Source organism: Oncorhynchus masou, chromosome 33 (genome assembly GCF_036934945.1).
Source record: "Oncorhynchus masou masou isolate Uvic2021 chromosome 33, UVic_Omas_1.1, whole genome shotgun sequence".
Lineage (NCBI taxonomy): Eukaryota > Metazoa > Chordata > Actinopteri > Salmoniformes > Salmonidae > Oncorhynchus > Oncorhynchus masou.
Genome location: NC_088244.1, coordinates 32585659 through 32646606, shown reverse-complemented (window position 1 = coordinate 32646606; position 60948 = coordinate 32585659). Strand labels below are relative to the sequence as shown.

General features: G+C 42.1%; 3 protein-coding genes and 2 pseudogenes across 3 annotated transcripts in view; 2 read left to right on the top strand and 3 right to left on the bottom strand.

Annotated features, from left to right (window-relative positions):
* Window positions 1-1213: 1213 nt before the first annotated feature.
* LOC135528312 (melanocortin receptor 3-like) lies at window positions 1214-10013 on the top strand (annotated as a pseudogene).
* Window positions 10014-29257: 19244 nt separating this feature from the next.
* On the bottom strand, window positions 29258-31026 carry tcf15 (transcription factor 15). The gene is made up of 2 exons (XM_064956067.1): window positions 30351-31026; window positions 29258-29531 (listed from the first exon to the last, which is right to left on the bottom strand). The coding sequence occupies exons 1-2, from the start codon at window positions 30837-30839 to the stop codon at window positions 29466-29468; spliced, it is 555 nt and encodes a 184-aa protein (XP_064812139.1). The 5' UTR covers window positions 30840-31026; the 3' UTR covers window positions 29258-29465.
* Window positions 31027-37419: 6393 nt separating this feature from the next.
* srxn1 (sulfiredoxin 1 homolog (S. cerevisiae)) lies at window positions 37420-44314 on the bottom strand. Its single transcript, XM_064957302.1, has 2 exons — window positions 43959-44314; window positions 37420-40847 (listed from the first exon to the last, which is right to left on the bottom strand). The coding sequence occupies exons 1-2, from the start codon at window positions 44277-44279 to the stop codon at window positions 40638-40640; spliced, it is 531 nt and encodes a 176-aa protein (XP_064813374.1). The 5' UTR covers window positions 44280-44314; the 3' UTR covers window positions 37420-40637.
* LOC135528310 (general transcription factor II-I repeat domain-containing protein 2-like) lies at window positions 41142-43452 on the top strand (annotated as a pseudogene).
* A 15036-nt stretch (window positions 44315-59350) lies between the features above and the next one.
* The window catches only part of LOC135527576 (transcriptional repressor scratch 2-like), a 5552-nt gene continuing 3954 nt past the window's right edge, over window positions 59351-60948 (bottom strand). Inside the window, exon 2 of the mRNA XM_064956066.1 lies at window positions 59351-60348. Coding sequence (XP_064812138.1) covers window positions 59531-60348 — 818 coding nt within the window. The 3' untranslated portion in view covers window positions 59351-59530. The remainder of the gene's footprint in view (window positions 60349-60948) is intronic.

The following is a 60948-nucleotide window of genomic DNA, read 5'->3' as shown; positions in this document are numbered from 1 at the left end:
TCCAGCATCTTCACAAGGTCCTTTGCTGTTGTTCTGGGATTGATTTGCACTTTTTGCACCAAAGTACGTTCATCTCTAGGAGACAGAATGCGTCTCCTTCCTGAGCGGTGTGACGGCTGTGTGGTTCCATGGTGTTTATACCTGCATACTATTGTTTGTACAGATGGACGTGGTACCTTCAGGCATTTGGAAATTGCTCCCACGGATGAACCAGACTTGTGGAGGTCTACAATTTTTTTCTGAGGTCTTGGCTGATTTCTTTTGATTTTCCCTTGATGTCAAGCAAAGGGGCCCTGAGTTTGAAGGTGAGCTGTTTAAAGGCACAGTCAACTTAGTGTATGTAAACTTATGACCCACTGGAATTGTGATACAGTGAATTATAAGTGAAATAATCTGTAAACAATTGTTGGAAAAATGTCTTGTGTCATGCACAATGTAGATGTCTTAACCGACTTGCCAAAACTATAGTTTGTTAACAGGAAATGTGTGGAGTGCTTGAAAAACGAGTTTTAATGACTCCAACCTAAGTGTATGTAAACATCTGACTTCAACTGTACCCTTAACACCTTGGGTCAGCCCGTTAGGAAGTCCAGGATCCAGTTGCAGAGGCAGGTGTTTAGTCCCGGGGTCCTTAGCTTATTGATGAGCTTTGAGGCCACTATGGTGTTGAACGCTGAGCTGTAGTCAATGAATAGCATTTTCACATAGCTGTTCCTTTTGTCCAGGTGGGAAAGGGCAGTGTGGAGTGCAATAGAGATGGCATCATCTGTGGATCTGTTAGGGCAGTATGCAAATTGGAGTGGGTCTAGGGTTTCTGGAATAATGGGGTTGATGTGAGCCATGTCCATCCTTTCAATGCACTCCATGGCTACAGACATGAATGCTACGGGTCGGTATTCATGACCCTGAATATTGGCATCTTCAGCTTGGTTACACATCAACCGTCTGCCCAACTCATTTTTAAAAGATCATAAAAAAGGAAAATCCAGTTGTGTAATGCTATGTTGGATGAAATGCAAACAGACGGTTCCTGAGCCAAGAAAAGGTCGTTGTAATGCCTATATGTTCTGACAAGTTTCATAGAGATTAAGGACATACAGTAGGTCTCAGGTTCTATCCACTGTTAGACCTAAATACAAAAAATGTCTTGAAACACCCTTTTTGCTTTGTGTGTGTGTGTGTGTGTGTGTGTGTGTGTGTGTGTGTGTGTGTGTGTGTGCGTGCGTGCGTGCGTGCGTGCGTGCGTGCGTGCGTGCGTGCGTGCGTGCGTGTGTGTGTGTGTGTGTGTGTGTGTGTGTGTGTGTGTGTGTGTGTGTCTATAGCCACATCGCCTTTGGCTTTACATGATTTGGTGCAAAATACTGTAGCTACTTTTGAAACAATGATACTTCTCTTTTGATTTTACATGCACCATCGGTTTTGCCAGTTTAATTTACTGTAAGTTTCTCAATTGGCTGGGATATTTCTACCTTCAAGAAGGCAGTCAAATAGAATGAATGTCATCGATGAAGTATTATCAGGTGAAGGGAAAGTTGTATAATGTGAAACAACTTGTCAAACTATTGAATGGGTGTGTGTGTGTCTATGTGTGCACTTGAGTGAATGTGTGTGTCTGTGTATGTCTGCACAAGCACCCAGGTCCAGGCTGTGTTCATTGGACCGGGGCGGCTGAAAGAGCTCTCAGGGCTCAGGGGAAACCACAGTTCTCTCTAGCTGTGATCTAAAAGGAGGAGCATCCAGCAGCAGGGCTCCAGAAGAGGTTCTTAAGGGGCAGGTGGCTCTCTCATTACCTTGTATTCCTGCATCACGGCATCTCCCTCTGTAAACTGTTGTCTAAATTACCACCAGATGAACAACACTTACAGACATCTGCTGCCGCCGGACCTTCGGCTCAATGAGACTAATAGGGAGTCTCTGGCCAGGGAAGACCAGCATGGAAACTGGACCGGCACCGGCATTCAGCCTGGTCTGGGTGAGCTGGTCCACCTCCAGGCTGAGGTGTTCCTGACACTAGGGATCGTCAGCCTTCTAGAGAACATCTTGGTGATATCGGCGATGGTGAAGAACAAGAACCTCCATTCACCCATGTATGTCGTCTTTTGTAGTCTTGCTGCTGCTGGTGAGTGTCTCCAACTCACTAGAGACGGTGGTAATCGCTGCACTGAACAGTCGGTTGATAGTGGCAGATGACCATTTTATTCAACTCATGGACAACTTCTTTGACTCCACAATCTGTATCTCTCTGGTGGCCTCAATTTGTAACCTTCTAATTATCGCCATTGACTGTTACGTGACCATCTATTTATGCCCTGCGCTACCACAGCATTGTGACAATCCGACGGGCTCTCCTGGCCATCGGGGGAGGGGGGGGGGATCTGGCTGACATGTGTGTCTGTGGGATAGTCTTCATCGTCTACTCAGAGAGCAAGGCAGTCATTGTGTGTCTGATCATCATGTTTTTCACCATGCTGGTGCTCATGGTCACTCTGTACGTTCACATGTTTCTGCTGGCGAGGCTGCACATCAAGCGCATCGCTGCTCTGCCTGTGGAGGGCGTGGTTCCCCAGAGAACCTGCATGAAGGGAGCGGTCACCATCACCATTCTTCTGGGGGTGTTCGTCTGCTGCTGGGCACCTTTCTTCCTCCACCTCATCCTCCTTATCACCTGTCCCAAAAACCCACTCTGTGTCTGCTACATGTCCCACTTCACTACCTACCTGGTGCTCATCATGTGTAACTATGTCATAGACCCCGTCATCTATGCCTTCCTCAGCCTTGAGATGCGCACAAACTTCAAGGAGATCCTGTGTTGTTTCAGTTCAACTTGCAGGATTTTCCACTAAATACTGAGTGTTGTAGTTTTTCCACATTTTAGAAATGGCACAGAATAGGCTTTGAACATGGAAGTTTTATGTGCTGTGTATTTGGACCTGCACGTCTGTGTATTTGGACCTGCAAGTTTGGCTTAGTGGCTTTGTGTTTGTGAAAATGTGAGAAGAAACAGTAAAAAGTGAATGATTTAACTTCAGTGTGATTTATTTAGTTAAATATTGTAGTGACGTTGTGTTTATTAGCGCAGAGATCGACTCTGACACACAAACTTTATTCTGTGGCACAGTTGATGCCAACTTTAATATTCACATGGAAAAGTCCACAGACCCACTCCAAAAGCCATCGTCTCTGGACCTACTCACTGTCACAGTCATACTCTGGACCAAGTTTTGTCCCATGGAATAAATGTTGTGGATCGTAATGTTTTTCCTGTGACGACCCTCCCACTCTGTCTGCCGTATTCTCTCTTTGTTCTTGTTTCCTTAGTAGGATGACGGTGGGCGGCGTTGGGAGGGTCGTCAGCTACATGGGAAACACCTGGGCCAGGTGTGTCCCAGGATAAATAGAACTCTTCCACATTCATGGAAGAGATTCTCTCCATGCAGACACCTTTATAGATTTTGTTGTGTTTCTTGGTGGTTTTTTGGTTGTTTGCTTTAGCATCTTTCAACACCCTGCATTATCCCATGCATGCAAAACACTCACACTACTGATTACTGATTACACACACCATTGTATATTTTACTTAGTTACTTATTTAATAAATATACATTTTGTTAATCCTTATCTCCACGTTGTCTCTCTTTTGTTACAGGCTTTGAGTCGGTTCGTGACATTCCTCATAATCCTGGACTATCGGACCACCATTTTATTACGTTTGCAATTGCAACAAATAATCTGCTCAGACCCCAACCAATGAGCATCAAAAGTCGTGCTATACATTCACAGACAACACAAAGATTCCTTGATGCCCTTCCAGACTCCCTCTGCATACCCAAGGACGTCAGATGACAAAAATCAGTTAACCACCTAACTGAGGAACAAAATTTAACCTTGCCCAATACCCTAGATGCAGTTGCACCCCTAAAAACTAAAAACATTTCTCATAAGAAACCAGCTCCCTGGTATACAGAAAATAACTTGGCTCTGAAGCAAGCTTCCAGAAAATTGGAACGGAAATGGCGCCACACCAAACTGGAAGTCTTCCGACTAGCTTGGAAAGACAGTAAAGTGCAATGTCGAAGAGCCCTCACTGCTGTTCGATCATCCTATTTATCCAACTTAATTGAGGAAAATAAGAACAATCCAAAATTTATTTTTGATACTGTCGTAAAGCTAACTAAAAAGCAGCATTCCCCAAGTGAGGATGGCTTTCACTTCAGCAGTAATAAATTCATGAACTTCTTTGAGGAAAAGATCATGATTATTAGAAAGCAAATTACTCCTCTTTAAATCTGCGTATTCCTTCAAAGCTCAGTTGTCCTGAGTCTGCACAACTCTGCCAGGACCTAGGATCAAGAGACACTCAAGTGTTTTAGTACTATATCTCTTGACACAATGATGAAAATAATCATGGCCTCTAAACCTTCAAGCTGCGTACTGGACCCTATTCCAACTAAACTACTGAAAGAGCTGCTTCCTGTGTTTAGCCCTCCTGTGTTGAACATAATAAACGACTCTCTATCCACTGGATGTGTACCAAACTCACTAAAAGTGGCAGTAATAAAGCCTCTCTTGAAAAAGCCAAACCATGACCCAGAAAATATTTAAAAACTATCGGCCTATATCGAATCTTCCATTCCTCTCAAAACTTTTAGAAAAGACTGTTGCGCAGCAACTCACTGCCTTCCTGAAGACAAACAATGTATACGAAATGCTTCAGTCTGGTTTTAGACCCCATCATAGCACTGCACTTGTGAAGGTGGTAAATGACCTTTTAATGGCATCAGACTGAGGTTCTGCATCTGTCTGCATCTGTCCTCGTGCTCCTAGACCTTAGTGCTGCTTTTGATACCATCGATCACCACATTCTTTTGGAGAGATTGGAAACCAAAATTGGACTACACGGACAAGTTCTGGCCTGGTTTAGATCTTATCTGTCGGAAAGATATCAGTTTGTCTCTGTGAATGGTTTGTCCTCTGACAAATAAACTGTACATTTTGGGGGTTCCTCAAGGTTCAGTTTTAGGACCATTATTGTTTTCACTATATATTTTACCTCTTGGGGATGTCATCCGAAAACATAATGTTAACTTTCACTGCTATGCAGATGACACACAGCTGTATATTTTAATGAAACATGATGAATCCCCAAAATTGCCCTAGCTCGAAGCCTGTGTTTCAGACATAAGGAAGTGGATGGCTGCAAACGTTCTACTTTTAAACTCGGACAAAACATAGATGCTTGTTCTAGGTCCCAAGAAACAAAGAGATCTTCTGTTGAATCTGACAATTAATCTTAAGGGTTGTACAGTCGTCTCAAATAAAACTGTGAAGGACCTTGGCGTTACTCTGGACCCTGATCTCTCTTTTGACGAACATATCAAGACTCTTTCAAGGTCAGCTTTTTTCCATCTACGTAACATTGCAAAAATCAGAAACTTTCTGTCCAAAAATGATGCAAAAAATGTATCCATGCTTTTGTTACTTCCAGGTTAGACTACTGCAATGCTCTACTTTCCGGCTACCCGGATAAAGCACTAAATATACTTCCGTTAGTGCTAAATACAGCTGCTAGAATCCTGACTAGAACCAAAAAAGTTGATCATATTACCCCAGTGCTAGCCTCCCGACACTGGCTTCCTGTTAAGGCAAGGGCTGATGTTAAGGGTTTACTGATATCCTACAAAGCATTACATGGGCTTGCTCCTACCTATCTCTCTGAGTTGGTCCTGCCATACATAACTACACGTACGCCACGGTTACAAGACGCAGGCCTCCTAATTGTCCCTAGAATTTCTAAGCAAACAGCTGGAGGCAGGGCTTTCTCCTATAGAGCTCCATTTTTATGGAATGGGCTGCCTACCCATGTGAGAGATGCAGACTCGGTCTCAACCTAAGTCTTTACTGAAGACTCATCTCTTCAGTGGGTCATATGATTGAGTGTAGTCTGGCACAGGAGTGTGAAGGTGAACGGAAAGGCTCTGGAGCAACGAACCGCCCTTGCTGTCTCTGCCTGGCCAGTTCCCCTATTTCCACTGGGATTCTCTGCCTCTAACCCTATTACAGGGGCTGAGTCACTGGCTTACTGGTGCTCTTTCATGCCATCCCTAGGAAGGGTGCGTCACTTGAGTGGGTTCAGTCACTGATGTGATCTTCCTGTCTGGGTTGGTGCCCCCCCTTGGGGTGTGCCGTGGCGATCTTTGTGGGCTATACTCGGCCTTGTCTCAGGATGGTAAGTTGGTGGTTGAAGATATCCCTCTAGTGGTGTGGGGGCTGTGCTTTGGCAAAGTGGGTGGGGTTTTATCCTTCCTGTTTGGCCCGGTCCGGGGGTAACCCCTCCTGTCTCAGCCTCCAGTATTTATGCTGCAGTAGTTTATGTGTCGGGGGGCTAGGGTCAGTTTGTTATATCTGGAGTACTTCTCCTGTCTTATCCGGTGTCCGGTGTGAATTTAAGTATGCTCTCTCTAATTATGTCTTTCTCTCTTTCTTTCTCTCTCTCGGAGGATCTGAGCCCAAGGACCATGCCTCAGAACTACCTGGCATGAGGACTCCTTGCTGTCCCCAGTCCACCTGACCGTGCTGCTGCTCCAGTTTCAACTGTTTTGCCTGCGGCTATGGAATCCTGACCTGTTCACCGGACGTGCTACCTGTCCCAGACATGCTGTTTTCAACTCTTTAGAGACAGCAGGAGTGGTAGAGATACTCTTAATGATCGGCTATGAAAAGCCAACTGACATTTACTCCTGAGGTGCTGACTTGCTGCACCCTCGACAACTACTGTGATTATTATTATTTGACCATGCTGGTCATTTATGAACATTTGAACATCTTGGCCATGTTCTGTTATAATCTCCACCCGGCACATCCAGAAGAGGACTGGCCACCCCTCATAGCCTGGTTCCTCTCTAGGTTTCTTTCTAGGTTTTGGCCTTTCTAGGGAGTTTTTCCTAGCCACCGTGGTTCTACACCTGCATTGCTTGCTGTTTGGGGTTTTAGGCTGGGTTTCTGTACAGCACTTTGAGATATCAGCTAATGTACGAAGGGCTATATAAATACATTTGATTTGATTTGACTTGAACTGGGCTACGACTCAGAACGTTGGGGTTTGAATACCACCGCGGACAAACTCACTCTCCCTACCTGTTTTTTTATGATATACACTACCGGTCAAAATATTTAGAACACCTACTCATTCAAGAGTTTTTCTCTATTTGTACTATTTTCTACATTGTAGAATAACTATGACAACTATGAAATAACACATATGGAATCATGTAGTAACCAAAAAAGTGTTTTAGATGTTAGGAAAAATATATATAGATGTTAGATTCTTCAATGTAGCCACCCTTTGCCTTGATGACAGCTTTGCACACTCTAGGCATTCTCTCAACCAGCTTCATCTGAAATGCTTTTCCAACAGTCTTGAAGATGTTGTTGTTGGCTGCTTTTCCTTCACTCTGCGGTCTTCATCCCAAACCCTCTCAATTTGGCTGAGGGCAATTGCAAGATGGCGTAGCAGTCAGACATATTTGTCCTTCGTCTTGTCGTGTCCCATGTATATATATTTTTACATATTTTTCTTCGCATATCTTTTTATATTTTTCTAAACCCTTACTTCAAAATACTCTCCTGCAACCCGCCTCACCCAATGTGGTGTGGACCTGCTTTTTCTCTAAATGACATTGACCTCATCCCGACAGTAGAGGATGCCTGGTTATTCTTTAAAAGTCTTGGTTTCTCAAATGATTGCCTCGCCTGGTTCACCAACTACTTCACTGATAGAGCTCAGTGTGTCAAATCGGAGGGCCTGTTGTCCGGACCTCTGGCAGTCTCTATGGGGGTACCACAGGGTTCAATTCTCGGGCCGACTCTCTTCTCTGTATACATCAATGATGTCGCTCTTGCTGCTGGTGATTCTCTGATCCACCTCTACGCAGACAACATCATTCTGTATACTTCTGGCCCTTCTTTGGACACTGTGTTAACTAACCTCCAGACGAGCTTCAATGCCATACAACTCTCCTTCTGTGGCCTCCAACTGCCCTTAAACACAAATAAAACTAAATGCATGCTATTCAACCAATCATTGCCCGCACCTGCCCGCCCATCCAGCATCACTACTCTGGACGCTTCTGACTTAGAATACGTGGATAACTACAAATAGCTAGGTGTTTGGCTAGACTGTAAACTCTCCTTCCAGACTCACATTAAACATCTCCAATCAAAAATTGAATCTAGAATCGGCTTCCTATTTCGCAACAAAGCTTCCTTCACTCATGCTGCCAAACATGCCCTCGTAAAACTGACCATCCTACTGATCCTTGACTTCGGCGATGTCATATCTATAAAATAGCCTCCAACACTCTACTCAGCAAACTGGATGTAGTCTATCACAGTGCCATGCGTTTTGCCACCAAAGCCCCATACACTACTCACCACTGCGACCTATACGCTCTCGTTGGATGGCCCTCGCTTCATACTCGTCGCCAAACACACTGGCTACAGGTTATCTATAAGTCTCTGCTAGGTAAAGCCCCGCCCTATCTCAGCTCGCTGATCACCATAGCAGCACCCACTCGTAGCACGTGCTCCAGCAGGTATATCTCACTGGTCACCCCCAAAGCCAATTCCTCCTTTGGTCACCTTTCCTTCCAGCTCTCTGCTGCCACTGACTGGAACAAACTGCAAAAATCACTGAGCTGGAGATTTCCATCTCCCTCACTAGCTTTAAGAACCAGCTGTCAGAGCAGCTCACAGATCACTGCACCTGTTCATAGCCCATATGTATACAGCCCATCTATCTACCCATCCCCATACTGTATTTATTTATTTTGCTCCCTTTGCACCACAGTATCTCTACTTGCACATCCATCTTTTGCACATCTACCATTCCAGTGTTTAATTGCCATATTGTAATTACTTCACCACCATGGCCTATTTATTGCCTTAACTCCCTTATTTGACCTAATTTGCACTTACTGTATATAGACTTTGTTTTCTTTTTTTCTACTGTATGTTTTGTTCATTCCATGTGTAACTCTGTGTTGTTGTATGTGTCAAACTGCTATGCTTTATCTTGGCCAGGTCACAGTTGCAAATGAGAACTTGTTCTCAACTTGCTTACCTGGTTAAATAAAGGTGAAAAAAAAGGTTGAGTGAATGTGGAGGCCAGGTCATCTGAGTCAGCACTCCATTACTCTCCTTCTTTGTCAAGAAAGGGCGGTTGGAACCAAAAATCAGACATTTGGACTCATCAGACCAAAGGACAGATTTTCACCGGTCTAATGTCCATTGCTCGTGTTTCTTGGCCCAAGCAAGTCTCTTATTCCTATGGGTGTCCTTTAGTAGTGGTTTCTTTGCAGCAATTCGACCATGAAGGCCTGATTCATGCAGTCTCCTCTGAACAGTTGATGTTGAGATGTGTCTGTTTCTTGAACTCTGTGAAGCATTTATTTGGGCTGCAATTTCTGAGGCTGGTAATTCTAATGAACGTATCCTCTGCAGCAGAGGTAACTCTGGGTCTTCCTTTCCTGTGGCGGTCCTCATGAGAGCCAGTTTCATCATAGCGCTTAATGGTTTTTGCGACTGCATTTGAAGAAACTTTTCTAAGTTCTTGACATTCTGGTAGCAGCGGCTGCTGGGGCATCACCCGAGTGGGTGCTACACATTGGTAGTGTAGAGGAGTAGCTAGCCAACTACCTATGGATTCCATAAGGAGAGGCTGAGGACGTCGGGGACAGCGAGGTGTGCTGATGGCTGCAAACCTGTCTCTGACTCTGATATGACTACCGAGCTCCCTGGCTGTGACTGTGACCAAGATGCTCCCTCCTCCCTCCACTGCTCAGTTCCTTCTACCTCCAAAATCGTTTTGATTTTGTTCAATTTGTTGCATCTCGTCTTATTTAAAAAATAAATTGTTTATTGTATGTGTTACTGTAATTCAGCTTTTAGCTGCCATTATACACATGAAATCAAATGAAATAAACCTAGTTAAGCTGCAGCTGGCCCAGGACAGAGTAGCACGTCTTGCTCTTCATTGTTATCAGAGATCTAATATAAATACTGTGCATGCCAGGCTCTCTTGGCTAAGAGTTGAGGAGAGACTGACTGCATCACTTCTTATTTTTATAAGAAACAATGTGTTAAAAATTCCAAATGGTTTGCATAGTCAACTTACACACAGCTCTGACAGACACACTTACCCTACCAGACATGTCACTTGGGGTCTTTTCACAATCCGCAAATCCAGAACAAATTCTAAAAAGCGTACAGTATTATATAGAGCCATTATTGCATGGAACTCCCTTCCATCTCATATTGCTCAAGTGAACAACAAACCTGGTTTTTAAAAACAGATAAAGCAACACCTCACCCACAACGCCACTCCCCTATTTGACCTAGATAGTCCTTGAGCTGTTCTTGTCTATTAATGTTCTGTTTTATGTCATGTTTAATGATTTATGTGGATCCCAGGAAGAGTAGCTGCTGCTTTTGGCCTCCTGCCAGGCTGTATCAAACAGGAGCAATGAATATGATTACAAGTATTTAGGAAGAAAAAAGGAACCATAAAAGCTCAACGTGTGTGCATGGTACGATTTGCCATGTACGCATGAGTAGCACTATGAACCTGTATTCATGTCCACATGATAAACTACAGTACAATATTTCAAATATATTTTTGTATTTGTATTTTTATTTAAGAAAAACAACTTTCACACTTTTTTTTATCCATGTGATATTATCTAAGTTGTTGTGTCACAATTCTGGTTGTGTTTTCAAGAATCACCAACAGGTGGAGTTCTGTACTCGTGTTTTCAAATGGTCTATTTCAATCGACCCTCAATGAGAAGACACATCTCTGTAAATGTCAAATCGATGCATACGGGATCCATAAAACATGTTCCTTTGTTCTGATGCTACCAGGGTAATCTGCTGCAGTACATAGGTCAAGTCATTGGGGAGTCTGCGTTAGCCCCTCTGTGTTCAGTAGATTCTGTCAAGCCAATGCACCCAGAAGGCCAGCATCCCAACCAGCTGGATTTCAATACATGCTGGAGAACAGTAAGGGAAGAATGACACAGCTCTTTCACTTTCCATAGTTAGGAAAGCAAGAACAGGAACTGAAACCACATTGCACGGGCAGGAGGAGGATTATCAGTGATGAAACACAGAATGATTTTCAACTTGTATTACTTGCTGTTTTAACAGACACGATTTACGTTTAAAAAAAAGGAAAACATATCACAGACAGACCTATACGACAGAGGTTTAAATGCAAGGTGTAAGTGTGTTGTGACAAAGTGACAAAGTACCCTCCTAGAAGCGTAGGAGGTGAGAGATTCTTTTGGAGAAATGTCTGAGTCACCTCACTCACTGTAACTTCTCCATGTTAGGGAGAAAGGGCAATACACTGAACAGGTTAATAGGCCATGGTGTTTCGTGTGCAAACAAAATTACCAAAACGCTAATCCCCCTCCCCCCTCCCCCCTCCATTACACACTTCCTGGCAGAAGCATAGATACTTTTGTGAAAAACCACAGACAGTTCTTTGGAAAGTGTTTTTTCTTCTGTAACATACAGGGCACAATACAGTTGAATACAGAAAACAACACACCTGAGCCTCATAACATTTGTATATTCTGGCCTACATAGTTAATAACAATACAGTATCATAGGCAGAGAAATCCCCAAAGACTGGCGCTAAGTCATTACAGCACCCTGCAGTTTGAACAGCAGGGGTTTACTCGATAGGGCATGACCAGCAAGGGCTACCAGCAATCCTGGACATGATTCATACCTCATCAGCATCAAACACTTCACAAAGTGGATCTTGGATCTTCACCAATCATTGGATCTTCACCCATCAACTCCAGTATTGGCAGAATGAAATCAGCACAGTAGTCTATGATAAGTAGGGTGAACAATCTGTATAGAACGGCATTTAGTGGATAACTGCTCAGGGTATCATAGCAAGATTTTTGCAACACAAAGCAGAACTTCTGATATACTGTATATTTGAAGCAGATATTTACATCTTTCATTGTATTGCTAGGTTTTACTTTACATTATTGTGTTTGTCATAAATTTGAAGTTTATCCAGGTGACCTACAAGTAATTGCCAAAATAAAGGAAACACCAACATAAAAGTCTTTATTTTATAGACGGGTTGGATGTTTAGCAACAAAACCGATGTGTGCCCAACTATTGGGCAAAACAGACAGGGTAACTTAGATTGTCTACAACATATAACCTATATTTAGTCTCCAAATGTGTATAAATTGATGTGCACAATGTGCACTTGTTGTCTCTCAAATACATTGTTACAGTTGTTGGTTAGCTAGCTAGTGAATTTTTGCCTTTTTAAAATTTGAGCCACCTATGATCCCCCACATTGTAGTTTCTTGTCATTGTTGCTAGCTATCTGACCATTCAGAATCATAACACCACACTGACTTTTGCCTCATTGATGTGCGTGCATCATTCTCGTGAAGTTGTCAGCCAACCCGTCTATAGTGCATTGGTTCACCACAAGCCACCAGAACAGCTTCAATGCGCCTTGGCATAGATTCTACATCTGTCCGGAAACTCTATTGGAGGGATGTGACCACGAGAAATTTCATAATTAGGTGTTTTGTTGATGGTGGTGGAAAACGCTGTCTTAGGCTCCGCTCCAGAATCTCCCATAAATGTTGAATTGGGTTGAGATCTGGTGACTGAGATGCACACACACACACACACACACACACACCCTTTCAACCCCCTATACTCCTTTGAGACCCCTCTTTCAAAGTCACTGAGCTTTGGTAGTCAAAATAATGGGCAACTGGGCATTTTTATACATGACCGTAAGCATGATGGGATGTTAATTCCTTAATTAACTCAGGAACCACACCTGTGTGGAAGCACCTGCTTCCAATGTACTTTGAATCCCTCATTTACTCAAGTGTTTCCTTTTATTTTGCCATCTGCTTGTAGCTAACCTCAGATGTTTTCACAGGCCTAACATGTTTTTGAAATCACTGCACTCGGAACTGTTGACCAAGGCTCAACCATTTTCATTACCACTGCTGTTGTTTGCCCCTGCTATGTCTCCTCTTGATGTTTCGAACAACCTGATGAGAAAAATATACATTAATATAAAGGCAGCGTCTTTGAGTGGGAAATTATGCCCACATCCAGTTATATTTTCCACATTTGGAGAAGAGAAAAGAGGATGTGGGGACAACTGTTTAGTGACGGCTCCCGGTTTGAGAGGAAATGTTACCTCACAGAGTGAATCATCATCCATCTATTAAACTTTTACTGCAGTGGGTGTCACGACTCCCACCGAGGGTGGCTCCCCTTCCGGTTCTAGTGGCTCTCGGTGGTCGCCGTCACCGGCCTACTAGCTGCCACTGATTTTTTCCCTTCCCCTCCTTGTCTGTTTATTAGTTATACTCATTGTACACGCATGTATGTCACGGTTGTTCGTGTATGTGAGTTGTTTTTTGATACTGTTTAGATCCCCTGTGTTTTGGAGTATTTGTTTTGAGTGGCGTCTGTTTTCACCTGGTCGGTGTATAAAGAAGTCGCCTACTCTGAACTCTCTGTCTCCTGCGTCTGACTCCTTCCTCCACTACACCCCGGGCATTACAGTGGGGCTGAAACAACGTCTTGGTAGTCTTAAACAAATCTACTTTGAATCAAAAGTATTCACCTCACAGACATGGTTATGGGCTTTAAAAAAAGAAGACACCTGTACCATGTCAGATAAAGAGTTGAAATGTATTACATCTTGAGTTTACATCCCAATAATACACTTTATGTACATCACAGAAGACTGAAAAATAACAAAAACGTTTGATATAGAAACACCGGATTTCCTGCCTATTGTTTTATTTCTATGTTTATTAACTTTGAAATTCTGAAAAATATTAATAACACTCTATAGTTAGTAGTTCTACGTCATGAAAACAACTCGCATGATTACGGTAAGTACCCTCCACACCCACTAGTTTGTGTCATTGCAGCTATGGTAAATCTTAAGGAGGTGAAATTTGAGAAAATCCAGTAAAGTAACCTATCAACGACATATTCTGCTACAACGACACCACATAGGGTTAAAGGCTATAGAAAATATATTGATTTACCTGCATAGAGATGAGACACAGAGTGATTTTGACAAGGCCAAGAATCAAGAATCCACATAAGGTCCATATGACAGAGACCTCCACCAAATGCATGGTACACTGTGGGGTACTGTGAGTCACGCCATGCCATGCTGTCACTGCCACTGTAGTCTGGATAACACAATCTGTGGACATGTGATTAAAGTTAATGAGACCAGGAAAGTTACAGAATGCTCTGTTATTCTCTAGACCTGTTACTGTACTATGAAACCTGGATTTTTGCTTGGCCCAGTGGCTTTTATGGTGATTAAAGCAATGTATCCAAACAATCAATCAATCCATCATCCCTTGTCATACCTAGGTTACAATACTATTCATTTCCATAGCCTACTCTAAGTCAACCCAGTATAGTGAGTAATAGTTTACCTGTAGATACACTGAGGGTGACTTTTGACTCTCTGTTGGTCTGTCCTATGTTGGCCCTGATGAGACACAGGTAGGTCCCTGCATCCTCAGGTCTGACTCTGGGAAGGACCAGACTGTCCCTCATTCCAAACCTGGCAGGTCGGGGAAATTCATAGAACTGTGGCTTCTCCTCATCACTTCTTCTGATAATACCAGTCCGGTTGTTCAGCTAAGCACAGAGAAAAGAAGATTGTATTTATTGTATATTGATCTATTCTGTTATTTATCAGAGGTATTTGACCAGACAAAAGGAATTAACATGAGATTTAATGTCTCATACAGTAAAATCTATGAAATTGTTGCTTGTTGCGTTTTATATTTTTGTTCAGTATAATGTGTGACACTAGTTACATCAGATCAGAAAACAACTAACAAATATTTGCCATTACAATACAACATTATATAGTTTGATTTGAAAGATTTCCTTCTCACCTACTCACATCGTCAACAAATACCCAAATGTATTTGAAATAGAGGCATTCACTGATGAAATAGGTTAAACACAGTACCAATGATGGCATACTGTAGCCTACCTTATACCATGTAATGGATCGATAGCTCTTATCCTCGATAGCGTCACACTTCATAGAGATATCTTCATTGCAGTCTACTTGGACTACTAGATTCTCGGAAAGGACAAAACTGGCCATCATATACACTGTTGTAACAAACAAACACAAGATAAACACACGGAAGACAACTTTTCAATTCCAATGTGAGCCTGATGAAGAAAGATTGTTTGGTTCAAACTAACATTTTTATTAGGTACGTTCTGACACACGCAACATTCTCACCTTCTAGGCCTGCATTTATAGAGAGCATTGTGAAAACCATCTTTATGATAATAATGTTACAAATGTATTAATTTGACAATAACTTTGTTTATAATTGATTAAATAAATTCACACTTACCCCAACCCAAATGAACATGGAGGCATCTCTTATACATCTTTTGCAGCAGTAATGACTAGAAGACCTGCTTTATAGTAGCAGATAACCGCACAGTTATCAACAGGATGTGTTAAAATAGGTAGGCTAGGGCTATGTTGTAGCCTATTTTCAGTTCTTATTTCCAAACAAGAGTTGTTGAAATCGGAAAAATAATATGCGCACACACACCCACTCACCTCTTCCTATACACAGACTATGCGCAGCTGCTAGGGGGCCCCAAACCCCCAAAAAAGGTTACAGGGGTTTTAGAAACTCAGTCGAGGTCTCAACTTACTGTTGAGAGTTAGAGTAGTTGAATACACAAGGTGCAATTTCGAATTTGGTTGTGCATCAACAGTTTTTCTCTTGTTATGTCACACACAGTCACTCACTCAAAAATGAGTGAGCACTAAAACGTTATGCCCACACACACACAGAGAGGACAGAGAGAGGTAAAACTATATCATGCCATCATGTGGCAGTTATCTGTAAATGATTCAATGCTGTTTGATTGCCTGTGATTCAATGTTATTTCCAATACTTCAAAATACAGACTATGCAAGAAAGCAAGCTCAGCAACCCAACTCCCTCCACCCAGGAGTCATCATGATACAGAGCAGGCTGTCTCATCCTGTTGTTTTCATCCAGAGGACTTCCCCATTGTCTCTCCTGAACCATATTATTTGAACGTGTCGCTCTTGTTGACAAAAGAGGTATTCAGATATGAGTTATCATTAGGAGACTGACTTTATGGAGTGAGGCCTTTGGGTTCCTACCATCTGGATAAACAATGCCTCCTCTTTCAGGAGATACTGACACAATGAGCGTCAGGGAGGGAGGAATAGCGAGCTGCTGCTGAGGGCCAAATAAGATCAATGGAAATGTGGCCACTTCCTATTAAATGTTGGTCGTTGCAGCTATGAGTGTTTACACATTAGCAAGAGGTGGTGATCTTGGAGACGATGTTATAATGCTGGATAAGTTTATTCTATTTTTTTCCTGCATGATTCCATGAACCTTAGTAATTAAAGCAATTTCAGAACCCAGTCCCAAATCTCACGTGTGCTGGACTTTTATGTTAAGTATGTGTAACCATGTGCGCTGAGAGTTGGGAAGCAAGTTCAGGGAGTGTTTTAATAAATAAACACAACATAATACAAAAAAAAGAAACACTAACAACGCACAGACAGGGAACTGAAACAGCAACAATGATGCCTGGGGAAGGAACCAAAGGAAGTGACATAGATAAGGAAGGAAATCAAGGAAGTGATGGAGTCCAGGTGAGTCTGATGATGCGCAGGTGCGCTTAACTATGGTGACAGGTGCGCTCCATAACGAGCAGCCTGGTGAACTGGAGAGGGAGCACACGTGACAGTACGTCACGAGAGACTAAAATTGAAGTACTGTAAAGGCCATAAAATTGTGTAAAAATTGCTTTCATACTGTTCTAGAATGAACATAGAAAACTTACTGCAATAAAGTGGAATGGAATATTCCACACCACTCGGTCTAACAAATATGTGCCCAATTGTTTTGGTGCTGAGGCTTGCAACACTTTGTCAAAATAATATTTTCCTCGTTAGACCATGCGAACGTCCAGGTGTTCCGATGTTAGGCTCAGTAAAACATCTTATTCAAAAGCCGTGGAATGAGCTGCAACTGATACAACATGTCATGGTGTGCAAAACAGACGACCAAAGGCTGTACAGATATCAACAGAAGTTGCATCCGCATGTAGTCTAAAAACAGTCACTGCAACATATCCCAGCGGAGTAGGTGGGTCTGTGTTTTTGTGGGGTGGAGAGTAATTCTGTTCTTTACTATGTCACACTAGAGTAAATCCCTGAGGTTGTTAACATGCCCAGCTGCAAGTGTAGGGCTCCATTTTTCTGTCAACAAGGTTGTTCATTGCACACTCTCTGGCCCCTGATTAAGGATATCCTCTGAGTTTTTGCTCTTGTGCGAAATGTAATAAGCCAATGGTTCCGCTCTAGGTCTCCAGCAGGCCTAGCGCCTAACACAGCTGGGAAAATTTCCCATGTGACACATACACACATATCCCATCCTGATCTCACCAGACATGTAGATATGGTCTGACACACACTTACAACTCACCCCCCCCCCCCAAAAGAAAATCTTAATTTTCACATTAGAAAGAAATTGCTTTATGAAATACTCCAGCCATGTTACTTGTGTTGCAGAAAGAATGCTGTCATCATCTTGGTCTAATTATAACTCACCCATGCATCCTTTCGCTGACATGGACAATAAACAGTCCCTATCATAATAGTTCATAGATTGATTAGGATTAAATTACCTCATCTTTGGAACAGGATATTGTGAGCACACACAGTCCTGTCTCACATTGTTCAATTGTTTTCCACAAGGAAGCATTTTCTTAGAATGGCTGTTGCAGACTTCTCACCTCTGCCTCTGTACATGGACACAGATTCTGAAGGTGGGTCACAGCAGCCTGTGCCAGAGTAAAGCAATAGTAGGATAGCCTGCATTGTTCTGCGCGGACCTTCTCTGGGAATTCCTCTGCTTCCCGACTGACCATCCCCTCCAAACACTCATAAACACACACACACACACGCTTTCAATCCCCCTGCCAAACTCAGCAACACATAAAAAGCAATGGTTATTGTGTACATGTGCTCATGGGAGGGTAGTGCTACAGTCATGACCTATTCAGGTGCACAACCTCATCTGCTTGGTCAGACGTCCTCCTCCTCCTACTTCTTCTCTGGAGAGTTGTTCATAAAATATCAAAGGGCGAAGGGGTATATTCAAGCCGCTGAACGGAGAGCCACAACAAGTGTCCGACAGCCATTAAAATCTCTGACATGCAGGTTGAGCAAGAGGACATCTCCCCTGTCAATGGGTGTTTGAAATGTGATGATATTGTGTTTATTTCAGTGTGTTATTAAAACATTACCTCTGCGCACCATTTTCCATCTACAACTGTTTAGCAAGGCCCTCTGGGCTACAAACGTCTGGAAGTAACCATACTGTACGGTAGAGGATTGAGCCAGTGCTCCCTTATGGTGTTGACAAAATTCTTTCCCTTTTCTAGATAAACTGTTTTAGTTTTTCTTGTAGGGGAGAGTGGGGGAAGGAGATATTAGAGTGGTCCGTGACAGATTAAATCAATAAATCAAATGTATTTAATAAATTCCTTTTACGTCAGCAGTATACATAAACCCAACCTAATGTCACGACTTCTGCCGAAGTCGTTGCCTCTCCTTGTTCGGGCGGTGCTCGGCGTTCGACGTCACCGATCTTCTAGCCATCATTGATCCATTTTTCATTTTCCATTGGTTTTGTCTTGTCTTCACACACACCTGTTTTCAATCCCATTCATTACCTGTTGTGTATTTAACCCTCTGTTTCCCTCATGTCTTTGTCAGAGATTGTTTTATTGTCAGTGTAGTTTTATGTTGTATAGGTGCGCGACGGGTCAGAGGGGAGGCCAGTAATCTTCTGGCTGTGCCAGGTGGCAATTATAAGAGTACATGGCCATTAAAGCCAGCTCGTTCTTCAAAATGTTCAAACGTTCATGGATGACCAAATAATAATCACAGTGGTTATAGAGGATGCAACAGGTCAGCACCTCAGGAGTAAATGTCAGTTGGCTTTTCATAGCCGAGCAATCAGAGATCGAGACAGCAGGTCCGGTATAGAGAGAAGGAGCGAGCGAGAGAGAGAAATAGAGAGACGGTCAAGGTAACAGGTCCGGTGAACAGGTCTGGATCAGCAGCATGACAAGGTTGACTGGGGACAGGGACAGCCAGGAGTTGTCATGGTCCTAGGGCTCATGTTCTCCAGGAGGGGAGACAGAGAGCGAGAGAAAGAGAGAGAAGATATACTACTTAGTTCTGTCTTGTAGTCCTAGTTCACGCTAAATGCTGAGCAACCAAAAACTCTGTTCTTGAGTAGGCTATTAGGTGAAAGCTCTCCTTTCTTGAGGTCCGTGAGGTGTCCCACTGGGCAAAATCTGGTTCAATCAATGTTGTTTCCACGTCATTTCAACAACAAAAATTCAATGTGACGACGTTGAATCAACGTGGAAAACCATGACAGAGATGCAAACATTTGAACCCATGCTCCAACTATGTCAACAGAGTTGACATTAACTCCAACCCAAATAAACTGCAAAATAATCACTCTACAGTTAGGGTCACTGAAATAATTGTTGCTCAAATTAAGAAAAATAAGTTGAAAAGTTACTCAGTATGATTTTCTTATTTTTGGTTGTTTCTTACCTCCTCGTTCAGTGATAATAGAACACAGTATGCAGGCTGTTTTTTTTTTGTTTGTTTTTTATCTCAGTGAGAAGTGTTATCGAGCTCCATTTCACCCCTGCTGAAAGTCTTCCTGTAGGATATACACTGCTCAAAAAAATAAAGGGAACACTTAAACAACACAATGCAACTCCAAGTCAATCACACTTCTGTGAAATCAAACTGTCCACCTAGGAAGCAACACTGATTGACAATACATTTCACATGCTGTTGTGCAAATGGAATAGACAACAGGTGGAAATTATAGGCAATTAGCAAGACACCCCCAATAAAGGAGTGGTTCTGCAGGTGGTGACCACAGACCACTTCTCAGTTCCTATGCTTCCTGGCTGATGTTTTGGTCACTTTTGAATGCTGGCGGTGCGTTCGCTGTAGTGGTAGCATGAGACGGAGTCTACAACCCACACAAGTGGCTCAGGTCGTGCAGCTTATCCAGGATGGAACATCAATGCGAGCTGTGGCAAGAAGGTTTGCTGTGTCTGTCAGCGTAGTGTCCAGAGCATGGAGGCGCTACCAGGAGACAGGCCAGTATATCAGGAGACGTGGAGGAGGACGTAGGAGGGCAACAACCCAGCAGCAGGACCTCTACCTCCGCATTTGTGCAAGGAGGAGCTGGAGGAGCCCTGCCAGAGCCCTGCAAAATGACCGCCAGCAGGCCACAAATGTGCATGTGTCTGCTCAAACGGTCAGAAACAGACTCCATGAGGGTGGTATGAGGGCCCGACGTCCACAGGTGGGGGTTGTGCTTACAGCCCAACACCGTGCAGGACGTTTGGCATTTGCCAGAGAACACCAAGATTGGCAAATTCGCCACTGGCGCCCTGTGCTCTTCACAGACGAAAGCAGGTTCACACTGAGCACGTGACAGACGTGACAGAGTCTGGAGACGCTGTGGAGAATGTTCTGCTGCCTGCAACATCCTCCATGACCGGTTTGGCGGTGGGTCAGTCATGGTGTGGGGTGGCATTTCTTTGGGGGGCCGCACAGCCCTCCATATGCTCGCCAGAGGTAGCCTGACTGCCATTAGGTACCGAGATGAGATCCTTGTGAGACCATATGCTGGTGCAGTTGGCCCTAGGTTCCTCCTAATGCAAGACAATGCTAGACCTCATGTGGCTGGAGTGTGTCAGCAGTTCCTGCAAGAGGAAGGCATTGATGCTATGGACTGGCCCGCCCGTTCCCCAGACCTGAATCCAATTGAGCACATCTGGGACATCATGTCTCGCTGCATCCACCAACGCCACGTTGCACCACAGACTGTCCAGGAGTTGGCGGATGCTTTAGTCCAGGTCTGGGAGGAGATCCCTCAGGAGACCACCCGCCACCTCATCAGGAGCATGCCCAGGCGTTGTAGGGAGGTCATACAGGCACGTGGATGCCACACACACTACTGAGCCTCATTTTGACTTGTTTTAAGGACATTACATCAAAGTTGGATCAGCCTGTAGTATGGTTTTCCACTTTAATTTTGAGTGTGACTCCAAATCCAGACCTCCATGGGTTGATAAATTTGATTTCCATTGATAATTTTTGTGTGATTTTGTTGTCAGCACATTCAACTATGTAAAGAAAAAAGTATTTAATAAGAATATTTCATTCATTCAGATCTAGGATGTGTTATTTTAGTGTTCCCTTTATTTTTTTGAGCAGTGTATTTTGGGCACAGTGGGGAAACGCAAGCAGAAATTTAACTCCATCCATTTGTGACCTTCCATATTCTGCTACCTTTGCTTTTCTCCTTTTTTCCTCTTAAGGGTCATCATCAATTCATCCCTGTCATCCCTGGAAAAGCTTCCTGAATTTGTTGGTTTAAAAACACACTTTTTCGTTCACTCAGGTGAACCACAGTGAGCCGTACATCTGGGTCTCACCGCCGGATGATGTCAAGACTGGCACTGACCCAAAACCTGCCGCACAGAGAGTAGCTCCGAGAGGTCGGCCCTGCGTGTTTATCCTTCCTGTGCCTCTGTGACATCTTCATGCCGGAGGGAGCCTCGGGGAGCAATTTGGGGAGGCCTGGGTCCGGAGCACAAGGGGCTGAGCACAGAAAATTTGAATTAGGCTGAGTCCCTGACAGGGCAGGTGGGGAGAGGAGAATAGGAGAGGGGATGGACTTGGACCCGGATCCCAAGCCTGTGTGAACTGTTTACTGTCTGGAAATTGACTTTCCATATACCACAATCAACACCAGGGAGCCTTCCTCAGCCATACGGTGCTCTGCACTCTGATCCATCTGCAATCTCATTCAAAGTGATCCCAGACAGGAGCGAATGTGAGCACTGAGCTTGTGTGTCTGTGTGTCTACTCTCTGCCTGCTGAAACCATCAGCATGTTGAACAGGTTCAAACTTAGCCAAACTTTCCATGGTAACAAGATTAGGGCACAGTATCCTCCTGGTATCATGCGAGGACCTATATTACAATGTATATATTTCAACAACATTTTTCCTGGACTGTGACTTCATGTCAACAGGGTCTTAATTGCACTTCTTTAGCCCTGTCCCCTCTTGCTCCACAAAGACATCCAACTTCTTAAGCTCCCTCCTCCTCCATTGGGCCACTGCGGTGATTTATACCTCTGACATCCCAACAGCTGTGTCAGGGTCTCGGAGCAGAGTGCGGGTTACTATTTGCCGTGACTAATCGATACCAGGCTTCAAATAAGGCAACCGTGAGATTTGCAAAAATACACCAGTCAATGAATAACACAAGAAACCATGATCCTTAGCTATGCATCTACAGACTTAACCAAAAACGTGTTGGCACAGCTATTGGAAACAATGGAATGGGAATTACGAGTGTGTAAGAGATCACCAGCCACACCCCAACCAGTTAAGACCACCCCAAGCAAACCCTGGCCACACCCTATATTGGACCCCCCATATCAGACCTATGCCCCTTCTGCCCACTCCATGCCCCCCCCCCCCTGCGGCATGGACCTCAGCATGACAGCAGGACATATGTCCAGGCCGTGAACAGAGCAACAGGCCCAACCCCCTCTATTGCACCCGCTCAAGTCCCATCCTGCGACGTGAGATGTATGTATCAGATGCTCAACATGCTCTGCTCACACCTACAGTGATGGTCCAGGCCAAACCACACAAAAACAACACTAAACGCTATGGAACACAAAGCTTTTACTATCTCATCCCGGAATATACAAGGCCTGAGGTCATCTACCTTTGGTCTAAAGAGCAGGAACCTAGACTTCATCAAATAAATTGGAAATACAGACATTGTCATCCTACAAGGAACATGGTACAAAGGAGTAGGACCCTCTGGTTGCCCTCTAGGTTACAGAGAGCTGGTAGTCCCATCCACCAAACTACCAGGTGTGAAACAGGGAAGAGACTCAGGGGGTATGCTAAGTTGATAAAGAGCAGACCTAACCCACTCTATTAAATTAGTCAAAACAGGAACATTTTACATCTGGCTAGAAATGAAGGAAATTATCTCAACAGGCAAAAATGTGTGCCACCTATATCCCCCCAATAGAATCCCCATAGTTTAACAATGACAGCGTCTCCATCCTAGAGGGGGAGATCAACTATTTCCAGGCCCAGGGACATGTACTGGTCTGTGGCTACCGAAATGCCAGAACTGGACAAACGCACACAGAGGGACATACGCCTACCTGGAGGTGACAACATTCCCTCCCCCATATGCCCCCCTAGACACAACTACAAAAATACAACAAAAGCAGATCACAACTCCTGCAGCTCTGTCAGAGGGTGGGTATGTACATAGTCAATGGTCGCTTTTGAGGGGACTCCTATGGTAGGTACACCTATAGCTCATTTCTTGGCAGTAGTACTGTAGACTACTTTATCACTGACCTCAACCCAGATCTCTTAAACCATTCACATTCAGTCCACTGACACCCCTATCTGATCACAGTAAAACACACTCTACTTGAACAGAGCTGTGCTGAATCATGAGGCATCAAAGCCAAAGGAACTGAATAATATTAAGAAATGCTATAGATGGAAAGAAAATAGTGTGGAAATTGACCAAAAAACAAATAAGGCAACAACAAATTCAATCCCTTCTAAACAATTTCCTGGACAAAAGATTTCACTGTAATAGTGAAGGTGCAAACTTGGCAGTAGAAAACCTAAACAGTATATTTGACCTCTCAGCTTCCAAATCAAATCTAAGAACTTAAAGCAGACAACCTAAGAAAATTAACAATGACAAATGGTTTGATTGTCACGGCCGTTGAATGAAGAGGACCAAGGTGTAGCGTGGTGAGCGTACCAATCTTTTATTTAGAAAAGATGCCGAACAAAACAATAAACACTACACAGCAAACCGTGAAGCTAAAGGCTATGTGCCATAAACAAAGTCAACTTCCCACAACCACAGGTGGGAAAAAGGGCTGCCTAAGTATGGTTCTCAATCAGAGGCAACGATAGACAGCTGTCCCTGATTGAGAACCCTACCCGGCCAAAACATAGAACTACACAACATAGAACATAGAATACCCACCCCAACTCATGAGATTGATGAAGACTGCAAAAACCTAAGAAATGAATTGAGAAACCTATCCATTGAGAAAACCTGAGCCTATGCCTTCACTATTGTGAATCACAAAAAAATACAGAAATACACTACGGAAAAAGAAGTAACAGCACATCAGAAATCAGCTCAATGTAACTGAAGAATCCATAGAATCTAACCATTCTGGGAAAACATCAATACAGGGCTAAGATTGAATTATACTACACCGGCTCCAACACTCGTCTTGTGTGGCAGTGCTTTCAAACTATTACATACTACAAAGGGAAGCACAGCCGCGAGCTGCCCAGTGACACAAGCCTACCAGACGAGCTAAATCACTTCTACCCTCGCTTCGAGGCAAGCAACACTGAGGCATGCATGAGAGCATCAGCTGTTCCGGATGACTGTGTGATCACTCTCTCCGTAGCCAACGTGAGTAAGACCTTTAAACAGGTCAACATACACAAGGCTGCGGGGCCAGACGGATTACCAGGACGTGTGTTCCGGGCATGTGCTGACCAACTGGCAGGTGTCTTCACTGACATTTTCAACATGTCCCTGATTGAGTCTGTAATACCAACATGTTTCAAGCAGACCACCATAGTTCCTGTGCCCAAGAACACAAAGGCAACCTACCTAAATGACTACAGACCTGTAGCACTCACGTCCGTAGCCATGAAGTGCTTTGAAAGGTTGGTAATGGCTCACATCAACACCATTATCCCAGAAACCCACTCCAATTTGCATACTGCCCAAACAGATCCACAGATGATGCAATCTCTATTGCACTCCACACTGCCCTTTCCCACCTGGACAAAAGGAACACTAATGTGAGAATGCTATTCATTGACTACAGCTCAGCGTTCAACACCAAAGTCCCCTCAAAGCTCATCGCTAAGCTAAGGATCCTGGGACTAAACACCTCCCTCTGCAACTGGATCCTGGACTTCCGGACAGGCCGCCCCCAGGTGGTGAGGGTAGGTAGCAACACATCTGCCACGCTGATCCTCAACACTGGAGCTCCTCAGGGGTGCGTGCTCAGTCCCCTCCTGTACTCCCTGTTCACCCACGACTGCATGGCCAGGCACGACTCCAACACCATCATTAAGTTTGCCGATGACACAACAGTGGTAGACCTGATCACTGACAATGACGAGAAAACCTATAGGGAGGAGGTCAGAGACCTGGCCGGGTGCTGCCAGAATAACAACCTATCCCTCAACGTAACCAAGACGAAGGAGATGATTGTGGACTACAGCAAAAGGAGGATCGAGCACGCCCCCATTGTCATTGACGGGGCTCTAGTGGAGCAGGTTGAGAGCTTCAAGTCCCTTGGTGTCCACATCAACAACAAAGTAGAATGGTCCAAACACCAAGACAGTCGTGAAGAGGGCATGACAAAGTCTATTCCCCCTCACAAAACTAAAAAGATTTGGCATGGGTACTGAGATCCTCAAAAGGTTCTACAGCTGCAACATCGAGAGCATCCTGACTGGTTGCATCACTGCCTGGTACGGCAATTGCTCGGCCTCTGACCGCAAGGCACTACAGAGGGTAGTGCAGCGGCCCAGTACATCACTGGGACTAAGCTGCCTGCTATCCAGGACCTCTACACCAGGCGCTGTCAGAGGAAGGCCCTAAAAATTGTCAAAGACCCCAGCCATCCCAGTCATAGACTGTTCTCTCTACTACCGCATGGCAAGCGGTACCTGAGTGCCAAGTCTTGGACAAAAATGCTTCTCAACAGTTTTTACCCCCAAGCCATAAGACTCCTGAACAGGTAATCAAATGGCTACCCGGACTATTTGTATTGTGTGCCCCCCAACCCCTCTTTTACACTGATGCTACTCTATGTTCATCATACATGCATAGTCACTTTAACTATACATTCATGTACATACTACCTCAATTGGGCCGGCCAACCAGTGCTCCCGCACATTGGCTAACCTGGCTATCTGCATTGTGTCCCGCCAACCACCACCCGCCAACCCATCTTTGTCACGCCCTGGCCATAGAGGCTTTTTATTCTCTATTTTGGTTTGGCGAGGGTGTGACTAGGGTGGGCATTCTATGTTCCTTTTTCTATGTTTTTGTATTTCTTTGTTTTTGGCCGGGTATGGTTCTCAATCAGGGACAGCTGTCTGTCGTTGTCTCTGATTGAGAACCATGCTTAGGTAACTCTTGCCCACATGGGTTTTGTGGGTAGTTGTTTTCTGGTTAGTGTTTGCATCACCTTTCCGAACTGTTTCGGTTATTCCTTTTGTTACTTTGTGTTTAGTGTTCAGTTCTATTTAATAAATATGAACACGTACCACGCTGCATCTTGGTCCTCACCTTCTTCCTCTGAATGCCGGTACACTCTTTTACACTACTGCTACTCTCTGTTCATCATATATGCATGCATAGTCACTTTAACCATATCTACATGTACATACTACCTCAATCAGCCTGACTAACCGGTGTCTGTATGTAGCCTCGCTACTTCTATAGCCTCACTGCTGTTATAGCCTCGCTACTTCTATAGCCTCACTGCTGTACTGTATATAGCCTGGCCTTTTTACTGTTTTATTTCTTTACTTACCTATTGTTCACCTAATACCTTTTTGCACTGTTGGTTAGAGCCTGTAAGTAAGCATTTCACTGTAAGGTGAAATTTTGATTTGATTGCACACAGGTGGACTTTTTTCAACTAATTATGTGACTTCTGACAGTAATTGGTTGCACCAGATCTTATTTAGTTGCTTTGTAGCAAAGGGGGTGAATACATAGGCACGCACCACTTTTCCATTTTTTATTTTTTATAATTTTTTGATTTTTTAAATTTATTTTCACTTCATCAATTTTTACTATTTTGTGTATGTCCATTACATGATAAAAATCCATTTAAATTACAGGTTCTAATGCAAAACAAAATAGGAAAAATGCCAAGGGAGTTGAATATTTTTGCAAAGCACTGTATACATACCTCAACCTGAACATCAGCGCCACAGGTAACTTCCACGAATGTGTGAACGATCTGAGAGACAAGGCAAGAAGGGCCTGCTATGCCATCTAAAGGAACATAACATTTGACATACCAATTACTGATTTCTTGAATCAGTTATAGAACCAATTGCCTTTTATGCATGCAGAGCAGAATTAGGCTGATACCCGCTAATTATCAAAATCCAGAAAAGAGCTATTAAATTCTACAACCACCTAAAAGGAAGTGATTCCCAAACCTTCCATAACAAAGCCATTAGCTACAGAAAAATTAACCTTGAGAAGAGCCCCCTAAGCAAGCTGGTCCTGGGGCTCGGTTCACAAACACAAAAGGAACCCACAGAGCCCCAGGACAGCAAAACAATTAGACCCAACCAAATCATGAGAAAAAAAAAGATAATTACTTGACAAATTGTATAGAATTTACAAAAAAACAGAGCAAACTAGAATAGTATTTGGCCCTAAACAGAGAGTACACAGTAGCAGAATACCAGACAACTGTGACTGACCCAAAATTAAGGAAATATTTGACTATGTACAGACTCAGTGAGCATAGCCTTGCTATTGAGAAAGGCAGCCGAAGGCAGACCTGGCTCTCAAGAGAAGACAGGCTATGTGCACACTGCTCACAAAATGAGGTGGAAACTGATCTGCACTTCTTAACCTCCTGCCAAATGTACGACCATATTAGAGACACATATTTCCCTCAAATTACACAGACTCACAAAGAATTCGAAAACAATCATATTTTTATAAACTTCCATATATAATGGGTAAAAAAACAGTGTGCAATTGCAGCAGCAAGATTTGTGACCTGTTGCCACAAGAAAAGGGCAACCAGTGAAGAACAAACACCATTGAAAATACAACCTATATTTATTTGTATTTATTTCCCTTTTGTACTTTAACTATTTGTACATCATTACAACACTGTATATAGACATAATATGACGTATGAAATGTCTTTATTCTTTTGTAACTTTTGTGAGTGTAATGTTTACTGTTCATTTGTTATTGTTTATTTTACTTTTGTTTATGATCTATTTCACTTGCTTCGGCAATGTAACAATATGTTTCCCATGCCAATGAAGTCCCTTAAATTGAAATTGAATAGAGAGAGAGAGAGCGAGAGAGAGAGAGAGAGAGAGAGAGAGAGAGAAAATGTTTAAATTGAGCTCCTGATTGTTTGACTGAAACTGAAATATATTTGAGTCTAATCAAGGATATCTAGATAAGTGCTTAATGTAGAGGGTTCCTTTCTCCTTATCTTTCCTGTGTAACTGTTAAGACCAAATAAACCTGCCATTAGAGGTATTTATTGGCAAGCCTCTTGGACATGCCACCCATCAGATGATGGCGCCCAGCTTAATTCTCTTGAGGATGTTAACCTTATTTTGTACTCTTAAACTGTTGGACTCATTTTCCCGGGGTTTTGTTTTGAATGCAGTAAATGTCATGTTCTTGGACCATACAGTACGCACACATAAATGCTTGTACCACCTCCAAAAGCTTTTATAGTTTTACATTGCATGAACAAAAACATTTAAAATCAATACCCGACTCTACATGCTTTAATTGAAAATGCTGTTTTAGTCAATGTAACATTTCTCATGACATTATAACCTTGTGCCCTAAATGACCGTCTGCTAACTGCTCTGGCACAGGGGTTGCCATGAGGAAATCCTTAGCAACATAAAGAATAAATATGGAAAAGTCCTCAAATCTCAGTCTCAACGTTTTCCTGTTTTTCTGTGCCCTGGCATGAACTAGACAAGGAATCAAGTGAATAGGTCTGTCATATGTGTCTTTAAATTAATCTTAACTGCAACAACAGAGGAGGAATATACACGTGTTCAAAGGAAAGAAAACTACTAGGAGAAATTTCATTCAGATAAAACAATTATTTTATTTCAAAATGTAATACATGTACAACACAAATATCACACAAATATACACATCTATAATTTCTCTATCTATAAATGCACTGCATTTGTTAAAGGCTTCATTCACATTGGACATTGGTTTGTTCCGTGCCTCTCACGGTATTCTCTCAAGCATTAATAGTCTCTTGTGATATAATGTTCTCCAGCATGATGAGAATGGTTCTGTTATGGCCTGCTTTTAGTGTTCCCTGAGTTTATGGATGAGGAGTTCTGGTTCTGGCTGTTGTGTTTCACGGCCTTCTATCTGCGGTTCACCCTCAGAGAATCAACGCCTCTCATCTTCAGACAGTCTTTGCTATCCTTTATCTGGAAAAAAAAACACATTTTTGGGGACAATTAATAAGTGAACAATTTCCAAATGGCACTGCATATCACCACAACCAACAACAACAACAAAACATAAACAACAGTATACAGTATATGGTAATAATGATGACAATGATAATAATGATGGCGATGCTGATATAGTATTAGCGCCACTGATTTAAGGTTACTTAAAGTGTATTACATAAATGTAATACTATTCTGTTATAAATGTGTATTGAATAGTGCATTAGGCATAAATTCAAATCAATTAAAACACTTGTGCAAACAATGTATGTTTTATTTTTACAAAATAATAGGCTATCCTATATATTTTAAATATTTTGTTCTTCAAAATGCTAATACATGAAACAATGGCAGTGGAAGAAAGAGGCGTCATCTTGAGGGCATACCGATGAACAAATTCAATATCCTTGAATTAATTAAAGCACATTGTAAAAGAAAAGTTAAAGAAATAGTTCAATCACATTTATCAGATTTAGGGGTCGCGTTGACCCCTCAGTATGGGCATAATGACGCCTCGTGCGAAGATGGGGGAAATATTGTTTTACGCGCGAAGATTTCGATACAGAATAGAACAAATAATAATTTGGAAATGTCAATCAGTGTCAAATGTAAGTCTTCCAAAAGCAAATAATTCCATATTACTTCCCAACAACGTGATAGGCAGGGCCTGTCTATAATTGGATTGCTATTTGCCTGACGTTCAGCCATGTTTTCAAGCTATTGTTTTCTTCACTGATCTAAACCTTTTCCACTTGAATTTTGGACAATAATATTTAATAAAACGCATTGAATTACCCCTTTTCTTTGGTTGCTCAAACAGAAGGTGCAGATGGTGCGAGGCTGCTTTCCTCTGCTCTCTCCTTGCGCGTAAACCGCGCCAAGACAAGGTTGTCCATCTCCATTCCCGTCACGGAGCAGCAGGGTGTTGGCGAGGTGGGAGATGTAGCTTGATGCGAGGCGAAGCGTCTCAATCTTGGAGAGCTTTCTGTCCACTGGCTCAGTGGGTATTAGAGTCCGAAGTGCAGTAAATGCAGTGTTGACACTTTGGGTTCGGTCGCGCTCCCTGGCATTGGCTGCGTTCCGCTGTTTCACAATGACAACACTGCTCCCTCCCGACTTTAGAGAAATCCTCCGCCGTTTGTCCGCGGCTGCACAGCATCCATAGCTCTGATCCGAGCTGCCGTCGCTCTCGCTGCGGTTCTCCTCGTCCTCGGACATCATACTCAGGTCCGGGTAGCTGATCAGATGAGTCGCAATTGGCCGCAGCATGGCAAAGGCCATCATCGAAATGTTTTGGGTCTGGGTCTCTAAAACGATGGCCCAAGAAAAAATAAGAGGAGCAAACAAATCCCTAAACGAATGAATCTTCTATGCATGCATCTTGGTGACCTAATGTAGACTTGGCCTATGTCTAAAATAGGCCTATTGGTAGTTCCAAAACGAGTTAGAAATGTCTAGTTTTCCCCAGCCACGTGCTTTCTCAAAGTCTTGAGCATCTCATAGTCAGTGTACCGGCCCACATAGTACTTATAGTTGGATGGGAGGAGTTGTTCAGTGCATGGAATGTTCAGCCTCCAATCGAGATGTAGGCCTTATAACCAGCCTATTGCAGACTACTACAGTAAATACGTCCTATTTTTCATCATCTATTATTCAATTGCCTGTATTGTCTATTTAATTGGATTTAATTGGATGTTAAAGTGTTTAATAATAATATAATTAATAGGCCTGTAATGATAGTAATACCATTTATTATTGTCAATAATAAGTAGCCTGGCAATTAATATTTTAATACAATAAGGCTGTTATAGTCATGCATGGTAAATGTATTATTATTATGCATATCACAGTTTAAAAGTAGAATTTCTAAAACTTTTGGTATATGTACCTGATAGATCACTAATGAACCCTTATAGGCCTAATTAATTGTTTAAAATAAGGACAATAAAGATGGCACTGACTGAGAAGGTCAACATCTTATGAGTTCCAACCTTGCCATATAGTGACTTTTATCTTGTTTATCTTTACTTTTTTTGTACAGAAAGTTCATATGATTATCACATTTGGCCGCCAAGCACTTCCGGTCATCAGATCACCAGTTTCACCTCAATTTCGAATTCAAATACGTCTTCAACTCAAAATCAGCTGTTCCACTGTTCATACTGGATCCTATTATTTGTTCCATGGGCTACCAAAACGCTGCAGGTGTAAACGCCGGAGATGAGGTGGAGTCCTAGTGAAATTTAGGCAAAGAGAAAACGGAACGGCGCTCCTCTCCGTTCTATTGGCAAATGTTCAGTCACTCGAGAATAAGATGGATGAGCTTCGTTCTAGTCTCCTATCAGAGAGACTTGAAAAGCAGCAATATTATATGTCTTACTGAAACGTGGCTGGATGATGACGCTATGCACGTAGTACTCAGTGGATTCTCCATGCAGCCACAGGATCAGACGCCAGCTTCGGGGTAGTCAAAAAGAGGTGGAGTGTGTTTTTTCATAAATAACAACTGGTGTTCTGCTTCAAGTGTGAAGGAAATCTCAAGCTTTTGCTCACCTGATGTAGAATACCTCATGGTAAGCTGCAGACCGTTTTATCTACCAAGAGAGTTAGCATTCGTAATTATCACAGCTGTCTACATCGCTCCACAAGTCAATACTACTCTGACACTCAACAAACTGTATGGGGCCATAAGAAAACAAGAAACCGTTCACCGAGAGGCAGCGTTTCCGGTGGGTTAAGACTTTAACACGGGAAGACTTAACATGGGAAGACTTAAAACCGTCCTACCTCACTTTTACCAACACGTCTCCTGCGCCACTAGGACTTCTAAAACTTTAGACCACTTTAATTCTACCCACAGAAACGCAAACAAGGCCCTCCCTCATCCTCCCTTGACTCCATTCTTCTGCTTCCTGTTTACAAACAAAAGTTCAAACATTAAGTACCTGTGATGTGCTCAATACAGAAGTGGTCGGAAGAAGCAGAAGCAAGGCTTCAAGACTGCTTTGCTAGTTCAGACTGTGATATGTTCTGGGATTCATCCGATAGCATTGAGGAGTTTACCATAACAGTCACAGGCTTCATCAATACGTGCATAGACAATGTTTTCCCCACAGTGACTATAAGAGCGTATCCAAATCAAAAACCATGGATTACAGGCAATATCCTCACTGGGCTAAAGGCTAGAGTTACCGCTTACAATGAACGAGAGACAGACATGGATACATACAAGAAAGCCTGCTACGACCTCTGACAAGACATCAAACATGCAAAAGGACAATATAGGAGGAAGGCTGAATCCTATTACACCGGCTCTGACGCTCATCATATGTGGCAGGGCTTGCAGACGATAACGGGGGAAACAAAGGGAAACCCAGCCATGAGTTGTCCAGCGATGCAGAACTCCCAAACGAGCTAAATGCCTTTTATGCTCTCTTCGGGGAATATAACACTGTGCCTTGCATGAAAGCCCATGTTTTTATGGATGACTGTGTGATCTCGCTCTCCCTGGCCGATGTGAGCAAAACGTTTCAACAGGTTAACAATCACAAGGCCACCGGGTCAGACGGAATACCAGGGCACGTTCTCAAAGCATGCGCAGACCAGCTGGCAGGTGTCTTCACAGACATTATCAATCTGTCCTTGTCCCAGGCTGTAATCCCAACATGTTTCAACCTGACCACCATTGTCCGTGTTCCCAAGAGCGCCAAGGTAACCTGCTTAAATTACTATCGCCCTGTAGCACTTGCATCTAAAATACTATGAAGTGGGCATAGAAAGGCTGGTCATAACACACATAAACACCATCATCCCAGACACCCTAGACCCACTCCAATTTGCAGACTGCCCCAACACCGCCCTCTCTCAACTGGATAAGAGGGGTAATAACTATGTAAAAATGCTCATAGACAACAGCTCAGTGTTCAACACCACAGTTCCCTCCAAGCTCATCACCAAGCTAGGGACCCTGGGACTGAACCCCTCCCTCTGCAACTGGACCCTGGACTTCCTAACAGGCAGGTCCAAGGTGGCGAGGGTAGGCAACAACACCACCACGCTGACCCTCAATAAAGGGGCCCCTCAGGGGTGTGTGCTTAGTCCCCTCCTGTCCTCCCTGTTCACCCATGACTGTGTGGCCACGCACGACTCCAACACCATCATCAAGTTTGCTGACGACATGACGGTGGTATGCCTGATCACCGACGGCGATGAGTCAGTCTACAGGGAGGAGATCAGAGACTTAGCAATGTGTTGCCAGGACAACAAACTCTCCCTCAACTTCAGTAAGACTACATAGTAGATGATAGATTATAGAAGAAAGAGGGGAGAGCATGTCCTCATCCACATTGACAGGGCTGTTGTGGAGTGGGTCGAGAGCTTCAAGTTCCTTGGTGTGCACATCTCAAGACTTAACATGGTCCACACACACCCGCACAGTCATGAAGAGGGCACGGCAGGACCTTTTCCCCCTCAGGAGGCTGAAAATATTTGGTTTGGGCCCTCAGATCCTCAAAATGTTCTACAGTTTTGGATGGTCTATCAATATAGCCAGTCACTACAAAGATACAGGCATCCTTCCTAAGTCATTTGCTTGAGAGAAAGGAAACCACTCAGGGAATTCAACATGAGTCCAATGGTGACTTTAAAACACTTGAAGTTTAATGGCTGTGCTAGAAGAAAACTGAGGATGGATCAACAACATTGTAGTTACTCCACAATAGTAACCTAAATGACAGAGTAAAAAGAAGGAAGCCTGTATAGAATAAAAAATATTCCAAAACATGCTACCTGTTTGCAATAAGACACTAAAGTAAAACTGCAAAAAATGTATCAAAGAAATTAACTTCATGTCCTGAATACGAAGTGTTATGTTTGGGGAAAATCTAACACAACACTGAGTACCACTCTTCATATTTTCAAGCATGGTGGCAGCTGCATTATGTTATGGGTATGCAGCTAAGCACAGATAAGCATAAGAAAAATCCTAGAGGAAAATCTGGTTCAGTCTGCTTTCCAACAGATACTGGGAGATAAATTATCCTTCAGCAGGACAACCTAAAACACAAGGACAAATATACACTGGAGTTGGTTTCCAAGCGAACATTGAACGTTCCTGAGTGGTCTAGTTACAGTTTTGACTTAAATCGGCTTGAAAATCTACAACAATACTTGAAAATGGCTGTCTAGCAATGATCAACAACCAACTTAACAGAGCTTGAAGAATTCATAAAATAATAAGTTACAAATATTGTAGACTCCTGGTGTGCAGAGCTCCCAGAAAGACTCACATCTGTAGTCGATGCCAAAGGTGATTCTAACATTCAGGGTTGTGAATACTTATGTAAATGGGACATTTCGGTATTTTATTTTGAATAGATTTGCTAACATTTCTAAAAACCTGATTTCACTTTGTCATTATGGGGTACTGTGTGTAGATGGTTAAGAGATTCCTCTTGTGTTACCATTTTATTTTAATTTTGTATTATTGTTTTTAAACTGCCTGGTTGGGAAAGGCTCGTAAGCAAGCATTTCACGGTAAAGTTTACACCAGTTGTATTCAGCGCATGGAACAAATTACATTTGATTTGATTCATTGTGTGACCTTTTACTTCGGAGCTTCCCAAAATGTGCAGCACTAAACCCATTATTTAGCTATCATCAAAACGATAATGACACAATTTAATCTAGGCTATTTATATTTATTGAATACTTACTTTTCTCCATTGATTATTTTGAGCTGAGATAGTGAAGAAAGGTTTACACATTTTTGAAGAGAGAAGAGAGAGGGAACGTGGTCCTGCGTGACTGGCATGTCTGTCTGAAGTTTATGGTCCTGCCATCCACTGAGGTTTGTTTTCTCACTGTCACAAACAGCTTCTGTAGTCCCAGTGGAAGAACCTGTAGTCAGTGAGGTGGAGAGGTCTGTCTTATGTCGAAGAGAACCCCCCGCCCAAACCCTTCAAATTTGAGCCTCAAAATTTGCTAACATTGCTGACACAATATAAATAATCTGTCACGAATGAACAATTAATTTAAAGAAACATGTAAACAGTTAATAAAACATTATTCATAAAAATAGGTGTAGTCTGTATCAAGGACAAAATTATATTCTTTCTTGGTGAACTTAAAAAAACAAAAAGTGATTTCTTTCCTAAACCCCATCTCCCTCAGTAGCTAACATACCCTCACCCCATGCTGAGAGGGTTTTCTTGGGCGGTGGGAGAAAGTGAAGTGTTGAGTAAATAAACGTTGAGCAGATGTCCGACTGACTGACCAGGGGTGAACCAGGGACACCCGTCCACTTTCTGGGGCCAGCTTTGACAAAACAAAGTGAGGACTAAGGCAAATGGGTGCTAGCCTAGAAACCCTGACTTTAAAACAGCCACCAGTCACCAGGGCAGCTTTCACAAACATGTCCCCACCACCTCCTGCCTGCCAACCGACACATCAAACCACTGCTATGTGCCTCAGCTGCATCAACAATGCTAACCCACCAGACATTCAAACCCACTATAAAGAAGCACTGACTGAGACCATTTTAAGCGTTATTTTAAGGACAGGGCATGACAAGTACAATGACATGAAATACATTCTTACTTTACTATGACCTCATCAAGCCAAGTGGCACAGAATGCCTCTACAAAGTCCCTCCATTGACCCAAAATAAGTTTGTAAAAAAAATATAATATGCTGTATACCATTCTGTAAATACACTCTTCTTCCTAAAGAGAATTGAAGCAGGGAATTGTACAGGGAGCACTAATTAAGAGTAATTTATTATCCATGGAAATAATCCGTGGTAATTGACAAAAATAGTGAGGTGTTTGAAATATGCCTTAATTGTCAGCATGTGGGTTGGTTAAGAGATGCTTATGAACAACACTCATTTTCACAGGATTACTCAAGGTTCTTAATGTCCATCCGGAGGAAGTGTTCCCATTTATCCATGGTGGTGAGGTGACAGCTCATTGGTTTCACCACCTGCAGAGGCCCCTGTTATTCAGCCGGGGAATAACATGGGAACTGAGAAGCAGCATAGAGTCAGAAAGGAGGTAACCTCAAACTGTCAAAAATAGATATTTCAGAGAGCATCCCTCACTAAGTCTCACTGAACTCTATAAAAAGGGTCAGGCGTAGGAACCAACTAAAGATGGACAAAAAGCCCATTCATGTGTAGTGTAGGATCTCAACATTGTTGTTGTTTTTGGAGATAAAGCAATACTATGGAGTGGGCATAGAAATTTAAGTATTGACTACAGAAGAGACCAACTACTTACTAAATGTTTTAAGATAGAAATGTGACTTATCTTAAACTGTAAATACCCTACAATCACAGTTCAAAATCAGTTGACATTTGTAGTTTAATATCAGTCTAATGTTCTAGCCAAGGCAGAATTATACGTGAGTTTGCAATGCGGTCAAGAAGGCGTTGGAAACACTGGTCTGGCATGAATTACACGCCTGTGGTGGCCAGCAGTCGGAAGGAATTCCTGATAGGGAGCCCTGGAGAGGCATAACCCCTCAGCCGAACAAACAGGGCTACATCCAAATAGCACCCTATTCCCTATATAGTGCACTCCTTTTGATCACAGCCCTATGGGCCCTGGTCAAAAGGAGTGCACTATAGGCCTATAGGAAATAGGGTGCCATTTAGGACATAGCTCAGGCCTCAAAAGGACTTGGACGTAATCCCTCCCTAAGTGGAACAAATGGGTGAGCTGGTTTACCGTCCGGAGGTCACTGCTCACCTGTTTTATTGAGACTCACTCTGCAAGGCAATAAGGATCAAGAAGAGCAATTAAAGACTCCTGTTTGGAGTTGGGTACAGGGAGGAAAGGAGAAATTACATGGTTCTTAGAGGAACTTTTTTTATTTCACAACTGGAATGGATCATGTTGCAGACCCACCAGTGATCAAGAAGTTAACATAGAACACATGAACCACTGCATTACTAGAGATTACTAATTCAAAATGTATTGTTGGCTATTTAGAAGCAACAACAGAAAGAGCAAGAATGAGAAAGAATGGGACCACACTGTCTCTAAATAAACACTTCATTCAACTTTCCACCTGATCCCCATATCGTCTTTAAAACCTCAAAGATACAGCATCTAGCACCCATGGAATGAACCCCCTAAAGTAACAGGTGCAATCTCTAAAGGCCATGGACGTTAAGAAAAAAAATTCTGAACAAGGATTTTGCGTGTCGAAAACCCTGTGAGGATATGGTTACTTCCAGGCAGTGAGGGAGCAACAGGAAATCGTCTCACACACGACGATTATTTTGAGAAATTTAGTCCTTTAGATTTATTCAGCAAAAGCTGCCCCCAGTCTCCCTTCACTTCCTCCACGGCTGCAGAGGGAGACGAAGAGGCAGGTCTGAGCTTGCAAAGACTAGAGATATGGATGGATGGAGACCCTTATCTTGGTGTTTTATTTTGATTTTTTTCTAGGGAGTTTTTCCTAGCCACCGTGCTTCTACATCTGCATTGCTTGCTGTTTGGGGTTTTAGGCTGGGTTTCTGTACAGCACTTTAAGATATCAACTGATGTACGAAGGGCTATATAAATAAATTTGATTTGATTTAGATGGTACTTTTTGGAGAAATGTTCTCTGGTCTGATGAAACAAAAAACAGAACTGTTTGGCCATAATGACCACTGTTATGTTTGGAGGAAAAAGGGCAAGGCTTGCAAGCCGAAGAACACCATCCCAACCGAAAAGCACGGGGGTGGCAGCATCATGTTGTGGGGGTGCTTTGCTGCAGGAGGGACTGGTGCACTTCACAAAATAGATGGCATCATGAGTAGGTAAAATTAGGTGGATATATTGAAGCAACATCTCAAGACATCAATCAGGAAGTTAAAGCTTGGTCGCAAATGGGTCTTCCAAATGGACAAAGACCCCAAGCATACGTACAGAGTTGTGGCAAAATGGCTTAAGGACAACAAAGTCAAGGTATTGGAGTGGCCATCACAAAGCCCTGATCTCAATCCTATTGAAAATGTGTGGGCAGAACTGAAAAAGCGTGTGCGAGCAAGGAGGCCTACAAACCAGACTGTTACACCAGCTCTGTCAGGAGGAATGGGCCAAAATTCATCCAACTTATTGTGGGAAGCTTATGGAAGGCTACTTGAAACATTTGACCCAAGTTAAACAATTTAAAGGCAATGCTACCAAATACCAATTGAGTTCTGACCCACTGGGAATGTGATGGAAGAAATAAAAGCTTAAATAAATTATTCTCTCTACTATTATTCTGACATTTCACATTCTTAAAATAAAGTGGTGATCCTTACTGGCCAAAGACAGGTCATTTTTACTGGGAATAAATGTCAAGAATTGTGAAAAACTGAGTTTAAATGTATTTGCCAACTTCCAACAACTGTACGTAAACCTGCATACCAAAGTGATGCACTTCTTTGTCCTTGAAGAGACTATACTGAACTTTTTTCTCTGGAGATATACAGACCTATTGCCCCTAAATTGACATAAATAACATCCAAGAATGACCCCACTAGACAAAAATATGTCAAGACATATTTAGAAATCAAAGAGCAAAAGAAAAATGGGGCCTTGTTGTGAAGGTTTTCTTCCTTATGAATTCACCTTCGGCCAAACATCCCCTGAGAAAGTTAAAAATACTCCTCATCCCTCGCCGACTATGGCAAACACAACCTAGAGGAGGTTACGAGGTTAACAAAAGGCGTCCTTTAAACAGACTTTGGTTGGCTGAGTAAGACCAATGGCCAGCCACAGAGAGGAAGGGGGCATGCATACCTCAAAATAGCATCCTGTAGTGTGGAGCGAGTTAATCCTGTTTTAAAAAAAACTATTTTTTCAGTAAGTCTGGAGCTTGGAGGCACTCTGTTCTTATGGAATCTGACCCTTGACCTCTTCTCGTCATCCTGTCCATGAGCTCATATCACGGACTAATGGAGACGCAGGGCCATATTGTGACTTTAGATTTGTGTGGTTAACTCAGGTTTTCGTTCAAATCTTCCATTGACTTCAATAAATTATTTAGGTCTTGTTGTTGACTTTACACTGTCTTTAATTGCATCATAATCATTTAACTTAACATTTACATTGCAGATAGAAACACCAGCCAGTATAGAATACAAGCAAGTTTACAACTTCAAATTAAGTTAATCTCTTCATGAATCTTTTTTTATTCTATACATGATATATAATTGGGGCTATTTGTATGTGGAAATATAATGTTCCAGCTTTCGGCGTCTAAGGTGATACATGAGGGAAATTAATTTAATGGCATGATATAAAACAGTCACATCTCCACCTGCTGGCCAGTACTTACAAACAATAACTGAAACCCCTGATCTGCATACACTGAGTGTACAAAACATTAGGAACATCTCCCTAATATTGACTCCCCTTTTCCACTCAGAACAGCCTTAATTCGTCAGGGCATGGACTCTACAAGGTGTCAAAAGCATTCCACAGGGATGTTGGCCCATATTAACACCAATGCTTCCCACAGTTGTGTCAAGTTAGCTGGATGTCCTTTGGGTGGTGGACCATTCTTGATACACACAAAAAACTGTTGAGCATGAAAAAAACAGCAGCGTTGCAGTTCTTGACGCACTCAAGTTGGTGCACCAGGCATCTACCACCACTTAAATATTTTGTCTTACCCATTCACACTCTAAATGGCACACATACACAACCCATGTCTCAATTGTCTCAAGGCTTAAAAATACTTCTTTAAATCTGTCTCCTCCTCTTCATCTGCACTGATTGAAGTGGATTTAACAAGTGACATCAATAAGGGATCATAGCTTTCACCTGGTCAGTCTGTCATGGAAAGAGCAGGTGTTCCTAATTTTTTGTACACTCCGTGTAGAGTATACCCACATCTACAGTCCTCATACTGACTATGACTCAAAAACAGTCCTCAGTTAATTCAACTTTTTTTTTTCACTAGGACCAAATTCTTATTTTCAACTGCCTTGTTCAAGGGGCAGAACAACAGTGTTACCTTGTCAGCTCAGGGATTTGAACTTGCAACCTTTTGGTTACTAGTACAACACTCTAACTGCTAGGCTACCCTACTGCCCAAAATTCAGTGGAGGTCTGGGGTTGAAGAGCCCAAGTAAGTGCGTAGGTCTGCAACATTTGATTTGAAGATCTTTGCTGGAATGGTGTTCATTTTCAACCGTTTGTATGCCTCAAACCGGTGACAGCCTCCAAAGGAGTAGTAGTAATTCCCTCCTTCCCTGCCCTTGATCCAGAGTATATCAATAGGAGGAACAATGCTGATGTCTGTAGATTCCTATGAGGAAAAATAACAAGTGAGGATATATTGTCACACATTCTTACCTGCAATAAGACCAACCACACAGACAACCGGTAAAGTAAGTTAAAATACCATTTTATTCAGCACTCTTGCTTGTCTGGTGAAAATGTCCAAACAAATGAATGGCATTAATAATCTCAGACCGTGAACCAGAGGTATCAGTCTGATTGTCAGGCAATCTGCAGAGCTGCCTCCAGAACAAGATTCATGACGAAAAACGCTAACCTGCTTTTGATACATTAAACATGGAAAAAATGTCATTCCCTCTAGAGCACATATGTCAGAGTCAAGGCCCGCGGGCCACATCCGGCCCGCGAGAAGGTTTTTTACGGCCCCTGGGATGATCTTGATTTATTATTAGAACCGGCCCGCAGACCGCAGCAAGCCGGCAGCCCGCAGATCTTTTACACGCACCAATACTACATTTCCCACAATGCAACGGTGACGCACCGAGCAGTAGGCTGCTTCATTTCAATATTTATTGGCACAGCAGTCGTCAGCATCACAGTAAAATTAACTTTCAGATACCCATCAAAAATGGCAAAACGGAAGGTGGACACTGAGAACCGGGGTTTCAAACAAGGTGGGAGTCGGAGTATATGTTCACGGAGGTAGCTGGAAAACCTGTGTGTCTTCTGTGTGGAGAAAGTGTGGCGGTACTGAAAGAGTATAATCTGAGACGACATTATGAAACGAAACACGCGGACAAAAACAAGAATATGGACATGGAACAAAGGCTACAAAAGGCAGAGGAATTAAAACGAGGCCTCAAATCTCGACAGGCTCTGTTCAAAAAAGCCAAATCACAAGGCCAGGCTGCTGTCAAGGCCAGTTTTATTTTGGCAGAAGAGATCGCTAAATCAGCCCGGCCATTTACGGAGGGGATTTCATCAAAAACTGCATGATTAAAGTTTGTGACGAAGTTTGCCCAGAAAAAGGCAACTCTTTTTAAATGTGAGTCTGAGCAGAAACACCATTGCCGAGAGAGTAGACCAGTTGTCCATCAATCTAAAAGAGCAGCTTGTGAAAAAGGGAAAAGATTTCATTGCATATTCCTTGGCTGTGGATGAGAGCACCGACATTTCTGACATTGCCCAGTTGTCAATTTTCATCCGCGGAGTGGACTCCAGCCTAAGCGTGACAGAGGAGTTTTTGGCTTTACGTCCTATGCATGGCACAACTACGGGGCATGATTTGTATGAAGAGGTGTCAAGATGTGTAAATGAGATGGAGCTGCCTTGGGAAAAACTCGTGGGTTTGACAACCGACGGAGCACCTGCGATGTGTGGACACAGGAGCGGACTGGTGGCGAAGATACGGGAAAAGATGCAAGAGGAAAACGCGACAGGTGAGCTGACAGCTTATCATTGTATCATACACCAGGAAGCGTTGTGCGGTAAAGCCTTGAAAATGGAGCATGTAATGAGCATCATCACGCGCACAGTTAACTTTATCAGAGCCAAAGGTTTGAATCACCGCCAGTTCAAGGCATTTCTGACGGAGTTAGAAACGGAGCATGGTGATTTGCCTTATCACACAGAGGTGCGATGGCTAAGCCAGGGAAAGGTGCTTCAAAGATGTTTCGAGCTTCGTGAGGAGATTTGTCTGTTCTTGGACAGCAAAGGGAAAGACACAACACAACTCCGAGACGAAATGTTTCTGTGTGAAATGGCTTTTCTGTGTGACATTACGAGTCATCTGAATGCAATGAACTTGCAGCTGCAGGGTCGGGATCATGTCATCTCTGATATGTACAGTACAGTGAAGGCATTTAAAACCAAACTGACTCTGTGGGAGACGCAGATGCGGAAAGAAAATTTGAGCCACTTTCCCAGCTGCCAGACCATGAAAGAGAAGCTCTCTACCAGTGCGTTCCCGAGCGCACAGTTGGCTGATAAAATAGGTATGCTTGCCGCTGACTTTCGACGCCGATTTGCTGACTTTGAAGCACAAAAAAGCAGGTTGGAACTGCTCGGTAACCCATTTGCTGTTGACGTGGAAAGCTCACCACCAAACCTCCAAATGGAGTTGATTGACCTCCAATGCAATGATGCACTGAGGGCAAAATATGCGGCAGTGGGTGCTGCGGAGTTCGCCCGTTTCCTCCCCGACACAATGCCCCAGCTGCGCATCCAGGCTGCTCAAACGTTGTCTATGTTTGGCAGCACATACCTGTGTGAACAACTTTTTTCTTTGATGAACCTGAACAAAACATCACACAGAAGTCGACTTACTGCTGAACACCTCCACTCAATTCTGAGGATTTCCTCAGCTCAGAGCCTTACCCCGAACATTGATGAACTTGTGGAAAAGATGGGACACCACCAAGTATCACCCTCAACCTCAAACAAGTGAACATTACTGTGCAATCACATATTTAGAGTTTTTACTCAGTTCAAGTTTAAAAGTTAAAGTTTAATATTTGTTTTCACTGCATGTTACTTCTCCTTAAACAAAGTGTTGTTTTTGATTAATAGATTTTTGCACTTTATTTTATTGTATTTCAATCCAATTATATTTTAAAAATATTTCAGTTGAGTGGATGATAGAAAATTGCTATTATTGTTTTTTTCTTTGAAGTAAATTTAGCCCACTTTTGCTAAAATAGAAAATATAGGCTACTGATGGTGCCTTGAATACCGGTTTCTTTCATTTAATGTTCATGTTATGGGGATTTTTATATAAAGGAAATTTGTCTTTTGTGTCTGTTGAAAATTAAAGATTACTGACAGAGCCATAAGAAAATATTGCTTTATTTATCTGATCATATTGGAATATATTTGTTAGGTTTTCAGTAGGTTCAATTAGGTTCACTAGACTATATGCGTCATTTAAAATTTTTTCAATGAACATTCGAACAGTCCGGCCCTCGGCTTGTAGCTAAATTTTTTATTTGGCCCTCCGTCCATTTGACTTTGACACCCCTGCTCTAGAGGGTTTAAGCCTTACAAATACAGTAGCCTAGTCTGTCAGATGTTTCCCAATCAACAAGAGAATCTTCACAACTTTCTTGCTGCAATCTGTTTAACATCAACACTTATCTGAACTCTATGGTTTGATTTTGGCATAACTAGGACACATTTTTACCTGGATTGTACCCATAAGGCTCTGAACTTTGGACTCATCTAGTAGAGGAGGGATTGGTCGTATGATAACTTCCATTGGCACGTTATGAACTTCCTCGACGTTGTCCGAGTGAATAGACCTATTTTCAATGTTCTTCTCAGAGTCCATTCTATTACGAGAGATGTTCAACTGTCTGATAGGTAAACATGTGTGGTTTCCACTGCACCCACTCCTTAACAATCGAAAGGTGTAATTTAGTTGGAGCCGTACGGTTTTGTAAACGAGGAAGTAGTGTAAACTCATGCGTAGTGGCGCATGCAGTTTTCCATTCGCCAACACCATTGTCGTAACCCAGGATATATCACCGTTTCCAATGGGAACAGATTAGTCACAGTGAACATAACAAACAAGGAGGGGCGGAGTCAAGCACGAGCTCGCGATATTCTATTGGCGCGTTCTAAGCATATTTTCATGTTTCCGTTAGGTAGCGCCTACTCTGTGAAGTGCTCGTGTTCAATAACTAAATTCGCCCTGGCAAAGGGTCAAATCTACACAATTTAGTCCACTCTGTTCGTAAAAGATTGTAGTTTTGGGACAGAACTGTATTGAGATTCAACGTTTCATTGATGAGAAAATTAACATTAATGTCGGGCACTGGGCTTCCTCTCATCACCATATTTGGTAGTGAGTGGAAACGCCAACCGGATGCTTCACACTTATACATCTGGTGAAATATCTGGATCATTGTTCTGTGTCGCCAGTTTGTAGCATAATGAGCCAGATATTTTACAGGCTGTGTAAATGTGAATCATCCAGTTGGCGTTTCCACTCATTACCAAATATGGTGATGAGAGGAAGCCCAGTGGCCAGCATGCGAGAAGATGGATTTTGCACGACATTGTGCACATTTTCTCATTGAAGAAACATTTGATCTCCATACAGTTTTGTTTCCAAAATTACAAATTGTAGTAAACAGAGTGGATTTTACATTTTACGTTTTGTAGACTTTACACTTTTCCAAAGTTGAAAAAAAGTTGCACTGTTTAGGAGTGTGAGGGAGAATTTAGATTTTGCACACTTTACATTAGGCGTTCTCTAACGGAAATATGCAAATAAATGCCAGATCACACCAATAGGATCTCACTGGCTCGTGCTTGACTCTTCCAACCTTTTTGCTTGTTCCGGCCACTATGATTAATTTGCTCCCATTGTGACCAGAGCCTGTCGTTCATCTTGTGTTAGTTATAAAAAATATTTGCTTGTAGTCCTAAAACCCGGAAATTAGATACTTCTGGTTCGTTCATCCATCCATATGGGAAAAATGAATGGGAAAGAATAGGGTTTCGGAATAAATGCTAAAAATAAGGTCTGAGGTTAACACAGGTTTATGAGATTTTATACGTGTTGTTCTATGAGGCACTAGCAGTCAGTTAACATAACCATTATGAAGCCTTTATGGGATTTGTTTTTTAAAATTATTATAACATAAATTCTTCAAAATTCACAAAAAGTGATGTTAGCTGATGAAGAGTATCTCATAGAACAAAACATATAAAATCTCCCAAACCTGTGTTTAACACATGCCTTATTTTCATTTATCTTAAAAACCCTACCAAAAAGCCATTCATTTTCCTCGTAGGCTTTGTCCAACAAACCATGGTGGAGTTAGTGCCTACAAAAAGACGCCATTCTAGCCTGCTGATCGTGCCAGTAGGCACAGGTTTCCATTAACCCGGGTTCATTCAACAAAAGCAATGTCGCAAAAAAAAATGTATTGCAACATGTGTAATAGACACGGCAGATATAGGAGACATTTACCAAAGATCAACATTTTTATTTGTTCGACAAGGTATGATTTTTCTTTTAACTTTTTGTATTGCGAGAAATTATGGTAGAAATTGTGTTTTTCAAATCAATTATGAATGCTGAATCCTTTTGAAGGTATGTGGGGAATGTAATCAATCAAATGTATCTATAAAGACCTTTTTACAGCAGCCGATTTCACAAAGTGCTATACAGAAACTCATGCTAAAACCCCAAACAGCAAGCAATGCAGATGTAGAAGCTAGGAAAAACTCCCTAGAAAGGCAGGAACCTAGGAAGAAACCTAGAGAGGAACCAGGCTCTGAGGGCTGACGAGTCCTCTTCTGGTTGTGCCGGGTTGAGATTATAACAGTATATGGCCAAGATGTTCAAACGTTCATAGATGACCAGCAGGGTCAGATAATAATAATAATAATAATCACAGTGGTTGTAGAGGGTGCAACAGGTCAGCACCTCAGGAGTAAATGTAAGCCGAGCATTCAGAGAGAGTCAAAACAGCAGGTCCGGGACAAGGTAGCACGTCCGGTGAACAGGTCAGGGTTCCATAGCTGCAGGCAGAACAATTGAAACTGGAGCAGCAGCACGACCAGGTGGACTGAGGACTGCAAGGAGACATTAGGCCTGGTAGTCCTGAGGCAAGGTCCCAGGGCTCAGGTCCTCCGGGAGGGGAGGGAGAGGGAGAGAAAGAGAATTAGAGCGAGCGTACTTAAATTCACACAGGACACCGGATAAGACAGGAGAAATACTCCAGATATAACAGACTGACCTTAGCCCCGCGACAGATAAACTATTACAGCATAAATATTCGAGGCTGAGACTGAGTAGGGAGACGCTGTGGCCCCGTCTGACAATAATCCCGGACAAGGCCAACCAGGCAGGCTATACCCCACCCACTTTACCAAAGCACAGCCCCCACACCACTAGGGGGATATCTTCAATCCACCAATTTACTACCCTGAGACAAGGCTGAGTATAGCCCACAAAGATCTCCCCCACGGCACGAACCCGAGACGGGCCCCAGCCCAGACAGGAAGATCACGTCAGTGATTCAACCCCCTCAAGAGACGCACCCCTCCTAGGGAGGTCATGGAAGAGCATCAGTAAACTGGTGACTAATCCCCTGTAATAGGGTTTGAGGCATCACGTAACTATAAACTCCACAATAATGTTTCATTGCAGGACAAGGATTGTTCTGAATTGGTTGACCTTAAAATGAATGAATAATCACATTAAATAAATAATAATCTTCAGAAATGAATTTGTCAAAGCAACAAAATAACAAAGGCTTTACAATAATGGTGAAAACTTGGGGAAATGTTGGGGTTATGTGGGTAAAATCTTCCTGGAAGTAACAGAGGGGTGCATGGACAAACATGTCAAAATAGTTTATTGAATTCTCCATGTGGTCTATATTGAAACGCACATCACTGAATATAACAGGCTATTCATTCAATATTGTTGCACAATTTCTACTTAAAATATCAAAGGGACGCAAAAGGTACTCATTTCGTGGAACGACCCTGATACCAAGCGGTCTCAGTTATCAGCCATAAAGTTATTTCTCTGATTTGTTAAGTGGCAAAGGAAAAACTATGGAGTTGGATTATTATGCATTATTGCATTACTATACAAATACTAAAAAATACATTTGCTGTGAATGAAAATAAGTTATTTCACCAAAGTTAATTGTGTCACTTCTCAACATGATGGAGAGAAATTTCAAAGCAAGATTTCAAAGCGCTGATATGTATCCTTTTTATTATTTATTTAACAAGGCAAGTCAGTTAAGAACAAATTTTTATTTACAATGACTGCCTACACCAGCCAAGGCCAGACGACGCTGGGACAATTGTGCTCCACCCTACGGGACTCCCAATCACGGCCGGGTTGCCTGTAGTGACCAGGTTGTCTGTAGTGACGACTCTAGCACTGAGATGCAGTGCCTTAGACCGCTGCGCCCTAAGGAGTGTAGTTCAACAAACAAACTGAAATGTCACAGGAATTTTTGTAAATATTCTGCTTCTATAGATAATACACCTTTAAATCAGAACCTGCAGTCAATTTACTCATATCCCAACTGACTCTCATTAACATTAATCTTAGCAATTAGTCATACAGTTGAAAAGAATAAACAAACAGAATAAATATGCAAGCAGAATCTTTAGGTGACTAACTTTTTATAATGAGGTGAGTGCATGTTTTGAATTGTGAAGTTTTAGTACATGATATAATGACTTTTACGTAAAAGAACACTTGGAGTACTAGGGGCGATAAAAATCATATATTTGTAGGGATTTCAAAGAGCCAGCTAGGTTGCTGTGGTGACTAAAAGGACGTCTGGGCTCAGTGCTTTACCTATGCAGGTATTACTGGGAAGCTTCAAAGTAGTGAAGAAGATAGAACAATTGTTGGTTTCTCCTACCCAGTCAGGTTATAACACAAATGAGACAATTATAAATTCTTTATTGGAAAGACAAGCATGTCACTGCATTAAATCATCATAAATACTTTGAACTACAATATGATAGTGCATTAAGTATGTTAGTTTTATGTTGGGGCTACAGGTAGCCTAGTGGTTGGAGCATTGGACTAGTAACCGCAAGGTTGCAAGATTGAATCCCTGAGCTGACATGGTAAAAATCTGCTGTTCTGCCCCTGAAGAAGGCAGTTAACCCACTGTTCCTAGGCTGTCATTGAAAATAAGAATTTGTTCTTAACTGACTTGCCTAGTTAAAGAAAGGTAAAATAAATCAAATTCATTAATTGGTCACAAGGGGGATCAGCTGCAATTTATGGCTCACTTGTATTGTATGTTCAAGAGAGTTGATAAATAAAAAAGCTTATCAACAATGTAATAGAACAAAGCAAATTACATATATAGTTTTAAGGATATGCTCAGTGCTCAAAGCATTGGCCTACTATTCTGTGGAATATAATGACACAGATGTTCAGGTAACTGCCAAAATAGAGGAAACATCAACATAATGTGTCTTAATAGGGCATTTTGGGCCACCAGAACAGCTTCAATGTGCCCTGGCATAGATTCTACAAGTGTCTGGAACTCGATTGGTCAACTCACTCTATTGGAGGGATGCAACACCATCCTTCCAAGAGAAAATTCATGTGGTGTTTTGTTGATGGTGGTTAAAAAAACGCTGTCTCATGCACCGCTCCAGAATCACCAATAAGTGTTAAATTGGAATGAGATCTGATGACTGACACACACACACACACCCTTTCAACCCCCTATGGTCCTTTGAGACCCCTCTTTTAAAGTCACTTAGATCTCTTCTTCTAGAAATGGTAGTCAAAATAATGGGCAACTGGGCGTTTTTATACATGAACCCTAAGCATGATGGGAACTCAGGAACCACACCTGTGTGCAAGCACCTGCTTTCAATATACAAAACATTACCAAAAGTATGTGGACACCTCCTTGTCGAACATCACATTCCAAAATCATGGGCATTAACATGGAGTTGGTCCCCTCTTTGCTGCTCTTGGCATCCGCACGATGGCGAAGTGTGATTCATCACTCCAAAGAAAGCGTTTCCACTGCTCCGGAGATCAATGACGGTGAGCTTTACACCACTCTAGCCGACGCATGGCAATGTGCATGGTGATCTTAGTCTTGTGTGCGGCTGCTCGGCCATGGAAACTAATTTCATGAAGCTCCCAACAAACAGTTCTTGTGCTGACGTTACTTCCAAAGGCAGTTTGGAACTCAGAAGTGAGTGTTGCACCCGAGGACAGATGATTTTTACTCGCTATGTGCTTCAGCACTTGCCGATCCCGTTCTGTGAGCTTGTGTGGCCTACCACCTCATGCCTGGGCCGTTGTTGCTCTTAGATTTTTCCACTTCACAATTGCAGCACTTACAGTTAACAGGGGAAGCTCTAGCAGGGCAGAAATTTGACGAACTGACTTATTGGAAAGGTGGCATCGTATGACAGTGCTATGTTGAAAGTTAATGAGCTCTTTAATAAGGCCATTCTACTGCTAATGCTTGTCTATGGAGATTGCATGGCTGTGTGCTCGATTTTATACACCTGTCAGCAACACATGTGGCTAAAATAGCCAAATCCACTCATTTAAAGGGGTGTCCACATACTTTTGTATATATAGTGTACTTTTATCCCTTATTCCTTATTTTGGCAATTACCTGTATATGTTCTTGAATTAAAACAAAACTGTACTTTCCCTTTCATAGGCAAAGCACATATTTGATGTAAATATTTGCATGACGTGTGTAGGTTTTGAATATCTGAGCTGAAAATATGAATATTATGTGAGGTTACAAATCTAACCAACACATCTCTCCATTGTCAGCACATCAGTTTCTTTATACATGAAATGCCACAATCAAGTCACTGCTTTGCTGTCAATCACACAAACCCTGACTTCACCATGGTGCCCCATTAGATCATCACAGGAGAGGAAGAAACCTTGTCACTCACATCCGACAGACACGTAAATGACTCCTACAGTAAGTATTTCCAGAAGTCCCAATGCACTCTCTATAACCCTTAACTGTCACAGCAGCACTCCATCCCAGTACAGTAGCGAACATATCTCTATTACCAAGATTGAGTTAGTCATACAGGTACAGCATCGGGTCACGGAAGAGCAGTTCTCACATAATGATTTGCTGTTAATATTAGATTTCAGCCCCCATGGGATTGTCACGCTGGAGCTCTTCAAGAAAATGATCTGCCAACTCTCTGACAGCAGGGCTATGAGCTATTTTTATTTATAACACAATGGTGTGCTTTTAAAGAGATAATTATTCTGACAGTGATGTTCAGTCTTTTAAATGAACTCTTTGAGAGAGTCTCTTTTAATTCTCTTTTTTTTAAGTCTCTTTTAATTGTGACTGGCATTATTATTGTCATTGCTGCATGTAGCTCTTTTTACAGAGAAGCTAGACTGATCTGTTGTGTTCGTACACTGTGTTGAACATGCATGAATGCAAAAACGAACACATACTCTTTGTGGACTATTCAGCCAAAACAGGAAAATAAAGTTGCTCTCCTCAAAAATAATGGGGAAAAAAAATAAAACAATTGTTTGGCGAGATGTTGGGCTTGTACCTTATATAAGCAGTGCCCTTTTTTAACTTCTGCCTGAATGTTGATTTAAAAAAAAAGTGAAGCTCAGATGTTTTAAATGCATGAAAACCTGATTTTGACATGACTTCAAAAGAGAAGCAGAAGGAAGAGGTGGCCCCTCTGCCAAGAGAGAGAGGAGCTAACAGATGGGTTTTACATAAACAGCACAAACATCAAGAACACTGAGCTAAAGAGCTTGGCAGTCTCAGCTGATGAAACAGACCAGGGAGGAATCGAGAGGCTTTAATGAGCTTCTCTGTCCTGTGATGCACATACGGAATGTGCAAAGACAAACGGTTAGCTCTTAAAGAGGCAGTTACAGCTATGGCTAGGGTGGCCTTGATTGCCTAAGAACCAACTGGTGAGGCAAACACCTTTCCCTCTGGGCACGGACGTCAATTCAACGTCTACTCCACGTTGATTCAAAGTCATTTCATTGAAATGACATGGAAACAATGTTGATTCAACCAGTGCGTGCCCAGTGTTTTGTTGACAGTAAAGACAAATTAATATGATTTTGAGCAGAGGGATAAGGTAATATTCTACAAGATGTTTACATTTGGATGTAGAAGTTAATTAGTCATTTGGACAAATACATTTTTTTTGTGTTTGTTACATTTAAAGGATCGTATTGATTTCCAGAGTATTTACTTGTCAAGAGATGGGGACCTTTACATGTGAGTCAATCATCCAACAGATGGCGCCAGTTGCATATGGATGCTAAGAAACCGTACATGAGACCAACACTAAACCCCAGTGGTTAGAGTAATAGTCTCTGTAAGATACACACTGTTCTTTGAGGGTCTAATAAAATAATGAATTGCAAGCTCATCACATCCTAATCACATCAACATGTTGTAATGTAATGTCTTCTCTGACAACCCTGAACACAGCTCTTTCGCTGTCCCTGGTGCTGAATTACAGGATCCATGTTGAAGTTGTGTTCTCTGCATAGCCCCTCTTCTCTCTATAGGGGATTGAGACAGATTTCATCTCTGACAGTTACTTAAAAGACATAGGCTATCTGAGGTCAATCTCTTTGAAGAGTAAGTGTAGCAAGCATGCTCAATATTGCAGGTACTATTCAATAATTCAGTTTATGTGCTCCTAATGGAAGGGTCGGTTGGTGGAGGAAGGAGATGGCAGCAGCCTGTTTAGGCACCAGAGAGACATGATTGTGTGGCCCAAATAGCACCCTATTCCCACTTTTGACAAGGGCCCATAGTGAACTATATAACGAATAGGGTGCCATTTTGACACAGCCATGACAATCATTTCTCTCAAGGTTCACAGTCTGATAATTTTCAGCTCATCCTATTACACCCAGCCAGTACTACCAGGGGGAAGTTATGGTGATGTAATTGGATTCCATGTGTAACAGGATTGCTTCAGTCCCTCTCCTTGCCCCAACCAGGGACCTTCTGAACACATCGACAACAGTCACCCATGAAGCATCGTTACCTATCGCTCCACAGAAGCCGCGGTCCTTGCAGAACTACTTCCAGGTCTCAGAGTGAATGACGCCACGGATTGAAACGCTACTAGCAGGCACCGCTAACTAGCTAGCTATTTCACACTGGTTACACTCACCCCCTTTGACCTCCTCCTTCTCCGCAGCAACCGGGCAGAGCCCAACTGAGTGATCCGGGTCCACAGCAGCAATGCTATTGCTTCCATCCCTCTCCTTGCCCCAACTTGGGCTCGAACCAGAGATCTTCTAAACACATCAACAACTGCCTCCTACAAAGCATGTATCATATTGTAGGTAACTATGCTTCATGGTAGGCAGTTGTTAATGTGATCAGAGGGTCCCTGTTTCGAGCACAGGTTTGGGAAAGGAGGCGGACGGAAGCAAGACTGTTACACATAAGCACCCACTTAATGCAATTACCTATTTATTGTTATCGTTATATCTGGCCAGGGACAATATCTGCTTCGAGAAACTTTAACTACTTTAGAAATATGGGCTAGTATCTGTTTTTTTATGTATCGATGTTTTCTTTTAAATATAATATATAAAAATACGTCACTGTGGAATGAATTGAGCAATAATATATACTAGGTAAATAGATATTGAATTTAGAAACACTTGTTGTAAAGCTTGGCTTTGGTAAACGCACATAAATATTACGTATTTACATGTTTTATTTTCTGGAATATCACTAATGAAGGGCTAGTTTACTGCTGTCGCAGCAAACACTTTTACATATGATCCATTGTCCCGGTTGTCCCTTGAGTGTAAAAAGCTTCCCGTGTCGTAGCCCACTGTCTGTCTCATTATACTGTTTCACTGCTGCTGTAGGACACTGAAGGACACCACCACCGCCACCATTTCAATTCAAGTCTTGTATATTCCCTGGAAACCAATCAAGAAAAGACCAGAATAATAATCCCCATCCGCTGCCATGATTCATTTTAATTTTGTTCCACATTTTTCTCTCTGGCTTTTGAGTCACTGGTGAAAGAGGAGCTCCGGCATAAAATCAATGTTCCATTAAAATGTAATGATCAAGAATGGCTTTATAGCGCTCGAACAGATGGCTCTGCTTTTAATATAACCCTATGTTTCAGTAACTCTTACACATAATATATCGCCATCACCTATATCGGGTCTGTTTTATCTATCAGTTGATATGGGGACTAGGAAGAATAATGGTCATATTTCTGAGAATTTGATAGATATGGTTGTAGCATTTCAGGCCAGTTGGCCTCTAGATTAGTGGCATAGAAACTATGTCTAACAACAGTGATTTGATGTGGATGCCACTGGACAAACACTGGTCGAATCAACGTTTCCATGTCATTTAAACAAATCGATTCAATGTGTTGACGTTGAATCAACGTGGAAAACTGATTGAATTTGCAAATAGTAGTCAATGTTTGAGAATTTCGTATTTTTTTCCACCAATTTTAAATCCAATAACATGGTGACATTTGACACACGTTGAATTCACTTTGGTTGACAACACAACCAAATGTAAATCACAATTAGACGTTGAACTGGATCAGTCTGAAGTAATTAATTGAAAACAAGGAATGTGCTATATTGATAGTGTAGCATAATTCAAATGATGATTTTCTTAATTCCGCTCCAGTTGAATCAGTATCAGAGAGGATGCAGCATCCAGTATATTGTAACAACGTGTTATGTATGAAGTGAATAGGTTGTCTGGTTGCTCAGAGGCCTTATCAAGTGAATTTAAAACGGACCTGTAGTTTACTTGTGCTATTGTTTTTATTATAGTAATCACCATTATTAATTGTAGCAGAATCAAATAAACCAAAACACCCTACAGCAATCATGGCTTAAATTTATTCACACTTGGTTGAAAATATTAAAGACAGAAAAAGTGATGGAAAGAAAGATAGCGAGAAAAGAAAGTGGAAAATCTGAATCTATGTTTTGAGGACCATATGGAAGGTTTCAAGCAGACCACCATATGTTGAAGGCTTTTGTTATGGTAATAATTTTTGGCACTTTTCATCATTGCGCAGCCAAGCTTGGCAAATAAATAAAAGGAAAAAAAGAAAAGAGAAAAAGGACATGGACCAATCTCCCAGTCAGAATACACAGAGTAATGGAGTGTTGTTGGTAACCTATGATACAAGTCGGTATTTGACGTCAATCTATGTCTGAGGACGCCAGGAGATGAAGTGGAAACCGGCCACTAGGGGCAACAGTAAGCACTGTTACCTTCAAGTAGGTTTCAGTATTGCTAGGGTATTGTGGATGGGGGTGGTAGATGGGCATTACCTTAGTGCCAAAGGCGGCATCTTCAATTCCAGCGAGAAAAAAATATTTTTTAGATTTTGCTTTAAGCCTATCCCAGAGCTTAACATCTACCTTAACCATTCAGAGTTAATGCCTAACGGTAATAATTCGGAGTTAATGCCTAAGCTTAAACCTAACCTTAAAAATGTGGAGTTAATGCCTAAACTTAACCTTAAACACGTTGAAATTTGATGTTTGGAACAGCTTCGAAATTTGATGTTTGAGAAACACGGATGAACTAATTCCGACATGAGATTGTGAGAGCTTGTTGCAGCTATGATGGATTTTAATTAAGAAGCTCCCAGATTCACATTCCCACCCACACTGCAGTTGATACCTGTATTTGTCTTCTTTACAAAAGACAACATAAACAAAGAGAGCAAACAAGTAAATATCCACATGCATTGTCATTATTATTGCTGGGAAATATATACAGTACCACCTACTCATTCAAGTGTTTTTCTTTATTTATACTAATTTCTACATTGTAGAACAATAGCGAAGACATCAAAACTATGAAATAACACATATGGAATCATGTAGTACCCAAAAATGTGCAGAGTCCAAATTTCAGATTTTTGGTTCCAACCTCCGTGTCTTTGTGAGACGCAGAGTAGGTGAAGGAATTATTTCTGCATGTGTGGTTCCCACCGTGAAGCATGGAGGAGGAGGTGTAGTGGTGTGGGGGTGTTTGGCTGGTGACACCGTCTGAGATTTATTTAGAATTCAAGGCATACCTAACTAGCATGACTATCACAGCATTCTGCAGCAATACGCCATCTCATCTGGTTTGCGCTTAGTCCCACTATAATTTATTTTTCAACAGGACAATGACCCAACATACCTCCAGGCTGTGTAAGGGCTATTTGACCAAGAAGTAGAGTGATGGAGTGCTGCATCAGAAGACCTGGCCTCCACAATCAGGGAAAGGAAAAGCAGCCAACAAGTGCAAACTCCTGTGGGAACTCCTTCAAGACAGTGGGCAATCTTTCAGGACTGTAGGAAAAGTATTCCAGGTGAAGCTGGTTGAGAGAATGCCAAGAGTGTGCAAAGCTGTCATCAAGGCAAAGGCTGGCTACATTGATGAATCTGAAATATAAAATATATTTTGATTTGTTTAACTACATGATTCCATATGTGTTATTTCCTAGTTTTGATGTCTTCATCATTATTATACAATGTAGAAATTAGTAAAATAAAGAAAACCCTTGAATGAGTAGGTGTGTCTGGTACTGTGTATATATATATATATATATATATATATATATATATATATATATATATATTTACAAAATCGTCAAAGAGGAACAATGTTTTCCTTTCTCAAACTCTGAAAAAAATGTTTCAAAACAAATGATCACTTAATTTTCTGCATTTAGGGCTTCTATTCATTTTTGGAACAATATAAATTAGATTTTACTGGAAAGATCTGTATTGGAAATACAGTGCAGTTTGGTTGTGATATTGCTCAGAACAAACATGGATCCCCCCCATCAAGTAAGAGAATGAGCTTCAAAATAATTTTGAGCTTCAGTAACCAGAAAAACAACAATTTCATTTTTAACTCAAAATACTCTACAAATGAAGTACCTGTAAACACATATTCCACAAGTTGCTGTGGAAACAGGTGGTTTTTCCACAACACGTACAGTATGGTCACCAAGCCTATCATGAGACAAAACTACATCTTTAGGATGAAAATCAAAGGTTAATATAGAGGTCGAGGTCATTATATGAGTTTAGTGGTAGTGGTGAAATAGAGGGAAAGATGAAACGATAGGAGAGAGACTCAGTTTATTCCCTGCAGGTTTTTAAAGGAGAACTCACCATTACTGTGACTGTGTCATCCATTTAGAATATGCAAATAGCTGACAGTGCATTTGCCTGCTGGTGCTCGACCTTCCCCTTGGAGGTCGCTCACCAACTCAATTACTCTCCCTATCTGCAGTCTGTCTGCAAACACCTGTTATCCTCCCACACGACACGGTCCTCTACCAATCCCAGACTAGCACATCTCACATCTCACACACCACTAAACCACACGTCTCATGAAAACCAGTTAGAGGGGGAGAGGGGTTATGATGTGAGGTGGGAGGGGATGGAGTGTATAATTATCTTATTACAATAACGGAGTCTTTGTCATTAAAAGATTTAGGTGGCTATCAAACATGAACAGACATGAAGAAAGGAATTTGTATAAAACCTTCATTGTCAATTGATGGATGAACATCCATTTTGTTGTTACATTAATCATAATGATACATTTTACATTTATATAATTATCTGGCTTCTAGTCACTGCTAATCCCAAAAAGAAACATATGGATTCAATATAGAGTGATCTGCCAAACAGCTTCATTTTAGAAGCCCCCGCGATTGTGAAAAATGCCTATCATAACAAATGTGCTAAACTCTGTATCACCCTGATGCCTTACACCATTATTTTCAGCCTTCCAACCAAGTGACAATTTTGGGAAGTGCTGTTTTTATTTTCTTGTGTTGTAATTTAAATGTCTATTAAACTTCTAAGGTATTTCCAAGGCATATTCACATTGCACTGCTGGACCAGGCAACAGAAACCTACCCAGTCTTCCTCATAAGGAGTGAAACAACTGTTTTACAGCCAATCTCTCGATTACTGACTTTTCCCTTTTCCAGGGCATTAGTGGCGTGCAGCAATGCTCTGGCATGGTAAGCTTGAGAGCAATTGGGGTCGACACTGTTTTATAATTACTGCATTGCTATTATTATCGCCTGACTAATCCACCTGGGAAAAAAAGCCTTCCCATTGCCATTATCTCCTCTGGCATGATAATTGGGGCTCCTCAGTCCTCCTTCCAACTAACTCAACCTGTCAGGATTCTGGAATACAGCTCTGTGAGCGGTGGAAGACAAGCCAGCTGGTAGTATAGAATGTGTCTCAGAATAACCTGATTCCCCCTATCCTATTCAGAGGGTTGAATAAGGAAGACTTTGATGTTACATATGTGGAAAATGTTACATTTCATGGGATGTCTTATAAAACACAATAGTAACGTTTGCTACAGTTGTGTATGACATGATTAAGGGTCAATCTTCGGCCAATACACGGAGGGAGGCAGTTGAGTGGACTCTATTTCTATTTCAACAACAAGATGCAGGATATCTTAACACTTCTTGTTCATCTGTTTCATTTTATTGCCCTAAATTGACTGCAAACAGGACAGCTTCGATTATTATTAATATACATGTCAATTGCCGTACCAGTGAAGTTATTATTGCCGTGAAACAAATATAATCTGCATTCATCATGTGTTTGAAGTTACCGCTGATACGAGACATTGTTCCTCTTTAAAAAACAAAGTCCAATGGACTCTCTACAGTTTCATGCATATAAACATTTTCTTTAAAGATCAGCAGCATCTTTACAAGGTCAATGGAAAGTCAGGTTTCAGCACGTGAATAGACAAATATTGTAATGGCATAAATAAATAGATGAATAAATTAACAATCATGTAAATGAATAAATAAAATACATAGATACATTGACAGATAAATAAATACTTACATAAATAGAGAAATACATTATGTACAAGGTAGTAGGACGATTTTACATCTAATGGTAGAAAGAGCTTTCAGCAACATATAAATACAAAAAACGAATCCTTTGTAACTGAGGGTGCATGTCATGAGATCATACCTTTTCCTTATTGAGGTATTAGAAAAAGAGGGGGGCACGTCAGAGAGTGTATAATGAACATTGCTTATTACGTAAGACTGAGGGAAACACCACAGAGTGGCAAAGTTCATGCAAGCCACTGCGGTGGAGGAAGAACAGGGATGGTTTTCATTGCTATAGACAGGTCACTGCACAATGCACATGGCACTTATAACAACAGATCGGTAGATTTGGTTTGGCTCCCAGTGTGATTTTTGTTCTAGTTACCAGTATGATGAAGAGCGTATACTTTGATTGCCGCCGGAATCTTGAGATAACACAACCTGTTCAACAGGTTTCCCATAACAACTCAGAACAACTGCTCTGATGGAACTGACAATGACCCCTGGTTCATGATCCTAATTGTTCTCAGCTGATGAAGTTTGCCTTTAGGTTTTGTTCAATAGGTTTGGCTGGAAGCTTTTGGAATACCCACAGTTACAAAGATGCTTTTCTTTTAAAAAATCAAGGAAGAATTGGCACATAAAATGAACAACAAATTCAGTCGGACAATAGAAAAATAACACCTATTGAATTAAAAACATATGTGTGACAAAAAGGGTATGTTTTTAACTTTTAAATGATCTCCCATTTTTTGAAAATACTGTCATAATTCACATTTTCATAAAAAGTTCATGTTGGCAGTTGCAAAAGAATTCAATTCTTAGCAAATAAAAAGCAGCATAAAAATACAAGAGGTCATTTTTGTCTCTAAAAAACAAAAGAACACTGTTACTGTCCTTTTTTTATGTTGTTTATTTTTTTTCCTGTAGTATTTTCTATAAAATATCAGGAATCTAAATATTATTACTATTGATATCAATATCATTATAGTCATTGATAAAAATTCACATGCCAGGCCTCATATATAATTGTGTGTGTGCGTATGTGGGTGTGTGTTTGTGTGTGCGTATGCTTGTGTTTGTGTGTGTGAGCTAAAAACAAGTCTTTATTTGGGGGATGGGTGTTTTGATTGAATGTATCTGTGGACGATTAGCTACTGTGCAGGGGGGATCCAGCATATTTTGAAATTGTCTTTGCCATAATCAGAACAGTTTCTTCACGTAATCTCAGTGAAAATATTGCTTTCTATAAAAGGGAAGAAAAAAAGGGATGTAGGGCAGAGTGAAGGGGGTTATTGGTTGTAGAACCTAGGGTTCCAAAATCTGATTCCGTCCTTCTGGTTCCGCCAGCTAGTTCTCAGAGCAGGACTCGTCCTCATCTTCATCCCCAGATCCCTTGAAGCAGGCTGACTCATAGTGCTTGTTCAGGTAGGATTTCAGGGCGAAGGTCTTATTGCAGCGCTTGCAGCGGTAGTGCTTGAAGGCAGAGTGGGTTTGCATGTGGGCGCGGAGGTTTGAGCGGTCAGCGAAGGCTTTGCCGCAGTGGGCGCAGGCGAACGGTTTCTCCCCGGTGTGCGAGCGCATGTGGCCCTGCAGGAGCCAGGGCCGGCTGAAGGCCTTGCTGCACACATCACACTTGTGCTTGAGGTCATGGGTGAGGATGTGCATGGCCAGCGCCGGCATGGACACATACACTTTGTCGCAGGTGGGACACTTGCGCGCCATTTTGCTATCCAGGCTACGGTGCGTCTGCTTGTGCCTGCTGAGGTTGGATGAAGTGGCGTACGTCTTGCCACACTCGTTGCAGGAGTGGCGGGCCATGCCGGCGGCCCCGGCCTCCCTCTCCTCTGTGGCATCGGCATTGGACGTGGCAGAACTACCTCCCTTACGGCCGTCGCCGTCTCCCTTCCGCCGCGAACGCCCGTCGGAAATGAAGAAGGCATCCATGGTGTAACCCTCGGTCGGGGCCTCCGCCTCGCCGCTGTAGAAGCCGCTGGCTGTCATGCCGGACTGGGGGCTGTCAGGGTGCTCCAGGTCAGGGTCACAGTACTCCTCGCCCCCGCTGCTCACCTGGGTGTAAAGGGGGTCAGAGATGGGCGAGGCCAGCTTGAGCTCCATCTTCTTCTCCCCCTGGTATACCGATGGCGTGATGTAATCCTGGATGTAGCCTGGAGAAAACACACACAATAATATTTAGAGTAAGGCAAAACACACACACACAGACTACAGTAGTCTACAGTAGACCTGGGGTTGAGGTGGTAGATAAGTCTATTGTGATGTGATTACACGATTATCATTGATGATTGCCTCTTGTAAATTATGAAACAATAGCATAAAAACACACAAAACACATAGCAATTTCCCCAAATCACACAGAATGAACCACAGGCCTCAGACTGTTATGCTGCTGCCAAACATTATTCACAGCATTCAGCCTTATTACACAGTTACAGTGCAGATGAGTGGTGGCTGCTACATACAGATAATAGCTCATTAAATAGACCTGTGAAAGAAGACCCCTCTTATTACACAAAGTGGTCTCATTGATTAGGCACCTTTTCTTCCCACGATAAGACTTTTCTCACTATAAGGTATGTCAATCCTCTGTGACTATCTCTTTGCTGTGTTTGCCCAATTTAAGCCTGAACACTCTGGGCCCATCAGACAGCACACACTGTCAAGGGTCTGGGGTGACTGTCTACCACACTATAAATTAATTGATCTAAACCAGGGGACATCAAGCACCACATAAATCTGACGGGGCACAA

Bases quoted from the DNA above. Each gene is read 5' to 3' on its own strand.
- tcf15 (XM_064956067.1), bottom strand. From the start codon at position 30,839: ATGATGGCCTTTGCCATGCTGCGGCCAATTGCGACTCATCTGATCAGC. The intron at 29,532-30,350 runs GTAATTCAATGC...TTTTTTTTCCAG, and splicing joins TGAGCAACCAAAGAAAAGGG to ATAAAGGATAGCAAAGACTG.
- srxn1 (XM_064957302.1), bottom strand. From the start codon at position 44,279: ATGGTGTTGGCGAATGGAAAACTGCATGCGCCACTACGCATGAGTTTA. The intron at 40,848-43,958 runs GTAAAAATGTGT...TTTTCCTCATAG, and splicing joins GCCTTATGGGTACAATCCAG to GAATCTACAGACATCAGCAT.